The sequence below is a fragment of the Camelus ferus genome, chromosome 8 (genome assembly GCF_009834535.1).
Source record: "Camelus ferus isolate YT-003-E chromosome 8, BCGSAC_Cfer_1.0, whole genome shotgun sequence".
Lineage (NCBI taxonomy): Eukaryota > Metazoa > Chordata > Mammalia > Artiodactyla > Camelidae > Camelus > Camelus ferus.
Window position 1 is genome coordinate 7,356,408 of NC_045703.1, and position 72,089 is coordinate 7,428,496.

Below are 72,089 nucleotides of genomic sequence, written 5' to 3' on the forward strand. Positions count from 1 at the left end.
CAAGTCTAATAAATTTAAGAAGTTAGAAATTATATCAAGCATTTTTTCTGACCACAATGGTATGAAACTAGAAATTAGCTACAGAAAGAAAAATGAAAAAGTACAAACACGTGGAAATCAAACAACATATAACTGAAAAAAACCAATGAGTCAATGAAGAAATCAAAGAGGAAATCAGAAAATACCTCAAAACAAATAAAAATGGAAACACACCACTCCAAAAATCTATGGGATGTGGCAAAATCAGTTCTAAAAGAGAAGTTTATAGCAATACAGGCCTTCCTCATGAAACAAGAAAAATCTCAAATAAACCAACCTAACCTAACACCTAAAAGAATGAGAAAAAGAACAAACAAAACCCAAAGTCAACAGAAGGAAGGAAATAAAGATCAAAAAGGAAATAAATAAAATAGAAATCAAAAACAACAGAAAAGCTCGATAAAACCAAGAGCTGGGTTTTTTTAAAGATAAACAAATTTGATAAACGTTTAGCCAGGCTCACCAAAAGAAAAGAGAAAGGGCCCAAATAAACAAAATAAGAATTAAAGGAGGAGAAATAACAACTGATACCACAGAGATACAAAAAAAATCATAATACTACAAAAAGTTATATGCCAACAATAAAAAATCTACAAGAAATGGGCACATTTTTTGAAATGTGCAACCTGCCAGGCCTGAATTGGGAAGAAATAGACAGTCTGAACATACCAAAAAACTAGTAGTGAAATTAAATTCGGAATAAAAAAACTATCCAAGTTATCCAAGCCACAGCGTCTGTATCATCTGATTCCAACAAAAACGACAGACACAGAGATGCGCGGAAGCAAAGAGGAGAAAGAAAGTACCTGATGTGTGGAGACTTGTCACACTTGTATCTTCCCAGTGCAACCTCCAGAACCATTGCACGATCTTGTAGCCGACGCGTGGCTTTAGGAAAAAGCACGGATGACGTATGACACCGTCTGAGGATCTTCAGGAGTCCTTGGCTTTCCCCTTGGACAGCAGCACCTCGTTCTTGGGGCCGGCCCTCCTCTTTGAACTCTTTCAGGGTCTTGAAATACAGCCTCTGTTCTTCGAACAGTTCCAAGTACTGGTCGTTCAACTGGTCTCCTCTCATTTTGTCTTCTGCTTCATCTTTTCCTTCTACGATCTGTTCCATCTGACGTAAAACTGGTCCCGAGCAGCAGAGGAGGCCATGCCTTGTGAGAAGTTCTCATGAATCTAATTCAGCAGGCTAATTACTTTTTCCAGATAAACCTTTTTGTCATCCAGGGTATTATATAAAGCGAAAAACCGCCTGGTGTCTGTGCACTGCTGAAATCTGGTGGTAGAGTTCAGTAAATCTACTGTATCAGCTCGGCTCGGCTGGGCACTTCATCAGTCTTGCGAGGCAAAATTGCTCTTTCTTGATTTCTTCGAGCCTGTAGTATACGGATCTTGTAAAGCTTCCCTTTCTCCGTATTATGCTGTCTGTCCAGGTCTTCGTCGTGAGTCGTCTCAGGGGCTAAGGCACCACGCAGCTCTCCCCCGGAGAGGGTCTCTTCACCTCCGCCTGGCGCCCGCTTGGCCTTCAGTTTCCTGCTGCAGCCGGGCCATCTCCTCTCGACAACGTCCTTTAAACCCCTGTTCCTGACTTTTCAGATTTTCGTGGCTCCAAGGGCTCTCAGGTTCTGCAGGATACTCAGATGGGCTTCGATTCGGCCCTCTCGGGGACTGCGTGTTCTTCGTCCCGTTTCTCGCTATAGCTGTCCAGCTCTGTCCGCGTTTCCTTCTCTCCCTGCCGTCTGGCTTGCAGGCTGCTATGACTTGCCTGCAGCTCTTTCGTAGTTTGGTCCTCTGCAGAATCCGCTTGTGCAAGGAAATGAATGACTTTCCGATGATGGAGTTGGGAGAGGCCTCATTTTTCTGGACTTTCTTCAGCTAGTAGCTCAGACTGCTTCTCCCCGTAATCAGACACAATCTTCTTATCTCGGCGGAGCAGACACCCACGATCTGGCCTACGGAGCTGGCGGTCAGACGGCTCCCCTCGTTGGCCACGGCAGTCATCTTAGTCTTCACCGACTGAACACGCTGCTCTTCAGCATCTTGAAGCTTGTCTTCCTCATGGGCATGAGCTTCTGCAGCCGAGAGCCCTGCAGGAGCGCCGTTTTATTGTCCCCAGCCTTCTGTTCCGCTCTGGCAGCTAAATCCGTATCTCCTGCCGTATTCCAAAAGCGTAGCACAGATTCGCGAGTCTTCATGCAGCAGCAACTAGCCTCCCTGCTGGCGTCTGTATTTCCAACGGGGCTTGTAAGCGTCCAAGAGGTCAACGACTGTCTCCATGGCCTTTACTTTTCTCTTGGTGAAGCCGTCATCCTCGAGGAGACTGCAAGTCTTCTGGGACTGGGATACCGAGTAGGCGCGGATGTGGCCACCCATCTCTTCCTTTTGTTTCTATAATGCGCTTCACCACCCACTGAACAACAGGAAGTAGGTTGATAAAATCCATCCCCTGGATCTGATGCGGCTCCAGCTGATGTAAACACTTCATTCCTGGCAGGACGGAAAGGATTTTTTCTGATAGAGCTGTTTTCTGACCTATGGTAGAGTTTTCCTGAAAAAGCAAATCAACATCCACGTCAAAGTTGCAGGTGGTGATGCACGAGGTCAGAAGGTGACAAGCCTTTAATTCTTGCCCCAAAACACCCGCCTGCAACCAAGAGCTCCTGAATTTCAGTCAGCTTGACATTTTGTTCATCTTTTCTTGTTTCTACCTCCGGGAGACCCTGGCCCTCGGGACCATTGGGGAACCCCAAGGAGCGCCACGCCGTGGCAGCCAAGCCCGCGGAGCATCCGAAGGAAGCTGTCTCCACCCCAAAGCTGCTACCGGGTGGAGTACCGGGCGGCGCGGCGGGCCGGGAGCGCAGCGGCCAGGGCGATTACCCCCGCGCGAGGGCAGCCCCGGGCGAGGCCCCGACCCCCGCGGGCCCTGGAGCTGCAGTGCCGCACGCTGATCAAAAATTTTAATGCTTCTTCTCAGTTACGACTTTATGGAACAATTTAATTAGACTTAGGTTAAAAGATAAGCCTTGAAATCGAAAAGATTATTGAAGATTTACCTTCCCAGATGTATGTGCTTACACTTCTAGGGACAGATGAGACCCAAAGCCATAGATACATTCCAGGATTTGTAAAACAAGAAACACTTGTTTTATCTTTCCCAGGAGACACATTCCAAAAACTCAGGATTCTTCCCCTTCTCTTTCCCAAGAAAATTTGTTTCTTGTAGGAAGCAAAGCTAACTCTCCTGTCTTTGAAACGTGAGGGGACAATCTATTTAGCTCCTATATAAACTCCAGATCCATATTTGGGGGGCTCCTTTCCTGCAGCACAGCACATACCTCCATAAGGCCTGTCCGTTCGCTCTCTGCATCATCCCAGAAGGAGGAAGAATTGGGGAGAAAAGCAACAAATAAGGTTATTTCTGTAAGTAATAATAATCTGTTCCTGTCCCTGCAACTACTTTCAGGATAATACAAACAAATAGAATTGTTAAAAATTTATCACGCAGCCCTATCTTAAGTGTTTTACATGAACAGAGTCGTTTATTCCACATTACAAAACTATGAGTTAGGTCCTCCTATTTTTCCTATGTTAAAATGGGTCGCTGAGGCACAGAGATAATAAGTAACTTGCCCAAGGCCTCCTGAGTAAGTAACAGAGGCAGAATTTGAACCTAAACAATCTAGCTTCAGAGGCTGTGCTCTAAATTCTATGCCACGCTACCTCTAACCGTTCCTGACTCGCACTGAGCCAGTATTCGCTGTGTCTAGAAGGTTCTTGCTCAATGATACCCAACTTCTTCTTTTCACAGTTGAAAACAATTTTACAGATTGTCCCCAGCTTATGACAGTTCCTATTAAATTTGTACAACTTTATGATGGGGCGGAAGTGACATGCATTCAGTAGAAACCATACTTCAAATTTTGAATTTTGATCTTTTTCCAGGCAAGCCACACGTAGTGTGACCGTCTCTCGTGATGCTGGGCTGTGGCTGGGAGCCCCGTCTCCAATCAGCCACACCACCACGAGTGTAAACAGTTGATACACTTATAACTATCCTGTACCTGTTTGACCACTGTTTTTCACCTTCCATACAGTATTCAATAAATTGCATGAGGTATTCAACATTTTATTATCAAATAGGCTTTGTGTTAGATGATCTTGCCTGACTATCAGGTAATGTAAGTGTTCTGAGCATGTTTAAGTTAGGCTGGGCTAAGCTATGATGTTTGGTAGGTTAGATGTATTAAATGCATTTTTCACTTAGTGATATTTTCACCTTACAATGGATTTATCAGGACATGACCCCATCGTAAGCTGAGTAAGATCTGTATAGGTTGTCTTTCTGCCTAGTGTTTGTGGGTCCCGGAAGGACACATGTAGCTGTTTAATGCTTAATATAAAGCACTCTCTTCTCAAGAGAATTCTGCCAATTTTGTTTTGAATGGGCTATATATATGCCGTAAGTATGTATTGATGGCTATGAGCTAAGCTGATAAGTTAATTTAATAGTCCCCATTTCTACCACGTTTATTAAGATAAAATTGTCTCTAGTGTTTGATTAGCTTTAAGTATTTTTCATACAAAAGTTTTAAACTTTCCCTCTCAGCTCCTCCTAGAGAAACTTCTGTGTATTTAAGTCATGGCACTGGCAGGAAACAGACAGGGTAGCTGAAAAGAGTTTAATAAAACATTTATCTGCAAAGGAGTAGGCAGTGTTAGGAGAAACCTACAAAGGCTGGTGCAGCTCCCTAGTACCAGGACAATGAGGAGCTAATAGCACCCCTAGGTCTGAAGGACCAGGGAGGGTTACTAGAACCCCGAGGGAGAAGCTGTGGTTGTCACAGAGGGCTGCCCCCAGGAGTTGTGACCTACAGCAGAGGGATAAAACCAAATGATACAATCCAGCAAAAAAAAGTTGGAGGAATAAATACCCAAAACCCATTCTTCTTTCATGATCATATCTCCACGGGTGCCTCCTGTTAGCCAGACCTGACCTGAACCCAGAGAAGGAGGGACCCTTTGGTGTACTTCATAAAAGTCAGCCCCCCAGGACAAAAAGGACAGTGAAGAAAGAGGGAAAGTCAATCATGAAAAAGAAACAGGAAAAATATCAAGCACATCCTGGGATCAAAGAGACTTCACATGAACTCTTCTCTGTCTGTTCTTTGCAAAGGCAATTTCTCTTTAAGTAAGCAGTTTCTCACTCATTTCTCGTTCCTCATACATGTGGTAAAGGGCAAAGATGAACACAATTAAGGGCTTCTCTGCAATCAGCAGCCACAGCAAAGTTATCATGTGACTCGAGCCATGTGCCAAGGACAAGAAGCCCTGGCCACTGTGGAGATGTTGGTGGCATCAGAGGACACTGGCTGTGCAGGTGGAAATCCCAAAGATCCAACCAGGATCACAGGAACACAGCCCAAGGCCTCTGAGATGGAGCAACCGAATGAGATTTATAGAGAAACCAGACTCTTCCAGGCAAATCTTGCTCAACGAAGGTGAACATTAAGATTAAGCCTGAAAGATAGAGAAAATTAAAGTTTATTAAGCACAACTTCTGTCAGGTTTTACATGTATTATTTTATTGGAAGACACAAACTATGAAACTTCTATTTAAAGGATGGTTATTATTTACCTATTTTTAGCATCTCTGATAAAGGAAATTTGGTAAAAACTAATGGTGATAAGTAAAAAATGTTTTAGCAAGGACAGGTCTCCCAGCTTCCACACCCCTCCTGACACACCTACCCAAAAGTCAGTTCATTATCCATACAACAGCTGAAGTGGTTCTTTTGCAGTATGAGCCAGATCACATTACTTTTCTGCTTAAAATTCTCCAATGCTTCCCTGTTTTATTTACAATAAAATCCAGACCTTACCCAGTCAACAAAGCCCTACCAGAATTTCCCAAACCATGCATCATGCTCGTTTGTGGGTCAGGAAATAAGGTTCCCCAGAAACACACAAGTGAGGTCACCCCTTATTTTCTTTGAGTCCAGATGACGCGTGCCCAGAGAGAACCTTCCTGACCACCACACAGAAAGGGGCGCCACCAACACTTTCATTCTTTTTCCTTACTTTACTTAGTTTCCCTCCGAAGCTTTTTTATCAAGTGAAATAGCACGAATTTCTTTGTCTGTTTGTTTCATCTGTTACCTTACTGGAAAGTAAGTCTACGAGAACTAAGACGTTACCGTGTCTACTACTGTACCCCATGCTTGGAACAATAGGGGCTCAAAAATTTGTTGATGATGAGGGGATAGATGGAGAGAGGGATGAGGTTTGAGGAAGCAATATGCTAAGAGGATCCTAGAGTTAACAGAGGACCCGGCTTCCTTCTGAAGGAATCACCTTGCCTCTCACCTCCCCCTGCTGTACAGCTCCCTACCCAACCTCAGACACACACCGATATCACATACCTCTGTTGCTGCCACCTTCAGGACGCTGCCTACTGTTAACAGCACCCTGAGAGGGGAGGCTCCAGCCAGGGGGCAGTGTGGAGAGGAGTGTGGAGCGAGTCCTTGTGTGATTGTCTGCTCTGACTTGCCTAGATGGGTGCCGGGACTGGCTACACACTTAGCACCCCACTTTAAAGGCTGTAGCACAGCTTCACTGTGCTCAGCAAGAACCCCCAGCTATCTCAGATCCTTGGCACCAACCCTCATCTCTTAAATTATCTCAGACTCTTATTTCAGCCTGCCTCACTCACAAATCCAACCTTATTCCAAATGTTTTTCCTTCAGAAATCCCAGTCAATTATACCGATTAAGTATGTGGTGACTTTTAATAACTCATCAACCAGAAAACAATTAATTTCATAGTATATACAATTTGTTTTAAGTCTTAAGAAAGAAAAAAATGTTTATTTCTTAAAGCAACCATACAGCATTGGTTATTAACAAGACATTACATCAAAACCAATTGTCTTCAAAATGAATGAGTTGGTCCACTCCATTTACAAGTGTGCTGGCCCTTGTGATCGAGGACCCTCTACCCCCAGGTTTTGCTTCCCCATCACCCCAGACTGCCGTCCTTGGGATCCTGGTCCTTAAATGAAGGAGGCAATGACCACCATTCCTCAGACTGCGCAGCTGAGGAGTAACACCGGAAGGCCGACAGAGGATTAGCCCAGAGCACGCTGACTGGAGGCCCAGCAGTTCCACAGAGTTCTGAAGAATAAGAAGGCATACTTGGAAAAGGCAAGGACTTATTTATTCATTCATTCAACAGATATTTCTCTGCCAGATATTAATGGCGTAACATATGTCAGTCATAGCTGTAAGCCCTGGGGATGCAACACAAGCAAGACACACAAGGGACCTGCCCTAATGAGCTTAAGTGGGAGGATAAGGAAGTGAATAAGGAAACAATAATAAAATTGAATCCTGTTGGAGAATGATAAGCCCGTGCATAAAATAAAATGAAGTAAGGAGGCAGAGAGTGAATGAGCACGTGGGCATGGGGCGGGTGGGGTGGGAAGTGCTTTAGCAGAGGAGGTCACGGAAGGCCCCTGAGTCGTGACAGCTGAGCTGAGTGACGACAAGGAGCCAACCGGGCAAAGATCTGAGGAAGAAATGTCCTGGCAACAGGAACAGCAAGTGTAAAGGCTGTGAAGTAGGAACCAGCTTCAGTGTTTGAGAAAAGGAAAAAGGCTAAGGTGGCCAGAACCTGGTGAGCGAGGGGAAGAGTTGAAGGAAATAAGAGCAGAGACACCGCAGGCTCCAGTTCAAATACACACACTGTCCAAATACGTGTTGTTAATGTGAAACAACACAAATGCCGAGCTAATTCTTAAAAGAGAAGATCTATGATGTAAGAGAATTAATAATCATCAAGGAAAAACTACCAATGGGTTACTAACTTAAAAACTGAGAAAGAATAGAAGATTGGGGATTTGGAGATACTACTATATATAAAATAGATAAATAATGTTATACCATACAGCACAGGGAACTATATTCAATATCTTGTAGTAACTTACAGTGAAAAAGAATATGAAAACTGGTATATGTATGTATATGTTTGACTGAACTATTATGCTGTACCCCAGAAGCTGACACAACATTGTAAACTGACTATACTTCAATTAAAAAAAAAATTGAATAAAAAATCATTAAAAAAATAGGAAGAGGGAAATTGTTCATCCTACATCAGGAAATGTCAGAATATACAATGTTATTCTTGATTTTGAGGAATATAGAAAGTAGCTGATTCCTGAAATTTTATAGATAAGTTAATAAGATAAAATGGAGCATATGTAATTTCCAAATAATTAGAAAAATGCCAAAATAAATCTCTATCTATCTAGAAAAAGAAAAGACAAAGCTCAAAGAAGCTGACAGAAATAAGAGCACATATCCATGGTCACAGTAAGTGACAGGTGGGTCAAAAGTCAACTATTATTAATAACAGGCAGGCATAATTTTTAATTAAAAAATATTAATAATGATATAATAAAATATTGATAATGAATATAAGGCATTAAACAATGAAGCAATATAGTCATTTATTAATTAGTTCAAAGCAAAGTATAACTTTCATTAAAACTTATATTACAAATAGTCTATCAACAAAATAAACAAATAAATATTAGAATTATATGGTAATGCAGAAAGCAAGTATAAAACAAAGATGGAATTTAAGACCAGTACAGAGAAGATGGATTATTTGGTAAACCGTGTTGAAATAATCAGGTAACCATTGGGAAAAAACATAAAAGTTAAATCAATATAATTAAATCATAATAATACCAAAACATAGAAGCCTTTTTTATAAGTTTCAAATGTTGAATGTCATTCCAAATGTGATACTAAGAAGTCACAGAAGAAGAAATGGATACATTTGATTATATTTTGAAATACTGAATAAGAAAACTGTAAACAAAGACAAATAACAGACTGGGGGAAATTTTGCAATTTGTAACATAAACAACTACTTCCCTTAATATATAGCTAATAAGAAAAGTTCAATAAGCCAATAGGAAAATGGACAAAGCCTAGAACAGAGACCCACAAAATAGCTCTTAGAAATAGGAAATGACAGCCCTCTTAAAAAGAGAAAAGAAGTTAAAACTGCACCAAAATACTATTTTTTAATTAATTAATTTTTTATTGAGTTATAGTCAGTTTACAATGTTGTATCAATTTCTGGTGTACAGCACAATTTTTCAGTCGTACTTAAATATACATATATTCATTTTCATATTCTTTTTCACTGTGAGCTACTACAAGATCCTGAATATACTTCCATGTGCTCTACAGTATAAACTTGTTTAGCTATTCTATATATACCTGTCAGGATCTACAAATCTGGAACTCCCAGTCTCTCCCTTCCTACCCCCCTCCCCACTGGCAACCACAAGTTTGTATTCTATGTCTGTTTCTGTTTTATATTTAAGTTCATTTGTCTTTTTTTTTTTTTAGATTCCACATATGAGTTATATCATATGGTATTTTTCTTTCTCTTTCTGACTTGCTTCACTTAGAATAACATTCTCCAGGGACATCCATGTTGCTGCAAATGACATTATGTTGCCATTTGCTGCAACAATTTGCAGCAACATAATGCCAAAATACTATTTTTAAATCAGTCATATTGTCAAATAGCTGAACATTTGATACCTCACACTTCCAGGTGAATGTGATATCAATGTCACTAGTTGGGAACATCTTTGTTCAACCTTTCTCTGTATTCCCCCAGAGTAGATAATGCTCTGTCAATAAATACTTCTTGAATTGACTCTCTAATGAAGAAAAGCAGCTCATCGTGGAGTTTGAAAGTGATTGATGGAATTAACATTATTTGTTGAAACTCCAGAAATCCTAAAGGCATTTTTCTTCCATCAGAATTAGTACAATAAACTACTGGGTGCCTCCCTACCCACCAGATCTAGTCTCTCTCTACTCTTATCTCTGAGCCACACTACCTTGAGAATTACCTTATAGATCTCAGAGATCATTGGGTCTATGCTGTGCTAACAAATATTTGATATTGTGTAAATATTATGAGCATATACATATATAATTCAATAGAAACTATTTGTGTTTTAATTCCATGCCTATAAGATAAAATCCAGTATATGGGACATGAGGTTATTTTACATTCAGGATCCAAATAAAGTTTTCAGTCTCACATCTTGTCCTATCCCCTTGGACCATTCTTGTCCTCCACCAGGTTCTCTCAATTCTAATCACCCCAGACTCTGCTCTCCAGACTGACTATGCATTTTTTTCATTTTTCAGTTTTATTAGGTAAAATTGACACAATTTGACTGCACATATACAATATATTGCATGCAAGCACACATATACAGTATACTGCACATATTTTTAAAATTTACATGTATGTACTGTTCATTGTTTCTAAGAACAGTTTAGGGCTTTAGCTTTTAAAACTTACATAGTTATCAAGGGAATAAAGCCATCCACAAAATAAGAATCAACAGAATGTGGTAATCCAATCATAAAGGACTGACTACGCATTTTTACGTCTCTGATCCTTTGGGATTTCCTCTGCTAGAAATGTTCTCCCTTTGAGCCCCACCCCATTAGGCTGACCACTTGTCAAAACTCTTGTCTTCAAGGTCCAATTCAGATGTTTAATTGTTCATCCTTATACACCCTGTCAGAATTTATTACCTTTCCTTCTGTGTTTCCATAGCCCTTTACTTATACCTCTCTAGCTTCGAAATCTTCTGATTGCCTTTTTCTTTACTGTGATTTTTTTCATTTATTCAACATGTATTGACTCATTCAAAAAATATTGAGTACCTACTATATCCCAGGTGCCGATATGAAACAGTTTTTTTTTTTTTAAGTTCTCTAAATCTTCATGGATCTTAGATTCTAGTCATGAGTAAGTTCTGAGTTCCTTGGGCATCACTGTCACTTTCCCCAGAACCAAACAGAAGGTTCCTCCTGCACAGAGTAGGTACTCAAAAGCTACACCTGTCTGTTCCCCCTTTTTCATCTCCCCCTGTTTCTCTGCAGTAAATAAAAAGTTTTGTTGACTAAAATATGCCAACAGAGTGTAAATATTGTCTAACTATTTTGAAGAAATCCAAGTTATTAAATAGTACATACCACTGCTTTAACATATAGCAGTCAACCCACCCATGGTAGCAGTCACCCAAAGTATATTTTTATCTCCTAGAAATACTGATTTGTTTCATCATCAAATGATGATGCCAATGGAGTCTTTACTATATACCAGGTATATCTGATGACTTTCTGTATTCACCCACTTAATTGTCTCAACAACTCTACCAAGTATTGTTATCTCTTTTTTTATAGATGTGGAATCTGAGAAACACCTGTTAAATCACTTGCCCAAAATCACATAGCTGGTGAAGGATGGAACTGGTATTTGAACTCAGGCAGTCTGGCTCCTCAGCCTGTGTTCTTATCCACTGCATCTTAAGAATGTAGAAAGCAGAACTTTTTTTTCAAGATTTTATAGCCTAAAATAATTTACAGACTATTACAAATGCAGGAAGACTGTTACACAGGTGCTTGTCACTTCTGTCAAGCTCTTTCATTGGTCAGAAATAGACAAGGATTCAATTTACCCGAAAGAGATGAGAAGGGATGGAAGTATAAGTTCACACATACATGGGAACCCTGAAAAAGCAAGAACCCTTCGCATCAGTCTCACAGGGCCAGAAACTAGAAGGCCATTCCAATTTCTAAGTTTTCCTATGGACCTGAAGTTCTCAGTTAAATTCCTTTGAAGGATCTGGTTGCATCAGCTCAAAACTACTTAGAGATATCCTTTTGCCCCAGGCCCAGTCCTGGAGGACCAGCATGCTGTGGGTGGCTGCCATTGAGCCCAATTCCCTCTCCAATCAACCAAGGGCAGGCTGGAGGGAGGGAAAGGACTGGGTCACTTCATTCAAAACACTTGAGGTAAAGCGAGACCTTGACACAGGTAGCTTCCCTAAAAAATTGCTCTGTGCCTGGTAGGCACTCACTGTCATCCTTCATGTAAGAATGAAGAATATGTGGTGATTGCCACTAATAATATAAAGATAGATGTAGAGAATTACATGTTTAATGAAATACTTAATGTATGTGGAAGCTTTGTAAACCTTCACCTGAATCATTGCAATTGCCTACTGACTATGTTCTTTCCACCCTAAACTCCATATTATTGTCTCCTTTTTTCACTAATACATCTTCTTCACTAGGACAGTACCTAGCACTTTTGTTGAGTACACACCCAACAAAATACTTGTTGAATAAATGAATGAAATTGCCATTAATTATATAACGTGTGATCCATCCCATTTCCTGTACCTAAGAATTTTGCTACATTTCTATTTTGACCTTAAGCTTTTCAGTTAATGCTAAATTTTATATTTATGTGGACTGGGGATTTTATTGGACCCAAGAAAAATTGCGTATAGCTGGAGAAAGCAAAGTTCCACAAGAATCACTTTTCTATCTAACACTAGGTAGTAAAACAGATTTGTTTGTTCATGTTTGGAAATCTTTCTAAAATAGTGTAGAATCTGCTGTCAGTGTACCTACCAATAGTAGCCTTTTCTCTTTTGGTGGAGTGGAATATCTGCTACCTATGAGGGCTGGCGTATCTCTAGCATAAATAAAGTGCTAGCTTTTTTAACGTCTATTGTGATCACTCAGAGGCTTTTTTTGTTTGTTTATGTTCAGGCTCTCAGCTGCAGATTTGGGTTGGGTCTGCCAGAAGTCTGATGACTAAATAAGCAGCATCACTATATTTAGAATTTAAATGGAAGTCTACAAAATAGAATATCTGGTTTTGCTACCTTATTTGGTTCTTATTTTTAGGATTCATTTGGGATTAAAAGAATTTGAGAGGTATATGCATATTCTTGGTACAATCTAAGGGTTTCTGTAACCTTGGAAGCTATAAATATTGTAAATATTTTAATATTTTTCATGACAAAAATCATGTGTGTGTATATATGTATATATATATATATATATAGCTTCTAATCTTTGGCAAAAATCTTCATGAAACTCCAATTGTAGAACAGATAAACAAGATTATACTGTATAGCACAGGGAAATATATACAAGATCTTATGGTAGCCCACGGAGAAAAAAAATGTGACAAATATATATGTTCATTATAACTGAAAAATTGTGCTCTACACTGGAATTTGATACAACATTGTAAAATGATTATAAATCAATAAAAAATGTTTTAAAAAAAAGATACTGTGCAAATACAGAACATTACTATCTCATTATGCTATTTCACAATGTCCTAAATACTTTTTTGTTGTACTAGGAAAAATGTAAAACTTAGAAAATACTCACCTAAGCACAAAGAGGAGAGCTGGACATCTTTCATTCCTATACCAGAGAACTAGCAATTCAGATTTGTTTGAAAAACTAAAAATTAGCTTATACCTACATCTCCTATGACTTTATCCTCATTTACTGAATGTTCTGCGGAGGATTAAGTATAAATCTTGCTCAGTTTACAATGGAGTGACATCCCAATCAGTCTATTGTAAATTGAAAAATTGTAAGTTAAAAATGCATTTAACACACCTGAACTACCAAAATCATAGCTTAGCCTATAGCCTACCTCATCAAACTCAGAACACTTACATTAGCCTACAATTGGGCAAAAGCATCTAACACAAAGCCCATCTGATAATAATACAGTGTTGAATATCTCATGTAATTTATGGGCTACTGTACTGAAAGTGAAAAACAGAGTGGTCCTCTGGGTACAGAATTGCTATAAGCGTGTTGATTGTTTCCTCTGATGCTCAAGAAGCTGCCTGGGAGCTGTGGCTCGCTGCCCAGCATCACAGGGCTACTATACTGCATACCACTAGCCTGGGGAAAGAGAAAAATTCAAAATTTGAAGTTTCTACTGAATGCATATTGCTTGCCCACCATTCTAAAGCTGAAAAATCTTAACATCAACCTTTGTAAATTGGAGACCATCTGTACCTTTAAGCATGAGTCAGAGGAGCAACTTTCTAGGGTATTTGAAACCAAATCTATAAAAAATTAAATTTGGTGCAGTCATATGATATATTGAACCTAGATTTTTTTTTTCCTTCACTCCTAGGGAATATCTAGGAAAATAGTAAATAAAAATCCCAAGATGGCAGTGATTCAAAATTCCTAAAAATCAGCCAGTTCAAATTAGATCAAGAAAGCAAAAGATTGTGCAATATTACATGTTAAATTTATTCAATTAGGAAAAAAAAAGAAAACAAAAGAAAGGGTATCACCTGGGGAGAAAAAAGTGAATATCTGATTGTGAACTATTCAGATTTTTTTTTTCAGCCTAGAGGTAAAGTTTAGGGATTGGTGATTGAATATAGAAAAAACAGAAACAAAATGTTAACTCTCAACAATACCAACTCCAGGAAATACAAAAGTGTAAGCATAGTACACTATGTAGGTTAGCTGTAAATAATAGTCATAGGATAATATAAATACAGGATTATTGATTGAACTAAAAAAAACTAATATTAGACTTAGAGGATGTGAGACATGGAGAAGTATGTATCTGAGTGTGTGTGAGGGGTGGTGGGGGAGAAGAAAACAAAATCACCACCTTCCTTAGTAGAAAAGCAATAGATTATGTCTAAAACTAAAAACTAAAAACCTTAAGAAGCATGTTATTTACAAACATGAAGGTAAATAAGAAAGAAACAGCTGAAAAGATTAAATTGATTGCTTAAGGGATGCAAAAATCAAAGTGAAAAAAAATACCAAGAGATGGGGACTGCCTTTTTATATCAATGTGTAATAATATTTGAAATGTATTTATTAATTAAAATAAATTTAAAATTAATTAAGGGTGGGAGGGGGTAGCTCAGTGGTAGAGCATGTGCTTAGCATGCATGAGGTCCTGGGTTCAATCCCCAGTACCTCCATTAAAATAAATAAACAAACAACCTAATTACCTCCCCTGACCAAAAAAAATTGTTTTAATTAAAAAAAATTAAATTAAAAAGCTAGGTGAAAAAAAGCAACATACAGAGAAATACACATGCATATTTTTAATGCACCTATTGAGATGATCATATGATTTTCAGTCTGTTGGTATTGTATATTATATTGATTGATTTTCAAATTTTAAACTAAACTTGAATTCCTGGGATAAACTCATTTGGTCATGATGTGTTATGTTTTAGATATCACTAAATTTAGTTTTCTAATTCTTTGTTAAGGATTTTTGCATTGCACCTATGTTCACCAGGGATATTGGAGTTCAGTTTTTTATATTTGGGGTTTTTTTCCTTTAATGTCTTCATCAGAGTAAATGATTTGAGCCAGTCTCTCCTCCTTTATTTTCTGGAAAAGCTTGTGTAGATTTAATATTATTTCATCCTTAAATCAAATAGTTGGTAGAATTCACCAGTGAAGCCATCTGGGCCTAGAATTTCCTTTGCAGAACAGTTTTCCACTATAACTTCTATGGTTTTTAATAGGTGTAGAACTATTCAGTCTTTGGTAGTTTGTGACTTCAAGAGAATTTGCCTAATTCATTTAACTTTTCAAATATATAGGCACACAATAATTCATAATATTCCTTTATTATCCTCTTTAAAGTATCTGCAGGAACTATAGTGATATATTTCATTCCTAATATTGGTAAGTAATCTTTTCTCTCTTGCTTTTTTTTCTTGTTAGTCGGGCTTCAGATTTATCAATTTTATTGACCTTTGCAAAGAAGGTGCTGCATTCCATCGATTTTTTTCTTTCTTTATTTTTTTTCTTCTTTCTAGTTCACTAATTCTCTCTTACTTTTCCTTCCTTATTCTTACTTTGGGCTTCATTTGCTCCTTTTTTCTAGTTTCTTAACATTGATTTGAGATATTTTTTCTTTTCTAATATGAGTGTTAAATGTTATCATTTTCCCACGAAGTACTGTTTGGGCTATACTCACAAATCTTGATGCGTTGTTTTCATTTCCTTTCATTCAGTCCAAAATATTTTATAATCTCAATTGTAGTATCTTCTTTGACCTATGTTTTATTTAATGTATATTGTTTAATTTTCAAATACTTATAGATTTTCCATATCTTTCTCTTATTGATTTCTATTTTATTTCAATCCAGTTAAATTTATTTATTTTTGGATATATTTATTATTGTATTATTTAATTTTTTATTTTGGCAGGGGAAGGGTGTTAGTTAGGTTCATTTATCTTTAAAGGAGGTAACGGGGATTGAACCCAGGACCTCGTGCATACTAAGCATACACTCTACCACTTGAGCTTACATTCCCCCCAAGTTAAATTTAATGAGATTTGTGTTGTGGCTTAGAACATAGTCTGTCTTGGTGAATATGAACGTTACTTACACACTTGAAAAGAATATGTATTCTGCTGCTTTTGAATGAAGATTTCCATAAGAACTATATAGGCCAAGTTGGTTGACTGTTTTGTTTAAGTCTTCTATATCCTTACTGATTTTCTGTGTATTTGTTCTGTTAATTACTAAGAGAGGAGGGTTGAACTCTCCAACTAGAATTGTGGATTTACATAGTTTCCATTCAGTTCTATCAGTGTCTTGCCTCAGGATTTTTGAAACTCTGTTTTCAGGCACATGTACATTTAGGAGTTTTAGGTCTTCTTAATGAATTGACCCCTTTTCATTGTGTGATGCCCTTCTTTATCCCCGGCAATGTTCCTTATCATAACATCTACTCTATCTCATATTAATATAACCACTCAGCTTTTATTGCTTTGTGTTAGTTTGCATAGTGTATTGTTTCTGGTCTTTTACTTTAAACAACATGTGTCATTATATTTAATCTCCGAAACAAGTCTATGAACTAAGTAGTATTATCATCCCCCAATTTACATGTGAGAAAAACTGAGGTAGAGGATTTAACACTCCCCTGTACTGCCTCTTCACTCAGCCCACTTCCAGAGCTCTTAGTCTTCTTCTCCTGCTACTTCTCAAATATGTCCAGATCATATTTTCAGTGCCAATTTTTTCCATTTACATTCCAATATAAATAAAATATCCAAATAATGTATTTTTCCCATTACCACCATGGGACCCAGGAAGGCTATTAACATTTTGCATGAGGAAAATTAAAACGTGGATTAAAATGTTTTACTTCCCTGAATTGGTTCTGAGTGCAAAAATACCAGTGTGGTAAGATTCCTTACCACTTGTCTATGAATACCTAAATTGAACCCTATTTTTCTTTCTGTTGCCTTTCAACTGATTTCTATTTAAGTTAACTAATAATTTATTGTATTAACAGGTAACAGGCTTAGAGTCAAAATCTATACTAAAAGTTTTTACATTTTATTTAAGGAAGTAAGCCACAGCATCTCCAACTAATAGCACCTTCTGGATCTCAGTCATTAGTTTATGTTTTAGAAGAGAGTGAGGCTGAGCAGTGCTTCCTAGTGATGCCACACAGCCCCCTAAATCCAGTGGAACCCTTTATCCTCATCAGGTCCTTGGAGCTTGGGCTATAGTCCATCACTCACATTGCCTCTGCTCCCAAGAGACTGAAAACACAATAAGCCATCAGCTTTGGCACTAATCAAAGAACAGGGATTTAGAAATTATTCTATAGAATCTCTTTGATCAAAGCAGAGAAGAAATGGTTACTCTGTCACTAGGTCAGGCCCCCAGCACTTAGTTGCTGGCTTCTCTGAATAAATTAGTTGAGAAGGTCTACAGAGCTCACTTTGAGCATAAATTTCCAACAGAAGAGTTTTAGAGTCCCTTAATCTCTAACCAGAGAATCATACTGCTTCTCCAATTAAATGTAGGGGAAACAGCCTTCAATGTGTTTATTTAATAGTCAAAATGCCTAACTCTCCTGGGCCCCATGCTCAGACCCCGGCACTCTCCTGGCCAACACCTGCGCCCACCAGAGATCGCTGACACAGCACACTCCTAGAAGGTGCTGGCTTAGCCCGCACTACACCAGATTCCTGATGTGAGTGATTTTTTTTTTAATACGAAATTAATTTCTTTGTCCTCTTGTAGATATTCTTTTTCTTTTTAAATAAAATATATGCTGGCAATTAAGTAATCTGGATATTTTTCTATGTAAAGTTGATTTTTTTTTTTAATCCCAATCAGAATAACTAACACTTTAACATGCTGATCATATGCCAGGCACTAGGCTGGGAACTTTTATTTATTTCATGCCATAGTAGTGAAATATCAGGCTGATATTCTCAGAATTCTTTCTATAGAAGCTATCATTTAATTTTATAAAGTGATCACATATGATAGCTTTGGAAACAAATGTCTGTGCCTACAGTTTTCTAAACATCTTTACTTGAATTTCTACAACTATGATAATGTTACTGTATTTGCATATACCTTCATTCAGAACAAAAAGTGAATGGTAATTCTCCTTAGTATCTTAAGAAGAGCACTGAGTTGGGAGGCTGAAGATCTTGCTCCTAAGAGCCAGCTAAGTTTGGATGGAGGACTTCGTGAAATTCATTCAAAAATTCTTGATCTCAGTTTCACCACTTACGACATTAAAGAAAAACTGGCGTAGGTGCTCACTAGGGACCTCTTTAATTCTAAGAGTCTAAAAATCCTTCAGAGAAAGAATGTACTTTGGAAACAACTAACCAGGTATATGTTTTTTGAAGTGTTAATGATTGATAGGTTGTGACACTGAAATCAGTAAAACACGAATCAAATATTTACACATACCTCCCGTGCAGTGTATTTTCCATTGTGGGAAGGTATTAGGCAATGGAAAATTTCTCAAATACTTTTACTGGAAGAGACTAATTAAGCTCAGGTTTTTGTTACTACTATGTAAAGTCCCCACGAGAGCAGTAACGGTATGTCAAACCGTCTGTTTATTCATAGGCTAAAATATCACATTAAAAATTATTTAGCAAGTTGTTCTCAGACTAAGAGGCTTGTGATTTGCGAAAGAATAGAGAACTTTTCTAAAAGTACTAACAGACCAAATCTATTGTTGTTGTTAGTATTATTAACAATTATAATTCAAAATATCAGTGAAGTTGTAATTAAATATAGGCACTGTTCCTTGAAGTTGCCCTAAAATGTAAGTCAGAAGTTAAGGTCTGTATTTTTAACTCAGCCACTGACTTATGAGATAGTGAAATGTCAAGCCTTTCAGTTCTCTCAAAAGATGGAAAAAATGTCTCTCAACTAAGCACCCCAGTTCTGACTGGACAGACAGAGACCATGTTAATGGTTCTTGATGCATTAATATGGGAAGCTTTGAAAAACACCTGCAATATTTTCTAAATTAACTTTCTAAACTGTCTTAAATTAATTTTCTAAATTAATTAAATTAATGCCTAAGTGTTTACTAAGTTTATTACAAATTGATCATTATGCTTTTCTAAATTTCCAGTTTTCTATTTAGATTTTCAACCTGGTCATTCTTTCAGTATGAATTCCACATGTATATTACCCATTTTAAAAAATGTTCTTTCCTTTATTTGTCCTGAAATAAACTTTCTGAGGCTTCGGTGATTACCTAATCCTACTGGAATTTAGGGATTTGATAACCAAGTCCACATTCCTCCTGTCCACACCCTTCATTGTGCAAGAGACTTTGATCTTATCTCCTTCTGGGCCTTTTCCACACCAGAATCCTAGTCTTTCAAATCTACTTCCACATGAAAGTTTTCCATTCCCCAATTTTTATTACCCTTCTATTACTGACCTTTATTTATTTTTAGCTCTATTTTCTTCCTTGAGTGTGTTATCCAAAAGCACATTATGGTTTTCTGAGTAAAGAAAACTATAATTTCTTTCATCATTATAATATTTCCTAATAATATCCAGTATTTCATTTATCTTGTACTAAAACAACATATTGAGTAATTAAGTGGACGTCTCTGGCCTTGCATTCAAATTGACATCTCTTCCCTTGAAATCGTGTTTTCTATTGTTCACTACTGGATGCTCACCATGATGCTTGCCCAGGCTGAATATCACTTGACTTTTTCATATTCATTTCTATTATTAGGCAAAGTTATCTTAATTCCTTCCTTTCCATTATTACTTAAGTGGAAAATGTGTTTCCCGGAACACACTAGCCCAAGGGAAAAATATAATCACAATGGCAATCAGGCACCGGGATTTTTCTGGTTACGTCCCAGCATGCTCTGGGGAAAACAGCCTCCAAAAAAAATCAAGAATGTGCTCTTCTGAATATTCTATTGGCTGCTGTCTTCTTTTCAGCTCACTAACGTGATGCCTTCTGTTGCCCTTGATACCCAAAGCAGTAGCCAGGATGACAGCGTCCACTGTGCCACACCAGAGCATGCGCACTGCTGCCGCGCACTGATGTCTACACTGAAGGTCTACACCGGATACCCGGTATTCGGAAGTGGTAGTGGTAGTGGTAGCAGGGGGTGTCAAGTGTGTCCCGGGAGAGCTTCTACCTTCTCTAGCTGCTCGCGCCACTGTCCTTGCCATCGCAAACCCCAAATACCTTTGCGCTTTTGATTTTCACTTGTTCTCCATTTATACTCCCTCATCCTGGGATTTAGTCCTGAATCCAAGGAGCCTAACCTAGGGGATAACTCATCTCCCTAAACATGGGCTGACTATTCTCAAACCAAACCCATGCATGTCAACACTGAACTTTCTCGTCCCCCATGACAAGTGATTTGCCATTAAGTTCTTTGTCACCACAATGTGTTCTACATACACATGATCTAATTTAGTTCTTCTGATAACACCCGGAATAGATGGTGCCACCAGTTTTACAGATGAAAAAACAAAAGCGTCAAAAAATTAAATTAATTACCCTACACCACATAGTTGACAAGAGACAGAACCCAGAATTAAACCTGGTTTCGAGACCCCCACAAACCCTGAAGTATAACATGTAGGTTTCTCCACTTTCTAGAGATTTGTGTTCCGAATATGCTGCATCCTAAGCGTCATTTCGGAGCCTGCATGCCACATCTTCACAAGGTGTGCCCAGACACAGCAGAATCCTAAAGCAAATATGATTCTGGTCCCAACTCCAGTGTAAAAGTATTAGGATGTGGTCAAGGGAGCTTAAGCCCTGCCAACATAAAGAACTAGGCATGGCTACATGCTTTGCACATACTGGTGTAGATCCTGGACCCTAAGTTTCTCTCCTCTTTGCAGTTGACTAAGAACCACGTTCCAAGGTAGAAGAGAGCCTGGCGCCATCAGAATTCTCCCTTTTTTTCTCTTCTGCAAGCTTCAAAGTCCTCTCTCTCCTAGGTCTTTAAAAGTCATAAATAAGCTTTCTCCACTTCTCCCAGGCAGAACATGAATTCTCCTTACCCCATAAACCTATCACCTTCTACAGACTTCGCTCAACCTCCACATCACCTTGCTTCAGAATATCTGTAGGTTTGTCTTGCTCAGTAGGCTATGAGGTACTTGAGAACACCAATCGTATCTCACTCAGGGTGCAGCCCTAGGGTCAAGAGGTAGTAAAAACTCCTGCAAAACTCCATAACTAGTACTTGCTGTTTAAAGATATGTAACCTAGATTTTGTTTTGTGATCTCTAAACCCCATTCCGTAAGCAACTTAATTCACACTTCTCGCCGGCATGTCTCTGACAGCAGAAGGGTGTGTCCAGAACGTCAAGAGGTTTAACTCTACACCATGTCCTTGCCGTAAGTTCAAATTCTGACATCTTAATTATCAACGTGTTTCAAGTGTGCTGCAGTCTGCTCCATAGTCCAGGGTGCCCAAGATGGTGACAGATGAGATCATCTGGAATGGAACGCAGATAGATACATTTCTTTTCTATTCTCTTAAATATTAATTTATTTTCAGGTGTGTCTTAGAAGAAAACATGACCAGCCGACCAAACTGTTATTTTGTAGATATTATTTCACGACTAAGAACTGTGAAGGGAGCACTTGAATGGCTTAGATGTTTGGGAAACACTGCTTCAGGGGTTCCTTTTCCTTTGGTAACAGGAGACTCCACGGAAGTAGGAGCACAGACTCTAAATCAGACCTGAGTCAAAATCATAGCTTCCCCACTACTAATTGTGTGATATTGGCAAAATTTTCCACCTCTTTGTGCCTCTGTTTCCCCATCTTCCAGATGAAGATGATGTTTGTACCTGAGACATACTGATACTGTTACTGTTATTTTGAATGTTTCATATTATGCATGGTAGAGTAAAACTGAGGTTCCACTAAGATGTCAGGTTCTGGTCACTTCGCCCTGTTCTATCTCTTTCCCCTTGTACATCGTCACGTACACCTGGAAATGCTCATAATTCTATTTGAGAAGCAAATTGTGATAGATTCTTGTAAATATTTATGCTGTTGAACAGCTCTTCTTTACTACAATGTAAAAGTAATCCTTTGTTTTCTCATAAAGCTTTACAGTCTTGGAAGGTGTTGGGCTGCTCCCCACAGGCCTGCAAGCCCTGAACTTGCCCAGCGAGCCCCGTGCTCTCCCAGCCTCAAGACTGAAGAAAGAGCCCAGAGGCAGCAACACACACAGCAATGGTTTAATGGATGGGGGCTCTTACACACATGAAACAAGGCTCTGGAGTGACACCCCACCATACGCAGCAGACGGTTGGCAGGACATGACAGTAGTCTTTGCTGGGGGTGGGTTGCGGGATAGTTACAGGGGGAGTTGATTGCCTGATATCAGGTTGGCTCGTGTGCCTCATCAGTTCCCGGGCGAAACCCGAGAGGATCACACCCCTCACTGCCCCTTGGGTAAGCTATCATGGTGGAGACGTTCTGATCTAAAGGTTAGAATAATCACTAGCTGGGGCCGGGAGAAAGTATGTAGGCACTTACTGATTAGGTGCTACGATTAAGAGTGAGGGTCAGTCGTGAGAGAAGGGAGCATGTAGGGAGGCAGGAACTGGTCGAGCACGTACAGAGAGCAAGAGGTGAGAGAACGGTCATCTTGGGTGGCCTGATCCTGCATGAGGGCTTACACGTTCCCCGCGAGTGCTGACTCTGTAAGAACTCCAGCCCATTTACGAGGCATGATGTTCCTAGGGAAGCCGTGTTGCTGAGGGAAAGCAGGTCACGTTTCTATGTACCCAACCAAACTAGGCTTTGATGTAGAGCCTTTAACTATGTCCACAGTACAATTTGGATAATAACACATGAGTTGAAAACCAAACCTTTATATAGTTCTTTGTAGTTTAACAACGTGTTTTGAATATATTGTCTCATTCAATACTCAAAATGATCTGAGAAAAATTAGTATATCCATTTTGCAGATGAGTAAATTTTATTTCAGAAGAAGCAAGTAACAGACCAACAAGCACCAAAATGGATAGTACCAAATATCCAACCAAAATGTGGCTTAATATTTATCTCTAGGGATAAACACTAAAATATGAATAAAATGATTGTTTGGATTTTTTTCAAAATAATCCAGTTGGGGAAAGGAGTATAGGTGAAAAGAAACTGGCCAGGAGTTGACAAATGTTGGAGTTAGATGATGGATATTTGGGTTCCTTATCCTAACTGTCTACTTTTGTTCCTTTTTTTTTTTTTTTTTTTTATTTGCCATAGTTTAAAAAACTTTTGCATAAGTTAAAAAAAGTGTTTCCAATTTCTCAAAATACTGGTGTGACTCCTGGCTATGTTCTTTATCTTCCCACCGTCTGGGTGGTCTCTGCCCTGTGTCCTCATCTGTAAAATGATAGTAATATGCTCCCCTCATAGGGTAGTTGTGAGAGTTGGATGAGCTGCATTTAGTTCTTCATACAATGTTATTCTGATTCTCAGTCCTTTGCTTTTCTTCATTTGGAACAAAATGTTAATAAACTCATTTATTCCTTTAATAAATAAACACCTAAAAGATGTGCAAGTCATCTTCTCAGCACTGGGGACTAAGAGGTGAACAGAATAAGCAGATCGCTTGCCTTCCTTACCTTGAATTCTAGTGGGAGAGAAAAAGAAAAACATATATATGTATATAATATGTTAAATGCTAGCGGAGAAAGTATAGCAGGATGGGAAGGATGAAGAGTGGTTGGAATGGGCCAGCTATGTGATGTAGGTTGATTAGGAAAAAATGGCCAGAGTCAAAGTGAGGGCACACTGGCAAGGAGCACTGGCGGAGATGCAGGCAGGCAGAGTCGGGCCTGGGGAGGAGACCATGGACGCCTCGGCCTCCAGGGTCCGGCCCGCCGGGGTCCCCCCAGCTGGAGACGGGATCTGAGGACATGGGGGATCTGAGCCAACTGCCACCAGAACTGCTCCTGGCGGTGCTGAGCCACGTGCCGCCGCGCCCGCTGCTCGGGCGCTGGCGTCCCCTGGTGGACGCCCCGGCCCAGTGGCTGAAGATGCTGGCCCGGGACCACCGTGCCCTGTGGACTGTCCCGCAGCTGCCTGCCCCGCGCGGACCAGTAAGACGCAACCTGCTGTGCAAACCTGGGAGAGAAGAAAGCCTCCAGAAATCAATGGTGGTGCCGGATTTGGACGAACTGGCTGTGGAGGAAAACTGGGAGGTTATGCCTAGGACTCCTTTGCAGATCTGCTTCCGGTCTCCCTACAGGTGGTATCACAAGCAGCAGCAAGTGTTGGACCTGGAGGAGGAGGGTTTCCGGCCGGAACTTCTGGACAGTGTCAAGATTGAGGTTTGTTTCTCTGACTGGTGAACAGACCAGCAAGACATTAACTCTATACATCAGCTAACTATCCAACTTCAAGTTGCCAACCATGTTGTCCTGGGTCATTTCTCTTCTGTGCCTTTCCGCATCCAGCAGGGGAAAGACTGTCTTCTATCAGGTCAGCCATGTGTTCTCCAACCTCAAGACGGGCGTCTGCTTTGTGTCTCTTGAACGCTGGGTCCGTGAAAAGGAGTTCTGCTCCGAACATTATGGAATCTATCTGCCCGACTCCAGTGTGATTGTGCAGGGCCGTCTGTCCTAGTCAAAGGACTGTCCTTGCAAAACAACCTGACTGTGCCTTCCAGGAGCTGCGACCATTGGCGGGGACATCTCATTAATCAAGGGCTTGTAGCTCCCTGGCATCCTGGGATCTCCTGAGTCCACTCAAGGGTCTTATCAGGCCCTGTCTTCAGGTTCTGGAAGCTACTAGAAGAGTTCCTCCATCAGATTTAACTGCTGTTGTTTCTCTAAAGCAGTCCATGTTCTTCTGAGTGGAGACGCCCGGGGTAAGCATAGGGAAATGCTGAAATGGGAGCGGACTCCTCCCCCCCACCCCCGAGGCCCCTCTGGTTCAGCCCCAGTCCCCTCTGCCCTTGTCTCTGTTTCTGCTCAGGAGGTTTTATCAGTGCCATCCGGGAAGCCCTCTCCTCTGGTCTGAACTAGAACCTCATCCCTATGGCTGAGAAAATTCCCGCTCCCTTGGCTGGTGAACTTGACCTCCTGAGGCTTCAAGACTGGGAACAGGACTCACAGATGAAATTCAACTACCTCAAAAAATGTTTAGAGACATATGTTTCTGCCCACTCTGTAAAAAATGAAGTGGTCCCCTGAGCCCAACTGTACCCTGAATTGCATGGTTATAAAATTCTTTTGTTATTTTTAAATCTTTTTGAAATATTGTCAGCAAAATATCTGCCAACCATACATAATAAATGTATTATTTTGAAAAAGGAAAAATAACCAATGTTACAGCCAGTCCCTCTCTTCCAAGTTCATGGGCACCAACTAAGTTTCAGGAATTTTGCAAGCCAGTGGCGAAATGCAGTCATCACGAAAAATTAAAGTCTACCAATTTGATATTAAATAAGTTTTATAAAAGCAAAAGTGATAAATATTTAAAACTCCTCTCTTCCTAACTGCTTGCCTGCTTTCGCTGTCATTCATGCCATGAGGCTGTCCACGGCTGCTGTGTCTATGTGGCAGGGGTGCTGTGTGACGGTGGCTACGGCTGCACGTCTGCCCCCAACTCCACCTTCACTGACACCATTGTAGCAGCTTGACATTGACCATGGTGGGAATACTTACGCCAGGAAATCTGATGAATGCAGCAAATCAGAGCTTGGTTTATGGTTGCTGATGGTCACCCTAAACTTCAGAAAATGCAGGTGAAACTTAAAATTGGGTTATAATATAAATATGTAAGTCACACATTTTTCTTCAGAGAGCCAGTTGTTAGGCACTTACCAGCACATCACAGGGTAAATCTCTCTAATAAAGTGGCATTTGATCAATAAAATGGTAAAGAGACTTGGAGATGAGAGTGAGCTTTGAAGATACCGCGGAGAAGCAGAAGCAGCAGCAAGTGCAGGCCAGTGTGGCTCTAACCAAGTCAGCCAGAGAGAAATACTTGAGATCAGAGAGGTAAACAAAGCCAGCCTTGGTGGCACCTCATAGATCCTTATTAGGACTGCCTTTTAATCTGGAAGAGGTGGAGAACTCCTGGAGTTTTGGGCAGAGAAGTAACCTGATTTGACCTACACTTTAATAGGATGCTCTCCCTGCTATAGGGCTAGACTGCCAGAGGGAAGCACAGAGGAGCAGAAAGATCATGGGGGAGGCGACAGTCTAAGGGAGAGGTGACACTGGCTTTCACCTTGGTGGTGAGGAAGATGTTAAAAATGGTCAGCTTTGAGATGTATTTTGATGGGAGAGCCAAGCCAACTCTGAAAGATTGGGAATTGGGGATGAGAGGAAGGGAAGTCCAGGATGACTCAAGGTTTGGCCCTATGCAACTGAGGAACGGGTTGGTGTTCACTAAGGTGAAGAGGTCTAGGGCAGCATTTATCAAGACTACAGGAAGGGGAGGGAAGAATCTGGAGTTAGGCTGGCTTTGGACACATGAAACAGATGCCCATTTGACACCCAGATAAAAATGTTGCATAGACAGTTGGATATTTGTGTGAGGAGTTCAGGGGGAAAGCTGAGGCTAAATGTATATACAGCTGGTGCTTAAAGCCATGAGAATGATGGAGATCATGAAGGGGTGAGCCCTGCGCCACCCCAACATTAAAGGGTCCGAGAAATGGAAAGGAACCAGGAGAGAAGGCTGAGAAGGTGCGAAGGCAAGCCTATAAAACAGTTGTTGTTTGTTTCTTTGCACCCTGGTTCTTTCCTACAAAGGCTTTGAGGCAGCAAACAATGAAAGCAAATAATAAATAAGCAGATAACATGGAAATGGAGAAAAGTCTGTGTCACAAAAGAAAGGCTCAAAATATGTGAACTCTGAGAAACAGCAGTTAGTTACTACGAAAACTTCATGTTTGGCTCTGAGTTTCTCAGAACTCACAGCAAGGGGGAAATTCAATCAGTGCATTCGTTTGCTGGGGCTGCCAGGAGGAAATCCCACTCGTTGTGTGGCTTAAACAACAGAAATGTATTTTCTCACAGCTCTAGAGGCTGAAAGTCCAAGATCAAGGCGTCAGCAAGTTTGGTTTCTCCTGAGGCCTTTCCTGTTCGCCTGCAGGTGGCCACCCTCTCACTGTGTCCTCTGTGTGTGTGCACCCCTAGTGTCTCTTCCTCTTCCTAGAAGGACAGCAGTCCTGTTGTATTAGGGCCCCATACTTATGACATCATTTAGCCTTAATAACACTTTGAAGTTTCTGTCTCCAAATACATTCACCCTGGAGGTTAGGGATTCAATTTGGGGAGCAGGGTGGGGTGGGGAAGCAGTTCATAAAAATCAATGACACTATTTTTATTAGCAAAATTCTTTAAAAAACAATCCTGCAGTAAAACTCTATGCTATGATTGTTATGTTAGTCCTCTTTAAGTCCATACTACTGTAGGATGTTTGGTTTGCTCTAATATTACTTTTCACGATTTCATTGATGTACGTGTGAGGCGGTGTCCAGAGGAAACGGCCCGGGCTGAGCAAGGTACTGGGGACTGAGTACGCCCGGCGTGCTCTCTTCAGAAGTGCAAACGTCCTCCCTAAGAAAGAAGTGCTGCTCTTGTTCTGTTTGATTCTGTCTTTAGGCTTTGATGCTGAGAAGAGGAGCAGGTAGTCAGGCGGGGAAAACTTCTACGTAGTCCTTACTAAAAGCCAAGTCAGATGTTGGAAGGCAGTGCCGTCAGCATCACTATTAGGGGAAAAAAAGTAAAGACCAAAAGCTGAAAAAAGCCTACAGACCAGGACCATTAATATTCAAGATACGATAGGGAGTCAAAAACCTTTTTTTTTTCCCACACTCAGAAACTTTATTTTTTTTAACATTTTTTATTGATTTATAATCATTTTACAATGTGTCAAGTTCCAGTGTAGAGCATAATTTTTCAGATATACATGAACATATATATATTCATTGTCACATTTTTTTTCTCTGTGAGCTACCATAAGATCTTGTATATATTTTCCTGTGCTATACAGTACAATCTTGTTTATCTATTCTACAATTTTGAAATCCCAGTCTATCCCTTCCCACCCCCCACCCGCTTGGCAACCGCAAGTTTGTATTCTATGTCTATGAGTCTATTTCTGTTTTGTATTTATGCTTTTTTTTTTTTAGATTCCACATATGAGCGATCTCATATGGTATTTTTCTTTCTCTTTCTGGCTTACTTCACTTAGAATGATATTCTCCAGGAGCACCCATGTTGCTGCAAATGGCATTATATTGTCGGTTTTTATGGCTGAGTAGTATTCCATTGTATAAATATACCACATCTTCTTTATTCAGTCTTCCATTGATGGACATTTAGGCTGTCTCTATGTCTTGGCTATTGTAAATAGTGCTGCTATGAACATTGGGGTGCAGGTGTCATCCTGAAGTAGGGTTCCTTCTGAATATATGCCCAGGAGCGGGATTCCTGGGTCATACGGTAAGTCTATTCCTAGTCTTTTGAGGAATCTCCATACTGTTTTCCACAGTGGCTGCACCAAACTGCACTCCCACCAGCAGTGAAGGAGGGTTCCCCTTTCTACACAGAATTTGTCATTTGTGGATTTGCCATTTGTCATTTGTGGATTTTTGAATGATGCCCATTCCACAAAATTTTTTAAGATAGTTACCTATTGAAAACATGACTCCTTTATATTCTCTAGGAGATGTATAAGTACTTATTTTTATTTTAACCTGAAAAAAATAAATATATAAAGATTCTAGAGACTTGTGACTTCTCATGGTTTACCAGGGCATTTTTATCCCCACCTATTAGCTTGTTCTGATAAGCCATAAACCTTAAAAATGAAATAGGGCTGGTTTATTTTGGGGGAAGAGAGAACAGAAATATCACTGTTGTCCATGCCCACTTTGAGGTCATGCTTAGTAGGGGCACAAGAAGAAAAATGCCGAAGAATATTCCTGAGGGCTGGTGTAGCTGGTAGTCAGCTCAGGCAGAAGTAAGTACTATGAAGAGAGAATTCTGTGAGAAGGGTGGTCACCTGATGTTACCGACTCTGAATACTGAAACTTTGAATGTGGTCCAGATCCAGCCCTCTCCGTTCAGACAGCAACATGAATAATAGGTGGGCATCTTTACCCAGGAGCCTGTTGAAGATAACACCATAGTTAATTGAGGATCACTAAGCCAAAATAATGAAATGAGGATTTACATTCATTTTACTAACTACCTTATGTTCCACATAACACTAGTTTCATGAGATGCTCTGTGCAAAAAAGCTTTCCACATCAAAGAAATTGGGGAAAGACTCCAGACTTCTTATCTTATATAGCTTCACAGTTTCCATATTTATTGCTCTGAAATATACTTTAGTTAAAATTTTAAAAGGCCTCTAACTTTGTTTAAAAGGTCAAATTTATTTGACCAAGGAACATAGTTTTGTAAGATGCCTATTAATATCTTGATGAACTAAAAAAAAATTTAGATAAGGGACAATTTTTTAGCACAATCAACTGTAAATACATTTTACATTATAACAAATACACTCACCTCAGTGTAATAAAATCTTCACAAAATCATACCAAAATGTAACTTTTTCCTACTTTTTTCTTTTGTTTTTTAAACATAAGCAACATCCCCACTAAACTGATTTCATGACCTGTTAAACCATTTTAACTCACAGTTTAAAAAACACCACTTTTTGGTGTTGGGAAAGTTGGACAGCCACGTGTAAATCAATGAAGTTAGAACACTCCTTCACACTATACAGAAAAATAAACTCAAAATGTCTTAAAGATTTAAACATAACGCAGAACACCATAAATCTCCTAAAAGAGAACATAGGTAAAACATTCTCTGACATAAATCTTAGCAGTGTTCTCCTAGGGCAGTCTACCCAGGCAATAGAAATAAAAGGAAAAATAAACAAATGGGATCTAATCAAACTTAAGCTTTCACACAGCAAAGGAAACCATAAACAAAACAAAATAAACAAACAAACTTACAGACTAGGAGAAGATATTTGCAAATGATGCAACTGACAAGGGCTTAATTTCCAGAATATACAAATAGCTCATACAATTCAATAAAAAAAAATAAGCAGAAGAGATAAATAGACATTTCTCCAATGAAGACATACAAATAGCCAATAGGCATATGAAAAGATGCTCAACATCACCAGTTATCAGAGAAATGCAAATCAAAACTACAATGTGGTATCACTTCGCACCCGTCAGAATGGCCATCATTAAGAAATCCTGGAGAGGGTGTGAAGAAAGGGAACCTTCTTACACTGTTGGTGACTATGTAATTTGGTGAAGCCACTAGGGAAAACAGTACTGAGTTTTCTTAAAAAACTAAATAGAGTTACCATATGATCCAGCAATTCCACTCCTGGGCTTATATCCCAAGAAAACTCTAATTTAAAAAGATGCATGCACCTCAATGTTCACAGTAGCACTGTTTACAACAGTCAAGACATGGAAGCAATCTAAACATCCATTGACAGATGAGTGGATAAAGAAGTTGTGGTATACTTACACAATGCAATATATATATATACACACACATATGTATATATATATATACACACACTCAGCTATAAAAAAGAATAAAATAATGCCATTTGCAGCAACATGGATGGACCTGGAGATTGTCATACTAAGGGCAGTAAGCCAGAAAGAAAGAAAAATACCGTATGATATCACATATGTGAAATCTTAAAAAATGACACAAATGAACTTATTTACAAAACGGTAACAGACCCACTGATGTAGAAAACAAACTTGTGGTTACCAGGGGGAAAGGGAAGAGTGGAGAGATAAATTGGGAGTTTGGGATTTGCAGATACCAACTACTATATATAAAATAGATACACAGCAAGGTCCTACTGTACAGCACAGGGAACTACATTCAATACCATGTAACAGCCTATAATGAAAAATAATATGAAAAGAAATACATATGTGTGTGTATAATTGAATCACTATGCTGTACACCAGAAAGTAACACAACACTGTAAGTCAACTGTACTTCAATTTAAAATTTTAAATTAAAAACTCACCAGTTTTGAGGATGATGCTCAGTGTAGGCACAGATGCATGCAATGATGCAATGATTATAAAGGATATACAAGAAACTCCATCTCTGGCCCTTTAAGTCAGCTGACCCACCCATGTGAACTGGAACTTACTGGCCCATTAAAGCAAACCCTTTGCTGTTTCTTCCATTTCTTCTCAGACTTTCCCACCAAAGTATCCTTTATAATAGTACAGGAGACAGAATATGTATGCAACCCTGGATGGCTGTAGCATAGCTCAAAGCACCTATTGGCAAGGGTAACTTGACTTTGAAATCTTAAGTTTTATATTAAAAATTTGTGCAAAATTTGCATTTAACTCTATAATGTAGTAAGTAATGTAAACAGGACTGACATTTAGGGAAAGTGCTCCCGAAGGCTTTTTTCTGCAGATTTTCCTGCTGTGCCCACTAAGTGATTTTGTCACACTGTTCTAAGCAATTGATCTGCCTCACTTTTTTTTTTTGAATTGAGTTATAGTCAGTTTACATGTTATGTCAATTTCTGGTGTACAGCACAGTTTCTCAGTCATACATGAATATACATATATTAGTTGTCATATTCTTTCTCACTGTGAGTTACTACAAGATCTTGTATATATTTCCCTGTGCTATACAGTATAAACTAATTTAGCTATTCTATGTATACCTGTCAGTATCTACAAATCTTGAACTCCCAGTCTCTCCCTTTCTACGTACCTTCCCTCCGGCAACCACAAGTTTGTATTCTATGTGAGTCTGTTTCTGTTTTATACTTAAGTTCATTTGTCTTTTTTTTTTTTTTTTTAGATTCTACATACAAGTGATATCATATGGTATTTTTCTTTCTCTTTCTGGCTTACTTCACTTAGAATGACATTCTCCAGGGACAATCAAGTTGCTGAAAATGGCATTATGTTGTCATTTTTATGGCTGAGTAGTATTTCATTGTATAAATATACCACATCTTCTTTATCTAGTCATCTGTTGATGGACATTTAGGCTGTTTCCATGTCTTACGATCAGCCTGACTCTTATTCTTCCACCTAATTCCACTCCCAATTTGATCCAGGATTATTTCTGTTTCTCCATCTTTCTAATCTTCAAATTCTAATTTCATTTCTTGCCTCAGCAGCTACAGATTTAGCAATCCTTCTGTTCATCTTCCTGTATTTTTGATCTTTGTATTCCTTTACAGGTTCTGAGGGTGCACAATCTTATCAATTTTTGTGTCTAATGACAAGCCTTATTCTAGTTCCCCGTCCAAAGAAACCCTATCCCAAATTCTAGCCCTTCAGTCCACACTTGACTCAATCCACCTTGGCCCCTCTTAGTTGAGAGTTTATTCAAAAATAGAAATGGGGAATAGGGAAGTGGATAGGAAAATGTTATCAAGATTCTAAAATCCCTCAGTACTAAATGGACTGGATTTTAGTGAAGCTTGAAGTATTTGGACATTGAGTACTTAATAGAGTCACTCAAAAGTGCCACCCTCATGTATCAGCAGAATCTCCTACCTCTCTGAGCTCCCCAGGGGGATTCAAGGATCCATCCACGGAATAACTGGGCTTTCTGATCGTAGTGCAAGATTATATGTATATATCTACAACCCACTGTTTTGAGAGAAGTGTCTTATTCCACCAACCAGTAAAGGCAAAAAGGCAGCACCGTTCTTGAAAATTATGCTCAATTCCAGGCTATCCTTTAAAAGTTTTGGCATATCTACTAAGCAGGATGTGGTAAACAATGGAATCTTTCAGTTTATCAAGGGGTAAGTCCACCAATTAGCAGTGCTCCAGGAGAGGAAGCTGGACACACTGCTCTGAACTCAGTTCAGGGAATGCCACAAGGGGATGCCTCCACTAGGTCTCTTACTGGTCGATCCCCACTCCAGCCCACACTTCAGTTCAGCTTGACCAGCATCTCAGCTGCAACAGCCCTGTTCTCCTGACCCTACCATGTACCCCATACACGTGTAATTGTCTGGGAGAAATAGATTTGAACCTATTTTGTATCAATTTTTAGAACCAATTTTGTATCAATTTTTGGTTCCTCATTACTAGGAAACAGGTAAAATAACTCTTGGCCAGTGTGGTTGAGGAAACAGTCTCTGCTGTCTTCCAGACTGGAGTCCAGCTCATCTCTGTTTCATTTATTTCCATTTGCGTAAGCTGCGTGGGGTTTGCGTACGCCGCGTGGGGTTTGCTTCAAGCAAGTCATTCTTGGAATGTCTCTTCCCTTCTCTTCTCTGAGTCTCATTCTGCCTCTAGAAAATTGCCCTTAGTTATACTTGCTCTGTGTTCGTTGTAAATAATAATATGTATCATAATTTTGTAGAAAAGCCAGGATTTAGCATTCTCTCTCGTAAGCCCCCAGATTCAGAAACAGATACGTCCCTTCGAGCCAAGATGCCTGGCGGGCAGCCCCCAGGTCATGTGTTGCCTGCGGGGTGCTTTGTGGGACCTGGACAGCTGTTTGTGATTTGACTTGGTTACCAATATTTGGAAATCAGATTTTTATCCAGATGTTCGACTTTTCCTGGAAAATCAGAGCAACTGGCTGGCAAAGCGTGGCCCATATTCTGACATTCCTATTTGATACATCTGGAGCTAAGTGGCAGCATCTCCTGTAGATACTGCCTCCCGTTCTCCATTTTAAACCAATAATCACCAACTTCTGTTTTCTCTCTAACACACTTCTGTTTTCACTCTAATGACCTGCCATTATTATTATATTTGCACTGCTGACTTTTTTGAATTCAGAAATATTTATTTGTACTCATGCCTATATCAAAAGTGGGAACGTGAAAGAAATACTTTCTCACAGTTTGTGAAAAATTAGGTAGGACTCTATTTTTTGGTGACAATAACAAATTATTACTACAAATTTAATATGCAATGTATGTTTTAAGTTGAAGGCATTCAACTTAAGACATCGTTATAAAACAAACTGCTATTAGAACTATGATCTCTACAAGGAAAAAAAAAGTGTGATGAAATAAATAATAATTACAGAATTGAGGGGTCAGGGTTTGTTTAGGGGTTGCAGTAATGCTGCTATGAAATGCATTTACAAAGCTGGCTGTCTTCACTCGTGTACCTCGTCATACAGCCCCCTGCACCGTAAACTCCACTTTTATCCCTATCCAACCCCAGTGGTTTTTGAGTTTGTAACTTTTGCTCTAAAGGAGTAAATCTACCACACACAAAAAAATGACACCCGATTGCCCCCTATCACCACCCACATGGACCCAAATACCTGTCATCCAACAATACCATCACAACACGGTATTTTTCTAGTTAATAGTGATTACAAATCATGGAGATGTGATATGTGTACACTTTCAGGTGCCAGAGAAAACTCAGTGACTTAATGGTGAATCAAGTAATGAGGCGTTTACACAACTGGGTATTCAAACAAGTCGGTTGCTGAATTTTGTCTCCTGTCCTAGACCAGTGCAGAGCTCTGTAGGAATAAGAACTGAAATACATTTCAGACTTGATACAGAGCATCCCAGACAAGAGACAGGGGCTGACTGACATGGCAGGAACACGCTTCTAACATTTGGGCTAATGGTAGTTAAATAAATTCCCTAAGCACTGATTAAGCAAGAAGTGGGGGGAGCGGGGAGGAAGAGGAGGCAGCGTAGGCGGCATGGGCCAAAGTCAGAAAATATTTGAGCAGATCAACATGTAGTCCCACACAGGCTGTGATGCCAGCAGGTCACTCTCAGGACAGTCTTCCGAGAAATGAACTCTGATTAGGGGCTGCTGAAAACACTGGCAGACCCAGGCAGAGCAGTAATCAAGGCCCAGGAAGAGGGGAAGGTCAGGGGGTCTGGAGCAAAGTGTAAGCAGGTGGAGTGCTGACCCTCCAGTCTGTCATCATCCAGACCCAGAGCAGAGTGGAGGTAAAGGACATCATTAAGTACAGTTTATTTTACTGTTAGATGTAATAAAAAATGTAAGAGATCGGGGCTTAAGGAGATGCTGGACTAAGCAACACAGTCATTAAAAGTTCCCTTCAGTGTTATAGTACTCCCTCATAATCACACGACTTTCTGGTTTGCAAGTTTTCGAAACTGGGTTCTCCTAGCCTTGCAAATCCAACAACCTCATCATAGAAGGCCTGATGTAACCGAAGTTCCTGGAGTAGTCAGACAAAACCGGACTTTTCCAGTTAACTTCTGTGGCATAACAAATTACCCCCAAATTTAACAGCTTGAAAGACCCATTTTATTTGTTTACAATGTGAGGAGTCAGTAATTTGAGAAGGTCTCCACTGGGCAGTTCTTAGAGTCCCTCATAAGTTGCAGTCCAGATATTGGCTAGCTTGTAACCAAAACCCTTCCTGGTGGCCGAGCCCTGCGGTGTGGTAAATGTCGCCTCGGTGTTTTGTTTGTGTTTGTTTCTGACATTCAGTCTTCTGTTTTGCAATGCCAAAGCTTTTAGAAGCAACATTTGTGACAGAAATGTTATTTTTTAGTTAAAATTTAATATATAAAACTTCAGGTTAATCTTCCTTGAAGAAATAATTCAAAACAAAGTTTTTTTTCAGTGAATATACTAAGATCTATTGATTAGCACACTTATTTATAAGGTGAATTTTATGGTATGTGAATTGTCTCTCATTAAAAAAAAAAAAACTTTCCTCAACTACATGTGAAATCCAAAATCTCAGAGGCCAGATTTTATATATGTATACTTCAGCCAAAACAATTTACTGCAATAAATTGGATATAGAAGCAAAAGTGAGAATTCAGTTGTCTTTAAGCCAAACATTCAGAGATTTTTAAAACTATAAAATGATGTAAGCTTTCTCATCAAATACTATTTTGCTTTAGAAAAATAGTTCTTTTTCAAGAAAACATTATTTACGTTAATATGTAATAGGTTTATTGTTATTTTAAGGTGATTTATAAAAATTTTTTAGACTTAAAAAGAAAGTTTCTTAAGCTTGGAAATCAGGAAAGACAGGCAATAGACTTCTCTTTGTTTCATGCTGGTCTAGGACACCTGGTGATGTGTAGCCTGTTCCTAGTTAATCTCAAATTACCCCTATACAGTAAAAACTCACAATATCACTTTTTTATCAAATTCTTTTTCCTCTGTTCTCCTGTAAAAAAGATGTTTCTGATCTCTAAACTTTATAAAAAGTAAAAGGATTTTCTTATTGTCCCCCAAATGATGAAATTGCTGTGTCTTCTTTCCTCATGGCAAATAAAGCATTTAAAGTCCACACCTCAAATCAGATGCCTTATTGAAAGGAATTCGAGCTGAACACCGAAATGGAGGCTTTCTCTGAAATACGTCCTGTGGGCCTCATCCTAGGCTGTGAAACTTACTGGTTTTCAACGTGGAAGATCTGATACTGTTTTTTCATCTCTTTTTGTTTGCAGAACGGGGGCTTGGGGTGTTTGTTTTTTAGAACCGATCAGTGGCTGTTTCTTCTTTAATCTCTTCAACATAAGTTTCTTTCCTCTGACATTGTCACAGTCCTCCTCCTCCTCCTTCGCCTCCTCCTCCTCATCTTCCTCCTTCTGCTCTGCCTCTTGCATTCCTTTTCCTTTTCTTTAGTGTTCTGTATGCTTGAATTGGATTTATATTGAAAGGAAATAAAAATAAAAGAGATTAAACTAACCATGAAGCTTTGTATATCTTTCACGGTAAGAATTTATGGAATCAAATGCGTGGCTCCTCACTCAACCTCCCTAAATTAGAAGAGCTTCAGCTCAGTAGACAGCCATTTGTATTAAACTAAAAAGGCTGTTCAGAGCAAATAGGGAGGATTTTTTTAAGTTAGTAAAGTACTAAGCTCAAAGAGGTTTAAAATGTGTAGTAGGCAAATCCATAGTGACAGAAAGTAGATTGTCAGGGACTGGGAAAGGTCACTGGGGAATGACTTCATGGGTACAGATTTGTTTTGGGGGTGATGAAAGTGTTCTGGTAATAAAGTTCAACTCTTGTTTTCCCTAATATTTCTATGGGCCCAAGACCTGTTCTTTATTCTGCAGACATCCTAAATTTCCATCATCAACTCTAAATAGGTTATGTTACACCATCCTTGTGGGGTTGTGAGAGGTAAGCAGGAAAGAACTGTTCAGAGGAACAAAGAACCAAAAATAATCCTGAGCTGAAAATTCTGCCTCACCCCCATGTATGGCTTATTCGAGACACACAGGGTCACAGATCTTTCTCCTCTAAATATTCAAGAATTTAAACTTATTCTCGCAAAAGGAATTGCAAAAACCCAACACAATCTTGAGTAAACGATTAAGGTATTTTTATTGATTTATGCACTGGACACCCTAGTACAGACAGAAGTAGAAAGAATAGCAATCATGGCTTGAAAACCAGAACACGTGCTGTGGGGTTTTGTTTAGCCATATAACATTCAAGCTGTGTCTAATTTTCATGACCACCTTCTTCCCTGTGTCCTATGTAAATCAAGTGAAGACTTAATTTTGAAATTATTTCCCTTTGTGAAGAAAATTGGGCTCTATAACCGTCTTCTCCTTGAGCTTGTTTCAGGGCACCGTGCTTCATTTTTTACGACGGAGGCGGAGAGTGAGGGGGTATCGCTTGCTTTCCGTGATTAACTTTCATCATCTCTTTATAACTGGCAACACTTTTTGAAGCCCATATAGATCATTAGTGTCCTTGGCTGGACACTGCTGTTTCCTTCCCCTCTGAGAGCCTTGAATGTGAAAATAAAAATATGTAAGAAAATTGCACAGCAGAGAAGGGAGGAGAAGGAGGAGGAGGAGGAAGAGACGACGCTGGGGGCAAGGAGAGGGCTTGTAGGGAGCTGAAGCAGAGCTATGGGATTCGGGCTTGAAAGCCGGTCCGGCACATCCTTGAGTTTGGCGAGCACCCTGACAGTTCATCAGTGGAGGAAAGCACAGGCCTCAGCGTCCTAGAAGTATCAGAGAAGCCTGTTGGGTTTACATCTGAACTCAAAATTAAAACCACCTCCATCTGTGTCTTCTTTTTTCGATTTCTTCCTCTCTGGGCAGTTTCTGATTACAGGCTTCTACCTAATACCTTCCTTAGCCAGCTCTCTCCCACCCTCAGCTGATCCTCTTGGGTTGGCCACTCAAAGCCAGGCCACCTTGCTCCATCCCTTCTTCGTATGGCCACGTCATTGCCACATGAGTGGTGGTTTGGTGGCCTTTGCACTTTCTGTTTCTTCTGCACGTGCTCTTCCTCGATGTCCCCACGGCTCCCTCCCTGTCATAAGTTGGGTTCCCTGGAGGCCCACTCTGAAACAGACTTCTTACCATTAGATGTTTATAGGGGGTGTTCTTGGAATCCCCTGCGGAAAGGAGGTGAAGGAAATGAGGTAGGGGGAGCAGCCTCAGCTAGCCCCGCGGGGGAGACTGAGACAGGAATCTCCTGTCCGGTAGGTCCTGTTTGGGCTTTGACATCCCCGCCTTAATGAGTCGTTGGACATGGCAGCCCTCAGGAAGGATGCAGCCTAGAGAGAAGCTCCTCGCTGCAGAGGCCTTCCCTGGATGTTCTACACTGACAGCTGTCTGGTGACAGCTCTCCAGCACCTGGAGTCCTTCCTTGAAGGGGGATCTGGGTGGCAAACATCTGCAGCTACACATCCCCTACTTCCTGCTGACTCTTCATAAAGGTTACCTTCTCAGAGACACCCTTCTGACCATCCTTTATAAAATACTCCCAATCTTTGCCCTCAAACGCAATCTTTCTTTATCCCTTACTGTGCTTTATTTCCACTTGACACATTATATATTTATTTAAGTGTATATAACAGTCCCTGCCTTACACACACACACACACACACACAAAATGTAAGTTTCATGAGTGTCCAAACTTTGTTTAGTTCAAATTGCCAGATCCCCAGTTACCTAGAATATACAATTCTTGGCACATGGTAGGCAGCCAAAAAATATTTATTGAATAAGTAAATCAAATCTATCTGCCACTAGATCCCTTGGGTGAGGGAAATACCCACTGAGACAGCATAGTAGTTCTGTTTCTCAAGGCTGAGATCCTCAGGTAGTAATTGGAAAAGACTTAGCAACTAGAGTAAAACAAGAATCGTAATAGGAATTGGCATCGCCAAGGTGCCCTCTAACACTGACTGCACTCGAATGTGTGACTGGCCTGCCCTGAGAGCCCCTTAAACAACGTCTTCATCTGCTCGGGCGGCTACAGCAAAGCCCCCCTGACTGGGGCTTACACATCAGACATTCATATTCTTACAGCTCTGAGGGCTGGAGGCCCACAGAGACCAAGGGGCATGCAGGGTTGGTTTCTTCAGAGGCCTCTCTCCTGAGCTTGTCGGTGTTCATCTTCTTCCTGTCTTCACAGGCTCTTCTGAGATGTCTGTGTCCAAATTTCCTCTTCTTCACTTTAACTTAATTACTACTGAAAGACTTGATCTTCAAATACCATCATGTTTTGCGGTACTAAGAGCAGGGCTTCAAAATTCACACTATAAATTTTGCGGAGGACACAAGTGAGCCCATAAGACTGCAACTAACTAGGTTTCAGGGTTAGCCAAGTAGGTGTTAGAATTAATTTATGTACCACAAGTTCACCCTAAAATAAATGAGCAGGAACCCACGTAGAGAATTCCAGAAGGCTGCCCAGAGGTGAAAGTCATGGCAGTCATGTAAATAAAGGGACTGGAGAGCCTTACAGCAGTGCTTTTGGTCTTTTGGCAAGTGGGCAGGCTTAGTCTAGTTTCAGATTGGCACGGCAAACCTGCTTTCTACACCAAGGCACTTAACTAAAAGATGACTTACTGCCTGAGACACTGTACTGAAGAATGACTTGGCCCCAGGGTGAATAACTTCTGGACTAGTTGTGACAGGAACACCTTGCTATTATTGATAGAAATAAAATTTAAAGAAAGATATACAGCGGGGTCCCTATACAGGAAATCCTGAGGTGGTTTCAGGATTTTAATACTGAAGTAGGGCTGAAGAGCTGAGTTAATGTATCGGAATGTGGACCCCCTGCTTTTCCCTATCTGCCTCCCCAATCAAACCTTCAGGATTTCAAGAAAATTGTGGATTTCATCTGCTTTTTTAAGTGAAAAACTTTAAAAGAGCCAGTTGGTCTTTTAAAATCGTGTTTCTTAAAGTGTGACCCTTTCCAGCAAAATCAGAATCACCAAAGTCCTCTTACCAGGCAGCGTTGCTCGGCAGACCCACTGAATGTGGTTCCCCTGGGGCTGCGCCCAGCATCTGCTTTTTCAGTGGGCTCTCCACGTGATTCTTCTATGCATTAAAACTTGAGGAACACGGTTCTTAGAAGTTGGCAAGGATCTCATATACAAAATATTTACTTTGGTGGATATATTTTTCTTAAAAACTGCTCCTCTCTAGCAGAGGGAGTGAGGTAGGAAGCCCCATGAGAAGACTGGCAGGACCCCAAGGCAGGGCCACTGTTTTCCTGCCAGCACCATCTGGTTCCCTGGCCCAGTGGCATTATCTCACTTTTTGCTTCTGTAGCACAGCCTGTTACAGGAAAATGAAACTTATCCCTAAGATTCTATTGGTTCCCTGAGCTAACTCCTGATTGGTCCATTTGTAACACCTCATTTGCATAAATCTCACTCCTGATAGGTCCATTTCTATAAAGCTCATTCTTGATTGGTCCACTTTGTTACACCTTATTCACATATGCTGTTGCAAAGTCTAGACTTGCAGCCTATAAAAGCCTGTGTAAACCTATAGACAGGGTACAGAGCTTGGAGTGTAAACAACTCTGGGCTTGCCGGTGTAATAAACCTGAGTTCTCCAACCCTCTGAGTGCTGCTTGATCTCTCGTCAGGATCCAGTTTGCTGTCACAACTGAGCTGTAACACACTTTGCTGCAACAGGAGAAAAACTAATAATAATTTTGCTTTGAATATAGCTGTACACAGAGCACACCTTCACCCAAATGAGTGAATGAATACTGTTACTAAAGTCTGTCGCATGACTAAGGGCAGTCACTCCTCAGACATCCACGAGCCAGTGTCCCTAGGCAATTGTGTAAAGACTTCAAACCAAATGTTTTACGTTTGATCGAATCTTCTGCACATGTGTTGGAGTGTTTTCTCTTTCTTTGCGACAGACTACATTCAATAAAGTGTCATTTTATGGTTTTTCACTGAAGTAAGGCCCAGTGGCCAGTCTAAAAACAGAAGGGACTGTAAGATAGCATTTTTCATGATTATTTTTTTATTTTCAAAGTGAAATAGAGACAATTAGCCTTTAAACTAAAGAGAAGTCGTATTCCTGGCTGTGTAGACAGGCTTATAGCTGAAACTTAAATTGTGTAAATATGGCAAATAGAGCTCTTCTACCTTTAGGTGCTACCTTTCAAGCTGCCAAGCATGTCCTGATGGGTAAGCTTGCTGGCCCCTTATGGATGCAGCCAGCAAGGGGACAATGAGCCCACATGCATTTGTACAGCTTGTGACACACAGCCCAGCAGGTGGCATGAGTTTCATACTCACTTTGGTTCATCTTGCCCCCCCGTTTCATGCCCACGATACAGAGGTAGGCCCCGGTGGACACTGCTCACGGTTATGACAGCTGTGTCAAAGCAAGGGAAACTCCAGTCTGTTAAAGGAGCAGCTGGTAAACCTGTCCATCCACCCCTACAGAGAGAGAGAGAGACATTATCTTAATCATCTTGATCAGAAAACAAATCTGCCTTCTGACTCAGAGAAAGACATTATTTTTATCACCCTGGACTATTTCCAAGGATGGAGGAAAACTGGCTTCATCCTTCTGGAGAATAAGCAAATCTATGCCCTGCCTGGAGCAGCTATGCAAATCTCCTTGAACAAAGCTGTCAATGCTCTTTGCTCAGAAGGCCTCCAGCTTTGCCAGGATTATCTCTCAACACCACCTTTTTAATATGTTTTGCTTTGCTGACTCAACAGTTAACCTGGGTGTTAGAAGAACTCAAGCTTGTCTTCTAGCACTGACTTCAGAAGGTAAATCTTTCTATCTAATACTTTGCATAATCATGAACTGAGGCTTCAAGCGTTTTTAGCAGTGCATTCTGTATCTCAAGCAGAATCGTGCATGCAGTCTCAATTTATAGAACAGATGAAAGCAAAACTACTCTGTCTGAGGAGATGAGGTGATGCTGTCATGAGCTGGGACTTCTCCGCCCCCCTTCCTTTATCTCCCTGCATTAGATTCCAGTCCAACTTTGCCCCTAAGCAACCTCAAAACTTCGTATTTCTCAAAATACAGTTGAAAACCATCACTGCACTGAAAGAGTGATTGATGCTTTATAACTAGCCCTTCTCAGCAGTTTGGTAGGTTATTGAGCAATGAGAGAAGGGATTGCACAGGTATGAATAAACAACTAACAGCTCTTCCCAGCATCAGTGGAGACAGGGGAAAACTGGTAGCGCTAATCAGCCACTAAGTCATGGAGGAAAATAGTTGAACATACAAGAAACACATCCAGGGGTGTCCTTAAAGGACAGTGGTTATCTCCCCACCCATTTACTTACTTATTCAGTCACTTATTTTTTTCAGCGAGGATAAATATTGGTATTGAGAGCCTACTAAATACCAGACATATTGTTAATATACAAAAGTGAATGAGACATGATCCCAATCAAAGGAGGGATAAGTAGAGGTAAGAGTTCCGTAAGTAAAAGTAGTATAATTTTTATCGTTACAAAACTACATGCATGTGCCATGGGAGGCTATGATGTGTTTCTGTGACAGTTTCTGCCTGTTGAATTTTTCTGCCTGATGCAGTCACCTGTGCTGGAGAATATAGAAAGGCTTGCAGGACACTTTTTTTTAATCTACTTGCTTTGAAGCCACTGAATCTTACAAACGCTACATACTTTTATAATCCTTCCATTTTGTAATCAGCTAACCAAACTGTGCATCCAGAAGACTTTTTCCCATTAATCACATCCAGCTGCTTTTCTAACCAGATATATTCATAATCACAAATAATCTAAGCAGAGCATAATTTCCCCTTAGGGAAGGGTCTAGAAGCTTCACATTGATAATATCCACCGTTGTAATAATATCAAAAATGATGGTAATATCTGCTAAGTGCTCTAGATACAGTAAACCATTTAGTTTAATTCTCATAACTGCTTTTTGATTTAGGCACTATCTTACTTTTGAAGTGAGAAAAGGGAGAGTGAGGGCTGCTGGGCAATTGCCCAACACGCCACTGGAAGCACACAGAGCCCAGGCCTGTCCCACACCTCTTTCCCCAGTCGGCCTGTGAGCTTTCGCCATAGCGGGAGTGCCATCCCCTCCGTCTTCTCTGAGCAGTAAGCTCCCTATGTCTTTCTTTTCTCAATAATGTCTAAAGAAATATCAGAATATATGCGACCTGGGGTATGAATTTCCCTGTTTAGTACTCAAAAAGAGTCTCTGTAATAAATAAAGAAAATAAGTTGGTAGAAGAAATTCAAAGATTATTACGTCTTAATAAAACGCTGAATAGATGAAACCATTTTTACCTTTATGTTGATGACAGACATTTTTCAAGAATCACCTGAAGATGAATTTTCTCTTTCAATTTTGAGCTGAAAGAAGGTAAGTAAATGTAGCATACACCACAGTGGGTAAAATTATATTTAATTATTTGCTAAGAATCATTAAAATACCATTGATGTAATACTAAACAAAAATACATATCTTTGGATCATTTTTTAAATATGGCAAATTCAGGAATGAAAATAGATTATAAAATCAATTCAGAGAGTGGGGTAGGGTGGAACTCAAGGTTAGAGTGTGTGCTTAACATTCACAAGGTCCTGGGTTCAATCCTCAGTACCTCCATTAATTAATTAATTTTAAAAACCTAATTACCTCCCCCCACTCAAACAGATAAAAGAAACAAAACAAATTTTTTAATCAATTCATAGAATAATTTAACCTAAATAAATACTCTTGATCTACAAAATTAATTTTATACAAAATATTCAATAATTACATTCTGCTAAAGATATGTAGCCATTTTTTTATTTGCCATATTTATACAATTTAACATTCTCCTAAAAGTATGTCACAGTTAGGAATAAGATTTCTCTTTAATTCAAAAATTAATTGTCTATATTTCACCTTTAAACATAAAAATAATCAAGAAAAATGCGATCTGTCCTACAGTCCCTTTTGCTTTTAGACTGGCCGCTGGATCTTACTTCAGTGAAAAACCATAAGTGACACTTTACTCTATTGAATGTACCTTGTTACAAAGGAAAAGACTCCAACACACATGTAGAAGATTCGATCAAACATCAAATATTTGGTTTGAAGTCTTTACACAGTTGCCTGGGGACGCTGGTACGTGGATGCCTGAGAAGTTACTGCTTCTTCCTCATTTCCAGTCAGATCTAACCTTCTTCCCGTCTGCTTTCACGTAACCTGTGTAAGGTCGAGAGGGGGTGGACAACTGCAGGAAAGTTAACCAGGAGGAGCTATTTCTAAATAAGAACGCCTTATTCCTGCCTCCGTAAGTGAATGGACCATTTCTTAGGTTGCTGGCAGATGTTGAGATAAGACATACAATGTTATGATTTCCAGTCAAGCTCAAGTTACAGGGAAAGAAGCTCCTTCCTTCCAGTCATTGAGCCTAACACGTAACCACACCCCAACCAGAGTTAGGAACCCTGCCACATGACAGAGGGGATTTTCCCTTCTCTCCCAGAAACACGCTAAAGGAAGGCCCCTGGCTGGAAGCTGGGAGGCCTTCTGGACCCCAGGCCTGCTGCATCCACGTCAGAGCTGGCACCACCACTTCAGCCCCCCAGCCCTGGCCATTCTTAGCTAAGCTGGGAGACACTAGGTCTTCTCAAAACACATCGAAGCTGAATTCTAAAAGACGCCCAAAGGCCATCAGCAGACTCCTTCAAAACCCTCTCAAACCCTCCATGGCAATGATGAAATTGAGGGCTGTTTCCTCTTTTTCAGCCAAATCTAGGCCAATTACTATACATTAAAATCTGAATGGGCAGAAGACAGAGAAAGAGGAGTTAAAAAGTCTTATAAGCCGTTGTAAATAAGCAAGAACCTCTTGGGCGTGGTACAGGGTGCCTTCCTAATTGCAGTAGATGTATTCCTAATACATTGCCTATAATCTGCATTTCTGCAAGTGTCGTGTGCAAGCGTGGACTCATGGTATAGAGTCATAGGTCTTACTGCCATTCTAATTCAACTCCAAATTAGTGTCTAATGATTTAGCATCATTTCGCTGTTTTTCCTCCTTCTGCCTCACCTTCCCTCCCATAACCAAATATATTTAAACTTCCTAAAATATCTGTTTCGTAAATAAGGGGCATGTGCATAACTTCCCTAAAGCAGAAGACTGCTATTTCTGCATTGAGTCGAGAGGCTAAGTTCAAAGTGATCTCAATAAAGGCATTGCCAGACAGCCCTGCCTTCCAAGCAGCTGTTATATGAGCCTCTGCTACGTTGAATTTATTAGCCTAAGAGAAGTTAATTGCATAGTTTCCACAAAATAGAACATGTTGTTCATAGTAGCTACATGCTAATTCCTTCGAACACAACAGTAATTATACAGTGACTTTGCATCTCTCAACAATTGTGTGACTAACTGGCATTCCGTGTTTTAAGCTACGTGCGAGCTCAGCATCGAGGCAGACAATGCGGATGTGGTTCTTGCATTAAAGGGACACGACAGTATCCTCACTCTGTTCCCCACAAACTTTTTGCTTCTTTATTAATGCCAGTGGGTTTGCCCAAGGCCCGCTGAGATAGGAGGGCTTGTACAGAAGCAGCCTTGACATTTAAGGCAACCAACGCAGAGGCAGCAGAACCTTCTGGGGCACAGAACAGCATGTACTCAAGGAAGACAATGTCAGTGGCTGCCCGGTAAATACATATCTATAAAAAGTTCGGTAAACACACAGGTGTGATGGCTTGAGTTTTATGTCTCAATATCACTTTAAATTCACACTTGAGGCTGAGTACTTCTGAGAAAAGATTACGCGTTGAAAGATGTTTGAAGGGATGCAGCCTACAGGATTCTACCTCATAAAGCTAAGAAAGAAGTGTCATTTTTGCCTGAAGTGTTGACTTGGCTTTGATCATCACATTTGACAGAATATTCCACTCTGGGTTATGTTTACAGAAATGAACACACTGGGTGCTCTTAATTCACATTTCTCCATCATCTAATTAGCAGTCTCCTCTTTCCTCCACAAAGCCCTTCCTCAACCCCTCCACTTTCGATGAGAAAATAAACCAAATATACCATTGTTTTTCCACAAATACCTGCTTTGGTTAGTTGCTTCAACAGAAGTCACTCTAAAGAGTGTGAAGTCACAAAGACTCCCTGTGGATTTCAAATAAAAAGTATTTTCCTTATGAAACTAAGGGGAAGTAACGAAAATGCAAAGTGTAGAATGCAATGATTTCACAAAGCACAGATTTCACATCCAAGTTTAATAAAATGCAAGCAGCAGTCTGACTCAGCTCATTTTTTCTCCCTTTCCTCAGCTCTTCAGGTTAGATGGGAGAAATGTTCCTTTGATTTCAACCCTGGTAGCTTGGGGTTGGCAACTCTATAGGACTGTCCAGTTTCCAGTTTAATAATTTAGTATCTGGCATTTAATAGGTGTAGAAGCATCAGGACATCCCCGGGACACTGAGGCACTGTGTGCAGGGAACCTCAGCCCCTGGCTGCTCCGGCCTGGAGAGGGAGACTCTTCCTCCCACCTTTCCTGCACCACGATGAGACCCCTCGGCCATCCCTCCTGCCCGCTGCTTCCGAGCCACCGGCCTGACTTGCCTGAGCCCAGGAAGGCTCACTCTTTCTGATTCGGGTATCAATTCTTCGATAATTCATTTTCCAGAGGATCCTGGGAATGATCTGAGAAGTTCTGTAAACTTGGGCTTCATAAAACCAAAATTGCTTTTTGGAGGCAGATTTAATTTCCAACAATGGAAAAAGGTGAATTATTACAGCTCAGGCTCCCTTGGAGCAGGGGAAGGGAAGGACCATCTCTATGCTTCCTTAGATTCCTAGATTTACCCCAAAGCAGCAGCCTATAGCAATTTATCATTATAAGTCTTATATAGTCACTGAGTCTCAGTATAAAATATTTACAGTAAGCAGAATATATATATATGGAAGCAATAGAGAAGTAAAAGATTCAAAGAAATGACAAAAATGGTGGAACATATCGAGAATGTGTTTCTGTGGTTCAAATTTCTGATTTTAATTATAGGTCCACATTTGAAGTTTTTTGAGAACTGGCATGCCACCAATTATTGAAAAGCCCATCATCCAATTTCTAAAGAGAAATAGCATTTGGAAAATGTTTAATAATTTCTGCTCTACTTCTTAAGAAAATGTGTGTTACAGGCAAAAACTTTTACCTTGCTTTATCCTTTTCGCATTCTATAGAATCTGATCAGGTTGTTTATTTCACGTAGAGCCTGGTAATAAGTAGCTGACATGCCACTAAATTTGATAATATCAGTAAAATTTTCTGAAATAAAATACTTGCTGGCAAAACACTGGCTACTTATTTCAATATCCATATTTATAAGTTTTCATATCTTATGTTAGTAAATATTAAAGTATCGTATTATAAACTCTTGAGGGAGACCGTGGAGTTTTCATTGTCTATAACCTGTTTAATAACAAAATCAGTTCATTATTCATTGTTTACAAAGCACTGTACTAGACACCCTGGGAATTAGATGGATTTTCTCATAGTACGAACTCTATAAAAAGCAATTATGCTTATCGGTTATGTTTATTGAGCACTTACAAGGGCCAGGCTTTGCATTAAAGCATTTACACGGATTATATCATTCAGTCTTCAAATTAACCCACAAAAGTGCCATTTTATCCCCATTTTATAATGAGCAACTTTCCCAACAACTCAGTCAGCAAGCAGCGGAGCAGAGGTGCTTCTGTCCCCAAAGCCAGTGCACTAACACCCCTACCATAGATCTGATGAAAGGATTGGATTAAAGATCAAAGGGAAAATTGAATAAATACTGCATAAGCCTGGAAACATGTGTGTAAATGTTTAAGACAGTAAAGTAAAGAACTGCTTGCATGTTTGCTAAGTAGGAAACATACAGGTAATAATTTGTGACTCCTCTTGTATTAATTTTATGGCCATTTAATCCATACTGTTGTTTAGCATTTTGCACGTATAGGAATCCTTTTTTCAACTGGATTCTGACCTTGCTAATGGCAGACTATGTTTCCTACTTTTGGAATCTGCCGTAGCAGCTGGCACAGTGATGCATACACCGTAAGTGCTTTACAAATGTTTGTGGAGTGAGTGAACGCAGGAATTATAGGCAACTAAGGCCTTTCTGTATATGGCTGTGTGGAGTGCTCTACACAAGGGAGTGGCAACAGCTTAAGTGAGATAGCAAAGGCCTGCGTGAGACAGATGAGAAAGAGGGCACAGAGCCAGGAAATGGGTTATAAGAGAGGCAACATTTACGGAGTACTTAACTATTTGAAGCGCTTCAGAGGCAGTGAACCACTTGCTGTCACAGCAATCCTATGAGGTTATCCCTGCTTTAGAGATGAGACACACAGAGAGAAATCATTGAACATCACCCAGGCAGGAAGTTGTTGTGTCAAGAATTCATGCAGTTTTGTTCTGCCCCTGCCTGTATAGAGGGTCCAAGGGGGCTTTCAGGATGTTAAGAGTAAAAGGAGAGGTGGGGGGGACGGCATAGCTCAGGGGTAGAGGGCATGTCTAGCATGCACAAGGTCGTGGGTTCAATCCCCAGTACTGCTATTAAGAATAAATAAATAAAATAAACCTAATTACCTCCCCCACAAAAACAAACAAACAAATAAAAATAAAAGGAGAACAGTGATTCAAAGCTTATAACAAAAATTTTTGATTGGAATAGTAGAAAGTTATAGCCTGCATGACACTGAGAGAAAGCTGTAATGGAAAAGTACAGGGGAAAAAGGAGAAGCTGGGCTATTCCTGGGAAGTCATCTTAAGAAAGAAGGAGCACTGAAGACTGATCTGGGGCCATGGGGCTGGGGGAGGACGAGGGTGGTGAAGGGAGTTTAACAAAAAGAAAAACAAACAACCACAGACCTTTATTTGGTTTTTAATTTTGTGTTTAGTGAGATAATTAACATACATTCTAAATTCAGTAACTGAATATGGTCATCATTTTCCCATATACAGGTTATCTGACCAATTATTTTATTATTCTTAACAGTTCTATAAAGTTGTTGTGTTTCTTAGTTTGGAGAGAATACTCTTGAGATTTGGAGTTTCAAGGACTTGTCATCGGTCTCTCCCCTAATTAGAGGCACAAGCAGGTCAGAGCCTGACCTGACTCCTTCTTGTCATGCAGAGTTCAGTTTAAAGGAAACCCAGTCAGAACAGCCTTCCGGACCCGGCAGCGCAGACACACTCCATCACTCCATGTGCCCCGCCTCCACACACTCCATCACTCTTTCCCTCATCCTCTATTGTCTTCAGCAACAGAGCACCCTCCCCCTAGTGGCTTATCTCTACATTTTGTTTATTTTCTATTTGCTCTCAATGGAATAAAAGCTCTATGAAAGCAGAGTCTGGGGTCAGTCCTGTTGTCTGATCTTTAACTACATGGTGTCTGGCAACTTGAAAGCACTCCATCAAGTTTTGTTGCAGAAATGAATGAATGCATGAAACCCAAATCCCCAAAGCCTGTAGTCAGTCTTGTCAATAACCGTGGAATGGTGGTTGAAATGCACAGGGCAGCTGAGGGGCCGTGTATTCTCATGCTTCCTACCTGCCCCCACCCCCACTGCTCTGATTATGAGATACCTGCTAATTTACAAGAGTTAATGTGGGCAGCAAATGAAAGAAAACAAGAATTAATCCGGGAACTTTATGGGACGCTCTCCCAACAGTGAAAAGTGGTTGTTTTAGACTGAATAACGCTGGTAAGATCGTAGGGTAGCCGGACATAGAAAGCAAACGGCAGAGCAGCAGTATGCCAAAAGTTCTGCTCGTCCTTACTTGAGTTTACACAGAGTTTACATTAATAAATGTATTTATTATTATCAGCCCCTACAGTTAAAGTGCTTTAACCGAAAAAAAAAAAGTCACATTAAATATAACATCTTTAGAGCTTCTTTCCCACATCCTATATTCTTTTAAGAATTTTCAAAGTGTGAAAGTCAAGTGTACTGCTTTCTGCACACATTGCTTCTGGGATTTTTTTTGTGCCACATCCAAAAGTAACTCAGTTTTAATCTGTGTGGGTAGTTAGTGATCTGTATGTCCATGCCCTGGATGTGACCCGGAATGCACAGGATTCTCCTTAAACATTGGACTTCTAATGTCTTTCACATCGATGTATGGGCATGCGTGGACTCTCACTGGAAGAAAGCTTGGGAATCTGCATAAAAGCTGAACAGAATACAAGAAAAAAAAGAGCGTGCTGAGCGGTTCTGCACCCGCCCGCCTCCCACTTCCCCCCCTGAGCAGCTGTGTTACCTCAGACAAGAAACGCTGCGCTGGAATCTGTCAGACGGAGAGAGCTCCGCAATCACAGGGCTGTGAGAATCCAATAAATATGCCTGGCAAATAGTAATCGCTGAAAATTTAGCTACCTCATAACACGAGATTCCTGAAAAAGCTGTTGTGAGTGGGACTTCAAGGGCCTTTCAGTCCCTCCTGTTCCTTAACAATGAATTGGGAGGGGGGGTTATAGGGAAATGGTCCTCTCTTTGATGACCATATGGCATTTGAGCAAACCATACTTCTCTCCTGCTTCGGGTACATCGAAAATCTTCATAATCGCTGCCGAAATTTCCAGTTCAGCATTCCAGGTGTAGGTTTCCCCTTGTCCATCATCCAGGAGACGTCTGGTCATGGCTTTTATGCTGTTAAAAGGACCCCACTGCTGGGACCCCTCTAGGCTCTGTGCGGCCTGACCAATCCAATCCCCTCTTCATGGCATCCAAGAGATAGACAGGGCAGGATGGAGGTTTGTATTTGGAATTAGTGGCAGGGTGGATTTGGTTATGTCTATACATCCAATTTAGATGAAGTCCAAGAGATGGAAACCAGATGCCAGAGACTCATGCAACCAGGTAGCCAAGGTCTCAGCCTTTTGAGGTCCTTATTTACAATTCCAGGTAATGATCATTTAATCTTCCATATAACTACGACTCCATACTTTTGAGAGGGTACCCTCATGTTCTTGGCCATTTATCTCTGAGGAAGGCATATTTCTCAATCCACACAGCTCTGCTGCTTGTCACGCCTTACCTGCTGCAGATCACTGCAGATCACTGTAATCGGCCAGCATTGCCTCCCCAAATTTCCCTGGTATAAGTGTTAACAGAGACTCCTCCCTAAACACAGCGAGTGTAGCTAAAACCATGCTAAGCATTTAACAGAACGTACTGAAGACTTGAGGATGTGAAGAGGGAAATACAATAAGAAAAGGAGAACATAATTATGTGAAGCAGCCATCTCTAGTCCAAAGGAGGCAGAGACCGAGAGCGTGGGCTTGAGAAATGGGCAGCCTGGGAGGGAGTGAACTGTGACAGGTTATTTTGAATCTCCGTGTTTCAGTGGGAAACCACCCCACAAAAATATCTTGAATAAATAAAATGAGTCACCCTAAGTATACTTAGACCTCTGCTGGATGCCTCGTGAGCATCCAGCATCTCTGTACTATCACTGTTGTTATTGTGTTTGTCATCATTACAGTTCCGGCTTGTGTCTCTCTAGCACTCCGCCCACCATCACACTCTAGGGACTAACCCACCTCCTATCATGTCATTGCCATTACTCTTCCCCCAAGTCTAAATCTCCAGTTTTGTCTGGGATTCAGAAATTGGAGAAAAATCATTCTTGCCCTTCAGTAAATTAATCTGCCCTCCACCCAAAAGAAAGACATTATTATTATGTAGTTTAGTTAAATTCTTTATTAATTGTATCCCCCCCCAAGAATGGAATAGATTTTTTATTTTGCTCTATAAACCACAAATTCCATTAAAGTGCATTTCACACAGAGGGGTATGGTCCTTGAGGATGATAATAAAATAAGTGTATAACATATAAATTATAAATATACATATTTATAATTATACATTTAATATAGTCACATTAAATATTTTAATTACTATATTATATTAACACTTAATTGATAATATATTAATATCTAATTGATATATTAAAATTATAAACAAATCAATACAGCAAAAAATACATAACTAGTAATTGAGAAGAATGCTATAGGCAGTTGTTTGTGATCAAAAATAATCAGGGGGACTGTGTCAGATTACGTGGTCACGAAAGGCCTTTTTGAAGAGAGAGCATTTTAAAGAGAAAGACCTAAAGAATAAGAAGGAACCATCTGGGCCAAAAGCAGAAAGACTATCACCCCATGCAGAGCAGCATGCGCCCTTCCTTTGCTCTAACTGTGCTTTGGTCATCAGCACAGATACCTCTATGTAGGGAATGTCGTTTCCCTTGGAACCTCTATTCCCCTACCCAAGAGATGAATGACAGTTGATGTTAACCAATCATAGTAATGCTGTCACCCCCAGAGACTGGTTTTGGGGTGGGTGTGAGACTATATTCTGGCAAGTGAGAGCATTAGCAGACTTTGAGACAATGAAGCAACAAGCAAGTATGCTATGGATGGCTGAGTAGAAAAACCCAAAAGATGCATCCTTGGTGAACCTACTGAGTCATTGCACAGCCTTGAAATCTGCTGCCAGACTTTACCTGATGTGAGAAAAATAAAATGCTATTTGTTTAAACAATTGTTAGATTTTTCTATTATTTGCAGCTAAAAACCTTCCTAGTACAGCAAAGTAGTGGCATAATCATATTTTTAAGAAGATCATTCTTAAGAAGAGATACTCTGTTTAGGGATCTTTTACGAAGATTCCCAGTGCTGTGTGGAGAATTAGATCACTAGCTAAACATTACTGTAAACTTTCTATGATGAATACAGTTTAGGTCACAAATTTGTAACAATGTAAATTATCAGATGCAAAGGGAGACACCACCTTAAGATGAGAGGAAAGACTTCAGAAACTTCTCTCCTTAGATGGAGATTATCTGTTGGAAAAGTGTTGTCTCTTCTGAGAAGAAGCTGAGAGTTAAGTGTAGGTGTAATTGTTGCATCAGACTTCATCCAGTCTTTTCTTCATGCCATCTGGTTACCTGTTAGGGAGATGATTCTCAAAGTCCTTCTGTACTGAAGGTTATGATATTTGATATTCTGTGACTCACTCTCTTCTGTTTTACACAATTTCTGTGAGAATGAAACTCAGACATTGAATACAAATAAGACTTCATTTCCACCAAAAAAAAAAAAAAAAAAAAAAAAAAACTTGAAAGAAAAAGAAGGTTGTAACCAAGCAGGACCCTGTGGGCTTTCCAGGGTCACACCCCTCTCCCATATCCTCTGCTGCAGGTCCTCTCTGAATACCCAGATGATAGTATCTCATGTACATTTCCTGCATTTTTCAGCTGCTTGAAGCCACCCCCGAAGGGAAGAAATTAACTACTTGATGATAGTGAGCATGTGGCCACCAGGTCTTCTGGCACCTTAGGATTAATAGTGTCGACTGCCCTCTTACCTCAACATCAACCACTCAGAGAATTGTACGTGAGCTGAGACCTACCCTGCTTACTTGACCTTTAAACATGTTTTGCTGAAATCTTTCGGGAAGTTTGGGGTTTCCTTGGGCATGGCCACACTGTTTTCCTTGCTCGTCCCTGCAGTAAATCTTTCTCTGCTCCAGACTCCTACGTTTCAGTTTGGCCTTGTGGTGTGTTGGGCACATGAACTTGCCTTTGGTAACAGGGTGATTATATTATCTATTAATAAAGAGGATGATGATCCTTTAGGATAATGATTCAGATGGAATGTGACAAGCAATCAGGCCTTTACATTTTTTTAACATGGTATATCAAGACATTCGTCCCACACAAAAGTCATCGATGTTGCTGAATGCGCAAAGGGAAAAATAAATAAATCCTGAATTTTGGATCCAATTAAATACCACTTGACTAAATTCACTACACAATTCTCACTTCTCAGAGGATTTGAGTCAAATCAAGTTCCATAGCCCTGAAATGTTATGCCTCTGTAGACTTACTAATGCAGATCTAGCCAGAAAGTTTTCATAGGCTTTAAATAGTGAGGAACAAGTAGTAATGAGGAAGTAATACTAGCTGGAATAAGACCTATACGCTAACCTGTCAATGGCCAGCAATGAATTAATCAATTGATACCAGATTTTAAAAAAATCTATTGTCATTGTTTTCATATTTTTACCATGAGATAATTATCAAAATTACATTATCTGGCTTTTTGTTCAATATTACATATTTTCCCAATCTTTTTTTTCTCTCTAAAATTGTTGTGTTTATTATTTATAAATATTTTCTACACACTTTTAAAAAATTATTTCTTAAGTAATTAAGCATGGCATTACTTTTTTTTAAATTGAAGACTAGTCAGTTACAATGTGTCAGTTTCTGGTGTACAGCATAATGTCCCAGTCATGCATATACATACATCTATTTATTTTCATATTCTTCTTTCATTAGAGGTTATTACAAGATACTGAATATAGTTCCCTGTGCTATACAGAAGAAATTTGTTTTTTTTTTTATCTATTTTGATATACAGTGGTTAACATTTGCAAATTTCAAACTTCCAAATTTATCCCTTTCCACCTCCTTTCCCCCAGCATTACCTCTGATATGGCCCCATACCAATTTGTAGCAATAAAGCCAACTTTTCTTTAACCTGCATAATTGGCAAGGAACACCTTCTGAACGAGTCAGAGCTCTATAGTTGCAAACAACAGACATTGGTTAATGTATACAAAGGAAACTTAGTGAAAAATATCAGACCTCATTATCTGGCATCAAGTCTAGAGAACTAGACTTGGAAATGTGCAAAGCCAAAGTATCCCTCATGGTCCAGGATCTGGGGATGACAGGAGTAGTGTCATGGCAGTAAAAATACAAGACCTCACCCCTAGATTAGATTAATTCTTACCATTCATTTCTGTCTTTAATCTTTGACTCCAGATTTAAATTCTAAGAATAAGTGTCTGACTGACCTAGTTTCAATCATACACTCACACTTCAATTAAGTATAAATCCTGGAGTACAAGTCCACCAGGCTGAATCTAAAATAATTAGTAGTAATAATAATAATACAATCATTATTCCTCTAAAAGAATGTGGTGTTGTCAAGAAGGGGAAATGGATATTTTCTGGTCAAGATGCTGGAGTGGTAGAACCACGAGCTCACCTCTCCTTGCAACTACAATGAAACCACAACTGAATGGTAAACAACCATCAGAAAAAAAAACCCTGGAACCTAGCAAAAAAGATCTTCTGCAACTGGAAACATAAAGAGGGAACTACAGTAGGATGGTAGAGGGGATGTGCTTGCCATATAATTGGGCCCCATTCACCCAGGTTGGGTGACCCACAAGCTGAAGAACAGTTAAGTCACAGAGGCCCCCCTCCACAGGAGTGAGAGTTCTAAGTCTCACGTCAGGCTCCCCAGCCCCAGTTCTAGCATTGGGAGGAGAAGGAGACCCCAGGACATCTGGTTTTGAAGGCTAGTGGGGCTTGGCTTCAGGAGCCCCACAGGACTAGGAGAAACAGAGACTCCATTTGCCTGGGAAGCGTACACAGAATCTTGTGTGTGCCAGTTCCAAGGGCATTGGTAGTGGTTTCATAGGAATCTGGGCCAAGCCTGCCTGCTAGATTTGGAAGGTCTCCTGGGGATGTGGGGGATGGCTATGGCTCACCAAGGGGACATAAAACCTGGTGGTGGACATTCTGGGAGTGTTAACCTACATGAGCTTTCCTGGAGGCTGACATCTTGATTTAGCACCAAGACACAGCCCCACCCAACAGCCTGTAGGGAAGCCTCAGGCCAAACAACACACAGGGTGGGAGCACAGCCCCACCTGTCATCAGACCTCCTAAGCCACAAAGGACTCTAGACACAGGCCTACCCACCAGAGGTCCAGGACCAAGCTTCACCCAGCAGTGGGCAGGCACCAGCTCCTCCTGCCAGGAAGCCCGCATAAGCCTCTGGTCCAGCCTCATCCACCAGGGCAGATACTAGAAATAAGAAAAGAACAATCCCAAAGCCTGTGGAAGGAATCCACAAACACACAGAAAGATAGACGATATGAGGCGGCAAAGGAATATCTCCCAGGCCAAGGCACAAGATAAAATCCCAGAAGAAGAAATAAGTGACAAGGAGATAGCAATTTATCTGAGAAAGAGTTTAAAGTAACGATGGCCTAGGTGTTCAGAGAACTCAAGACGAGTATAGGTGTACAGAGTGAAGTTTTTAGCAAAGAGTTGGAAAATATAAAGAATACCCAAACAGAGTTGAAGAATAAAATCACTGAAATGAACAATAAATTAGAAGGAAACAAGTATTGACTAAATGAGGCAGAAGAACAGATCAGTGAGCTAGAAGACAGATTAGTGGTCACTACTTCAGAACAGAAAAAAAAGAATGAAAAGAAATGAGGATAGTTTAAGAGAACCCTGGGACAACATGAAGTGCACTAACATCTGCATTATGGGGTCCCAGAAAGAGAAGAGAGAGAGAAAGGACCTAAGAAAATTTTTGGAGAGATAATCACTGAAAACTTCCCCAACTTGGGAAAGGAAACAGTCACCCAAGTCCAGGAAGCGCAGAGAGTACCACACAGGATCAGCACAAAGAGGAACACACCAAGGCTCATAGTCATCAAATTGAAAAAATTAAGGGTAAAGAGAAAATATGAAAATTAGCAAGAGGAAAGCAACAAATAACATACAAGGGAACTCCCATGATTATCAGCTGATTTTTCAGCAGAAACTCTACAGGCCAGAAGGGAGGGGCGCGATATATTTAAAGTGATGAAAGGGGAAAAATTACAACCAAGAATATTCTATCCATTAAGGGCTGTCATTCAGACTTGATGGAGAAATCAGAAGCTTCACAGATAAACAAAAGTTATAAGAATTCAGCACTACCAAACCAGCTTTACAACAAATGTTAAAAGACCTTCTCTAGTCATCAAACCATAAGAAAAGAGAATAAAAAGAAGAAAGAGGGGGGGGAAAAAAAAGACCTACAAAAGATTGCTTTGGTTGTACAGGGTCTTTTGTGGTTTCTTGAGATTTTTGGAATTGTTTGTACTAGTTCTGTGAGGAATGTCTTGGGTATTTTGACAGGGGTTGCATTGGATCTGTGGATTGCTTTGGGTGGTGTGGCCATTTAGATAGTGCTGATTCTTCCAATCCAAGAGCACAAGAAATCTTTCCATTTCTTTGTGTCATATCAGTTTTCGGAGTAAGGTAATCTCCTTGGTTAGGTTTATTTCTGGGTATGTTGTTGTTTTTGATGTAATGGAAATGTCTCTACCAGTTATAAAATTCTGGTTTTTGAAGTGAAAAAAAAAGTGAATGAAGGGCCGCAAATGGCGAAATATCCTTCTTTCTTATGGGTGAGCTGTATTCCATTACATATATATATATATATATATATATATATATATATATATATATATATATGTGTATATGCTGCATCTTCATTATCTACTCAAATATTGATGTGCACTTAGGATGCTTCCATATTTTGGCAATTATAAATAATATTGCTGTTAATAGCAGGGTGTATGTATCTTTTTTAATTAATTCTTATTCTGTGGTTGGCTTTATTCCTTTGATAACCATGTAAGTTTAAAAAGCTAAAGCTCTAAATGTTCTTAGAAATGATGTTCAGTACATATATGTAAATTTTAAAATAGATCTGCAGTGAAAAAAAAAAAGAGCTATCAAGCCATGAAAGACATGGGAGAAACTTAAAAGACATATTACTAAATGAAAGAAGCCAGTCTGAAAAGGCTACTAATTGTATGATTCCAACCAAATGACACTCTGGAAAAGGCACAGCTACAGAAACAATAAAAAGATCCTGGTTTCCAGGGGTTTGGGGAGAGGGAGGGAGGGAGGGATGAATAGATGGAGCACAGGGATTTTTAGGGCAATAAAATTATTCTGTATGATACTATAGTGGTGGATACATCTTATTATGCATTTGTCAAAACCCATAGAATGTACGACATCAAGAGTGAAGCCTAATGTAAACTATGGACTTTGGTTGATAATAACGTGTCCATATTGGTTCACTGATTGTACCAAATATGCCACACTGATGAGGGATGTTGAGGGCAGAGGACTATATTCGTGTGGGTGGGGAGGGCTATGTGCGAACTCTCTGTATTTTCTGCTCAATCCTGCTATGAACCTGAAACTGCTCTAAAAAAAATTGTCTACTAATTTAAAAAAAAAAAAGAAGGGAAATGAATTCTAGGCAGTCACAAATTACAGGTGCCCAAAACACCATCCTTAACCACTTTTTGTTAATTTCCTTACTTATTTTCAATTTCTGGTTGAATGAAAATCATTCTTTACAGCCATTCCAAAAACCCAGGAAGCTCCTTATCATTTTCTTGATAACCTCAGTCACTGAACTATAGGCATGGCTAAGTGGACTTTACTCAAGCTGGAGTTCAGAGTGGTGAAAAGCTCTGAGGGGTTCATCATGTAGTCAGTCCATTAACAGAATTTTCTCCCCATTGCTGAGTGGTGACACAACCAGCTGATCTGTTGAGAAAGTGGCTTGTCACACGCTATGCTGAGTCATGGGGAAAGGTACGAATGATGTCACCTAAACTGATAAGATCGGCTGTACTTTTTCCACAGCACCAACTGGACAGTCATCACTGTAGACAGGGCTTCTCTTTCTCACTGTCCTGTGTTATCTAGAATGTCACCTCATTCCACATGCTGACTCTCCCTATTGCTTCCTTGTTCCTACTGGTGACTTGCTTTTTGTACCTTATGAATATCTTACCCCCAGCCCCGCCCCACCCTCCACTGCCACCAAGCATTATAAAGTGAGGCCAAGGAGTCATATTGCCACTGCTTTTCCTCTGTCTTTAAGAAGAAATCCTCCCATTCTGTATTTTTAGATAGGAGATGTTGCAAATGCTAAACTAAGGAGAACAGCTACTGTTCAACAGTTTCTGACCCATCAAGGGGCAAAGAGGGAGAAACCCTTTAAGAAGTGCATAGATTCTTCACTTAGGTTTTTGACAAAGTTGACAGTAGTATTGAGAAATAGATTTAACCTGTTGAGTACTTTTAAGGAAAAATATATATATAATTTTGTTTACATGTTGGTTTTTCTCAGGGTAAGGAAAGTGAGGAACTCTCATGTTTTCTAATGAGACAATTTTTTGAATAATCTCTTCATAAACAGGTTTTTAGCTCAGTCATAGTATAAATCATTAAGTTAGAGATACTTTCAGAGGAGTATACTTGAAAGTTATCAGAGATAATTTTGACAAGCTTCCCTTTGTTTACTTTCTCAAATAATGAAAACAGTCATAAGAGTAATTTGAGCCATGAGTAGACATGTATTATTGCTTGGGTGGAGCACGTATAATTTAATCTTAGGGTCTGAATTGCCCACAAATGTTTCACTGAACTTTTCAGAAAGATTGGGTTCTCCTCCAAGCTGAGGCAAAAGTTCATGTCATCCTATCTTATTAGTATCCCTGCAACCCCAGAGAACAGAAGAATGAAGAGAGGAAGGTGGGAGAGCCAGTCAGGACATCTCACCACGGCAGTCTTCCAGTTTGCTTCTGCCAGGCGCTTCCTGGCTGCCCCCGGAGCCCCTGAATACCCACACTCAGCACCTTCTCCCTTTCCATGCTGAGTCAATAACTGCTTGTACTACGTACAGGGAAATTCTTTCAAGATTGTCCTTCCATCCCTGGGCCAGGCTATAATGTGGTGGCTATCCACTTTCCCTAGGGTTAATATACCGTGAGAATTCATGTGTAAACTGAGCCTGAATTATCTTGTCTTCCATCACTTGGTCATGGGGGGCCACTCACTCTCCTCCTCCCCCATGAGGCCTTGGTGTGAGTTGAGGGAAGGCCATTGGTGGAACGGTAACAGGTGGCAAGAGAGTTTAAGATACACATAAATCTAATTCATTCATGCCTTCTGGATATGTTAAGGCTACATCCTAGTGTTTCATTTCTATCATGTCTGCTGATACATCCACCCAAATTTATCATTCACTGTATCTAATAAGACCATGATGGGCAGTTCTAGTTGTGTAGTCACTTGATGTTCCATGATTGGACCCACAGTTACTTATGGAATCTAAGAAAAGAACCAAAGCCAATTTTGATAGAGACCATTCTTGCCGTCCCCAACTCCTGAACCTCCTAAGCTGTGTTATCTCAGCCCTCTTCAAAGCCCAGTTTTCTAGCCTTTCTGCCAAACTATGGGTACCTGAATCCTTCCAATAAATACCCTTCATTTAAGTTAAGCAAATTCTACTTTTTATTTCTTGCAACCAAAGAACCCTGATGCATAAAAATGGTGTACTGGTCGGGCAGGTTAAACAGCAGTTAGTTTCTCCATTCATACAAACTGAATTATGTAGTTTTGCATAACGTAAGTTATCATCATGATATTACTTGTTGATCTGCCAGAACAAAACGCAGGAAACTATTTGAATTTTCCACTGTGTCCAAAAGACAAAGAAAATGACTTGGGTCTTTCAGCTCTACAGTAAAGCAAAGTAAACCACCACAACACTATTTATATCTAATTTGATCCTAGACTTCCTTGTGTGGTTATTTCCCTACACCCAATTCACACAACTGTTCAATGTTATGCATTTAACTAACCTAAGAGTGAAATAACTTATCTCACTCAAGAAATTATGCCAAATTTATAAACACAAAATTAAAATAAACTACAGAGATTTTGCATGCTTTAAGAAGAATTATTTATTTGTACCTGCTTAGATTAATTTAGAACATTAAAATTGAAAACATATAAAGGCCATTCTTAGGCTTTTTTTTCCTCAAAAACAACCTCCTAGAAATTGGTCTTAGAGATAGTCAGGTGGCTGGAAGGCAGAAGTGAAAGGGAGATTTTTCACTGCTTTTCCTTTCAACCTTTAAAATTTTGCATTATATGAACAGGTCATCTATTCAAGAAATAAAATACTAAGCTGTCAAGAAGGAAAGTAAATAATCCAATAAGTTGTACTTGCACGTATTGATGTATCTTTGTTTGATGGATGAATTCACATCTATTACAAACTGTATGGTTAGCAACACTAAATAATCATGTTTAGGAATGCACACTGGGTGGCAAAAATATAAAGACAAATAAGGAAATGATTACCAGGAAGTCATTAGGGCACTAATACTTAGTGAGGAGGGAGGCGGGTTATGTTAGAAGTGTGTTTCTAGGGTGGCTGAGAGAGGTGGTAGCTGTATTCATTAATATTGTTTTCTGTATTTCTGTTAGGTAGTTAGATAAATGGGGACACCAGGCAGACAGGTGGAGGAGAGGGAGGGTGGCCCAGAAGATGGCATTATGCACACCTTCACTATAAAGGGGCTTTACTTCTTCTAAATGAGTGTCAGCAAGAAATCAGTTAGAAACCGACAGTCATGACTGTGGTAGTGACAAGGACCTAACCGGACATGACCCAATGCTCATTGTAACACAATTAGCATTGCGGTTTAGGCCTCCCCCATGGGTTCTTCTGTATACATCATGGGTAAGGACATGAGCAAAGGGGACAAACATGACTAAGCACTCCAGGGGCAAGAGCCATCAATCACTCCAAAGACCACCTCTAAGCGAGGGTCTAAGACAGGGGACCAAAGACCTGCACTGCTACCTGCCCTTGGATCAGCCCGCCTCCCATTCTTGGAGGGGTACTCTCCTTTTGCTAATAAATCCTTTAAAATCTTTCACCACACAATGCTCATCTCCCATCTGAATTCTTATGTTTTGGGTATGACAAGAACTGGGATCTTTTCCCTTCCCCTTTTGCGGTAGCATCTTTGTTATATTTAACAACATAAAAAATATTTAAGAAAAATATTGTGTTTTAAGGATCTTTTAATGGGATTGGAAAATTCTCACAATATAAAATTCAATGAGAAAAAGAAAGATACAAATTCTATATGCAGTATGATTCCAGTTATGCATACGCATGCTGGATGTTTGTAGAAATATACCAAACATTAACTGTGCTTTTCAATTTTTTGTTATTTTATATAGCCATCATATCTTTTTTAACGTACAACATAATAATTTGTAAGATGAAAGTTATATTACAAACAATGAGGTGATAAACTTAACTTGTAGGGCAAATACAACCCTTAATCCTCTTCAATTCCTATAAACACAGGCATTTAACATGATATGACTGTAAAATTTTACAGCTACTAGAAATCATAAGAGATCATCCTCTCACATGCTTCTGTTTTGCAGATGGAGGAACCAAGCAGCAGATAAGCTAACTAACTTGGCCACGGTCCCAGATTAGTTAGTTGTGACCTAGGAGAGGGCCCGGGCAACCCAGGGCTCTGCCTCCCCCACGCTGTATGGAGGGAGAACACAAAGACTTGCACTTTAAGGAAAGCTTCACCAATTTTTTAAAACATGAATATGTGAAAATTATAATTAAGCAACATCACCATTGAAAGATACATTTGTAATGGAATAACAATCCAGTAAAACAAATGTCAAAAATTAATATAGGAGAAGTTTTATTTTTGATTTTTTTTTTAAGAAAGAAAGGACAAACAAAAATAGCAACAATACACTCTTGAACATCTTTTAAGACCTGTTTGAATTCACCCATCTGATATAGTCAGGGTAGCTTGTGACTGCAGAAAGAACTTCATTGCTGCTTTCAGTGCTGTGAAAATGACACATTGTATGCGGCAACTGCTTTAAATCATGCTTGTTTTGACAGGCTGTTTCTGAGTTCCACCTCACTTGCACTTTAACCTCACTTCTGTGCCTTGCAGACTCAAGCCATTTGGACAAACTTCACATCACCTCAACTGTACGTCCCAGAGAGAAGGAAAAAAATAGACAAGTTACTCCTCCTAAATTCTAGTTGTCACCTAACCTGTTTCTATTTTTTGCTACTTTTTAAAAATTTGTTTTCTAAACCATTCAAATTTTTCCCCCCCTTTTTTTTTTAATTGAGGTATAGTCAGCTTACAATGTTGTGTCAATTTCTGGTGTACTGCACAATGCTTCAGTCATACATGAATATACATATATTCATTTTCATATTCTTTTTCACCATAAGCTACTACAAGATATTGAATATATTTCCCTGTGCTATACAGTATAAACTTATTTATTTTATATATAGCAGTCAGTATCTGCAAATCTCAAACTGTCAATTTATTCCTTCCCACATTCTTCCCCCTGGTAACCATAACTTTGTTTTCTTTGTCTCTGAGTCTGTTTCTGTTTTATATATAAGTTCATTTGTCTTTTTTTTTTTTTTTTTATTCCACACGTGAGTGATATCACATGGTATTTTTCTTTCTCTTTCTGGCTTACTTAGAATGACACTCTCCAGGGACGTCCATGTTGCTGCAGATGGCATTATTTTATCATTTTTTATGGCTGAGTACTATTCCATGATATAAATATACCACATCTTCTTTATCCAGTCATCTGTTGATGGACATTTAGGTTGTGTCCATATCTTGACTATTGTATACAGTGCTGCTATGAACATTGGGTTGCAGGTGTTTTGGTTTTTTTTTAAAGGTTCCTTCTAGATATATGCCCAGGAGTGGGATTGCTGGATCACATGGTAAGTCTGTTTTAAGTCTTTTGAGGAATCTCCATACTGTTTTCCACAATGGCTTCACCAAACTGAAACCCCACCAAGAGTGTAGGAGTAAACTCTTTAAATTTTAACTCTGCAATATGTAATATTGGAACTTTCTTCCCCACGTTGTACTCCCTGAAAGATAATCTCCCACTTCCAACTTTCATTGAGTATCTACTATTTACAAGACACCATCCTCAGGGTTGTGAATACAGAAATAAGTTAAATATAGTCTCTTCTCTCAAAAAAGCTAATTATTTAGTGTAGCAGCTATACAAATAAGCTGCTGATGGCAATAAGATGTGGTTGGTGCTATAAGGAAATTATTGGATGGTCTGTTCATGGCACTTTTTACCCAGGAGCAACTATCAGCTAATACTCAACAAATGTCTGGTTCTACATCCCCAGCCCTCTCCACAACATCTTAGATCCACCAGATGAACCCAGTGAAGCCCTGCAGATCCCAGGCCCCAATTCATGCCAAGCTTATATAAGCAAATAGCTTTTTTTATCTGAATGTGCAAAAAGAAACACTAAGGACCAGTTGCTATACAAATTCCTCAGAAATAATTTCAAACACTAGAGTAAAAAAAAAAAAAAAAAAAAAAAAAACAGAACAAAAACTCCTGATTTATCTCTACCTTTCCATGAAATGGCTAGAGAGTTCCATGATGGGGACTATGGAAGACATTGTAACTGGCTATTGGATAAACAGAATCTCAATTTTATTTGGGGCAGTGATGTGTGCAGCCCATAATACATGGTGAGATCATTACTTTCCCAGACTCCTTTCCTATTGGTATACCAGCATGGCACAAGTCTGCCAATGAGACTTCATAGAAATCCTCTAGGAGGCTTCTGAGTGTTTTTCAATGTTTGTAAAAAGGACAAGACTAAGAAGAGAGCTTCTTTTGACACTTCTTTCTGAATTGAAGGCAGATGAGATGTCTGGAGCTATGGTAGCCATTGAAAAATGAGGTAACAAAAAGAAAGACAAAAGCCAGCATGCTAAGGACACAGAGAAGGGAGGATTTTTATCCTTGATAACATTTTAGAGGGACTGGACTATGGACTGTGTTCTAAATTTCTGCTCAGTAAACACTTAATGTCCCTATGTTTCAAGCCACGTTGAAATGCCTATTATGTTACTTGCTGCTGAATGCATTCCTAATGTAGATATATGTCTGTCCTGTCCATCTCTCTAGCCTTAGTACTGACAAGAGTGGCTGACATGCAGTGAGTGGTCAGAGAATATTTACTGAAAGAAAAAAATGAGTGGATTTTAGGTCAGATCATGCCTTAACTTGTTTGTGGTAAAGATATTTTATCTGTTTTATATTGAATTTTTATTTTGAGCATAATTGCTCCAAAAACAAAATATGCAATGCAAATTTAGTTTGCCTTACGCTGCTTTTTCCTTGCTAACAAAACCCCACATTTGTTTACCTTTTAACACATTTTCTGAGGGAGAATAGACCCTTCTCCAGTCCCAGAAAAATCCATCTTGTTGGTCCAAGCCAATCATGGTAGCCTTATATCTTTTGTACAATGAGTGATCTATGACTGGTCACACAAGTCGATTTTGACCTATGGGGCTAGTTCTTCCAGGGGTGTGAGGGAAGTGTATTCTTCCCTAAGAAAATATGGTGCCTGAGAGGAAATGATCTTCTTCTCGGGTTTTCATGTGATGACAGGATCTGCAGCAGCCATCCTGCAAAAATACAACATGAAGCTTGAGGACTAAATCATCACACCAAGAATGCGATCCTGGAGAGATGGAAAGAACTTGGGTCCTTTTGACATGGTTGAGCCAATCCAGGAGCCAAACTATCTCCAGATTACTTACCATACAATAAAGATACTGCCAGTGAAGAATCACTGGAAAATGAAGATTTTGATCTAATTCAAATGGAGCTTTACAATTTTAATAAGGAATATGCATTAATGTGTCACTTGTTTAAATACAAGTTAATAATAAATAAAAAGATCAGTGGAAAAATCTGTTAAATAGATCTTTTTGTGTTTTTCTGTCCATGTCATCTGGCCCCGGCCTTATTCTTGGTTAAAACTTGCAAAGAACCAGACCAAAGTTAACAGCAAACAAGTTGAAATCTCTGCTAAGCAATGACTCTTGATATCTTCTGTGAACACTGTTCCTTCTGACTTCTTAGCACATGTCTCTTCATTTAAAAAAAAAAAAAAAAAAAAGCCTTTTCTTCAACTTTTCACTGCAGTGAAAATGTCTCTTTACTTCAAGGCAATCATCCAATCCTGAAAGCTTGTCAGTGGCCACTCAGTGTCCCTAGTGTTGCTGAGGCTAGTTAAGTGAAGGACTTTTTTTGAGTCACTTGATATATATTAACTATATTAATTGCATTTTGAAAAATTTGATGAATTTACAGAGGTTCCTTTAGATGTTGAAAGTTTAAAGCCACACGGCAACATTAAGATGTGATATTTATAAAACCTGGCAATTACTTGTTTGTTGATTTATTCATTCACATTTGGATGTTCTCCCTTGGTGCTAAGAAAGCAAAGAGCTAGGCAGGCATAAGAAAGACTTAAAACCCTCATAAGCTAAGCAGAGACAAGAACCTGAATAAAACTGAAGCTTAAAAAAAAAAAAAAGAATAACAAATTAAGCTTTATGGTATGGAAGGAAGGAAGCCCTCATTCATAATGTGTCAGATGACTTAGATTTTTACTCAGATAAGATATTAGAGAGTCACAGGTTAATCATCCAAATGTAATAATTTTCAAATAACTTAAAAGTAGTGTGGTCTGATTTATTCTAAGATGTGCTGTCATTAACTTAAAAATGTATCTTTGAAGAAAAAAATAATCATAATACTGTTAACATTTTCCTATAGTAAATCCTTTTTATTGGCCCTTGTTATTGAACACCTCACTTAAAATCTATCAATAAGATAGCAAAGCATATTTTCATGAAGTTTAAACTTGTTGCAACCCCAAACAAGCAGAATACTAAAAATGACTTTAATCTGTCAGCCAAGCAATTTTCTAAACCTGTCACTAAATTCTGTGAATCTACCTACCTATAAGGTCAGCAGAAGTAAAGGCGTCACCACACAGGTTGATACCAGTGCTCTGTCCTTTGCCAGAACGCTTGGTGGAATAAAGGATTCCATTGTTTCAACAGACTGACCTAGCGACTGAGTCAGAAAGGTTTTCTTTATACTAACTTAGTTGAAGAGACAGAATAAAGTCAAATAACTGTTTTAAGTTAGAAACACTTCAAAGTAGTACTTAAGGGCTCTGAAGTTTGGTAGATCTGGATTTGAACCTTGGCTGTACAACTTGTAAGATCTTAGTAAGTCAATTTAACCTCTATGACTCAACTTCTCCACTTGTAAGATTGATGATAATCGTTCAAGTGCAGCAGAGTCTGCTGGCCATCTCTTAATAACCATTCTCTCCTTCTTCCTTGGCAATAGAATCTTAATTTTTAGATAGTCAAACAAATGACTGAAAAATATTCTTTTACAATTAGGTGTGGTCATCTGTCTAAGTTTGGGGATATATGTGGAAATGGTATGTGTTATTTCTGGAAAGTGTTCTTAAAGAAAGGGAGCGTGACCTCCTCACCCTTCCTTCTTCCTACAGTTAGACTATGGACATAAGGCAAGACTCTAACAACCACCTTTGTCCACGAGGTAACCTTGGGAATGGAATGCCAGAAGTGTAAGACAGGAAGAGATTGAGTCCCTGCCACCATTGTCATATTATCCATGGACTGACTGCTTCTGAACTCCAGGTGTACCTTGGAGACATCTTAGGCCCTGTTCCAGAACACCACAATAAAGCAGATATCACAATAAAGTGAGTCATACAAACTTTTTGTTTGTTTCTCAATGCATATAAAAGTTATATTTACACTATACTGTAGTCTATTAAGTGTGCAATAGCTTTACGTCTAAAGAAACAATATATCTTAATTAAAACGTGCTTTATTGCTAAAACATGCTAACTGTCATCTGAGCCTTCAAAGAGTCACAGTAGTAATAGCAAAGATCTCTGACCACAGATCACCATAACAAACATAATCATGATGAAAAAGTTTGAACTATTGCAAGAATTACCAGAATGTTACACAGAGACACAGAAGTGAGCAAATGCTGTTGGAAAAAAAATGGCATCAACAGACTTGCTTGATGCAGGGTTCCCACGAAACTTCAGTTTGGAAAAAACACAGTATTTGCAAAGCACAGTAAAGTGAAGTGCACTAAAATGAGGTCTGCCTGTACCTGAACAGGAAAGAGAAATAAAACATCTGACTTGAGCCATTACTTGAGAGTATTTATTCTCTCTCTGTCAACCTTAATCCTAACTGATAATACTACCACAAGGAAATGTCTTGAGAATTAAATGAGATAGTGTGCCAGCTGTACAGTGAGTGCACAACAATTGGTACCGATTATTTTTATTATTATTATTATTATTATTATTATTATTATTATTATTATTATTATTATTATTCAGACAATACTCTGGGCTAAATATTCAGCAGAATAAAACATATCTAGAAAAGCTTACCTTTCCACCTAATAGCAAGGAATTATAAACCTACCAAAGGATAAATTCTCTTCTGGGATGCAACTTTTGGTATTATTAGAATAAATTACCTGCAATAGAAAGGAAGTCAAATAGACCTGGGATAGCCCCTAATCCCAACAGTAACCACATATTTTCCTACACAAATTATTGCCTAAACTTCTCAGTCTGAAAGACACTGAATTTTTTTTTTCAGTGAAAAATTTTAAATGGAAAATAAAGTACGCATATGTGGTATCTGGTAAAGCAAAACACTCTGAGTGATGGATGTCTTGATGTTAATCTTAATTAACAAATATAGCATTATGCACAAAAGAAGCAACTTTAGAAAGAGAAACAGACTCTAAATGTGCAAAACAAGGACTATTAGTGTAAATATACATACGTATATAATGAATAAAAATATATATAGGCCTATGATTTCTGCATCAGAAATTATCGAGAATCATTTGAAATTACACAATATGTATGATAGATACTGGTGGAGAATTTAAAAATTCAGGAGCAGCCTCCCTCCTCCCCCAATCACAGACTATGTCCAAAATAATGTCATAAAAAGATTCCTATTGATGCAGCCCAATAGTTTTTTAATGAACCCATTGACATGATTTTCACCTCTTTTCCGTAACACCCCTGCTGCCAGAGCACTATTTAGATTGCTATTTTACCTTCCCTAATAAGAGCAATACCAATTTGGTTGGTTTTATTTACTTTTCCAGTTACTTGTACCTTAACTTACAGCCTAGGTATCTTGAGACCCTGAGAGAAAAGGCAAGAATAAATTTTATAATTGCTAAATATAAAGTTAGTGTTTTAGGCATCCCCATTGCAATGAAAGAGCTAGTAATGGAATCTAACTGTGTTAAAGATAAAGACCATATTAACCTCACCAGGATTCATACGTCTTTGAGACTGAGACAAAAAATAAAGGGATGTAGGTATCAGCATTAAAACTTTACAAGGAGACAAATGTAATGTTCAGAGATGTTAAATAACTTGACCAAACTCACACAGTTTGTGAGCAGCTGAACCAGGATTTGATTCCAGATCTACCTCTGTAGCTAGGGCTCTTTCCAGCAAGCCATCCAGCCTCCAGTGTGTGCTGACAACAGAGAGCATAAAAGCAGGCCCTTGACTTTATTACTTGCAATTGTAACATAATAGTCATGAACGTACCTGGGAAGTTGCATAAAAGATAAAAGAGAGACTCAACATTGAGAAATTCTCAGCTCAAAGAAAACATACTCTTGAGGACTGATATGTTTTGGAATTCAGAATGTTTCAGATTTAGAAAGAAAATAGGGCACATATACGTTGTGACACACTTCCTCTAGGATCTGGATAGCATCCCATTTTCAAACACATTCATATTTCTGTGAAGCCTATGAAAAGTAACACTAAAAGGGATAAAGACTATAAAAGTCATACGTCAGTTCAGTAGCTTTCTTTACTAGATGAGTTCAGGCCAGGTCAGATTTTGAATTTCTTAAGTACTTCCTCTTTCCTCAGTTTTTTGGATTTCATAATTGCAGGTAAGGGACATAGACACGTACTTGTCTTACCAAGTGAGGGAAATATGCATGATAGACAGATTGATTTACCAGAACTGACTTTCCACTAACACAGTGAAGACACTGCCTGTGCCAAGTGTGTCCCATATACTTGGCACAAACTTGTTTCCTGCTTTGTGACTCAATTACTGTTCATTATGTGATTCAGTTAGAAAGTAGGCTATGAAAATGAGATACAGGTCAGTCTACTAAAACTCAAGTAATCTATTAAATAATTCATGTGTGAGAGTTCTAACTCAATGTTACAACTACAGTTAACTTCCAATTTTCACACTTGCAAATAAACAATTAAGAAAATTAGAAGGTACTATATAAATAGATTATTAGTCCCTGAAACTCAATCATCAGTGTACTATTAAGGTTCCTCCTGTTCAGATTAAAGACATTTGCTACTATACTTTACTTTGACAAATGGACTTGAAATAACATTCAACACATTAAAATTCAGCAGGCAGTCATTTCTACCCTGTAACTGTATAAACCTGTAGGGTGATTTAAAATGTCATCATTGTTACCAAGTCCAAGCTCATACTACTCACTGAATGACAGGCCAATAAATCCAGAGATGCGCTGTTGCAGCAAGGATAGTGACTTCATTCAGAAAGCCACCAGACGGAGAAGTTGGTGAACTAGTGTCTCAAAGAACCATCTTACCCAAGGTAGGATTCAGGCTTTTTTTATACTAAAAGGGTGGGGGGTGGTTGGTCTTTGTAAACTTCTTGGTGTCAGACTTCTTTGTTCTTGCAGCTGTCAATGTAGATCAGGCCATGGTGTTCCTGTAAACCTACAATAAGACCAATGTTACTCTCTGCTCTGCAACTTTCTATCTCTACATGAATGGAAAAGTGTTATACCTTTAAAGGTCAGAGCCTTGAGAACGAGCTAGCCTGTATATTTCAGGAGGCAACATTCTTAACTTGTAGCAAAAGCAACAGAATACAAAGGTAAAAGTAAAAACAAACAAAAAAAAGATCCCATATGGAATCAGATTTGTTCTCCCCTATTACATCACCTGTCATCTGCTGAGGAACCGTTATATCTGGATTCAACATATTTTAAAACTACAGACAAATTTGCAAGTAAGCATAAAGCTATCAATTAAAAAATTAACCACTAGAGCTTTTACATCATTATACTCTAATATTGCGTTGATAGTTTTCTCTCCTCGTCTGTGGGCATCTCTTTGTATCTTCAGTCTTCCTTGATTCTACAACTGGGAATATTTTCTCATTAGATGTTTATGTAGTTCTGATTTTTAAATGTTGGAATGAGTTGGTCTTGGTCTTCAGGAGACTTATCAATTAATATTGTTAAGAACTAGGAAAAATTGTAAAACACAAAAAATGAAAGTAGACATCTGAAAAAGGATTTAGCACAAGTCAAACTTGTGATCTGTGTTTATTGGTACCATGGTCAGGGTGACAATGGTTACTATTTTTTGTTTTTCTTTTGTAAACAGGTGATTAAGACACCTCTTAATTAGACCATGTGCCACAGGGCACGTGCTAATGGATAATCAGATTTTAAACTGAGTAAGAAAAGAAAAAATAGCAAATAATTTTCAATTATCATGCAGAAAATAACATCTGGCTTGTCATACCCTAACATAAAATAAATCGTTATTTTTTCAATCAGCTCTCAACTCAGTTTTTTTCCCTCAGTCTAATTCTTTCAGAATCTCACTCAGAATCAGGAAGAGGCAGCCACCCTTCTGTATAGAGATGCAAAAAAGTAGCTAATTACATAAAAAACAGAGAAGATATAAACAACACCTGCAAAATGGGTAAATGACAGATGGCTAAATGCCATATCTAAGATTTACAAGCATTAACATTAATCATCAAAATTCTTTCTTTCCCAAAGTATAGTTCGGAAACAAATCGCATATATTTCAGAAACTGCCCCTTGACCATAT

General features: G+C 39.4%; 1 protein-coding gene and 1 pseudogene across 1 annotated transcript; one reads left to right on the forward strand and one right to left on the reverse strand.

Moving 5' to 3' along the window:
- Positions 1–689: 689 nt before the first annotated feature.
- LOC102504669 lies at positions 690–20,458 on the reverse strand (annotated as a pseudogene).
- Positions 20,459–23,880: 3,422 nt separating this feature from the next.
- Positions 23,881–25,515, forward strand: LOC106729557 (F-box only protein 27). Its single transcript, XM_032485414.1, has one exon. It carries the CDS (start codon positions 24,188–24,190, stop codon positions 24,620–24,622), a length of 435 nt encoding a protein of 144 aa, XP_032341305.1. The 5' UTR covers positions 23,881–24,187; the 3' UTR covers positions 24,623–25,515.
- The last annotated feature ends 46,574 nt before the right edge of the window (positions 25,516–72,089 follow it).

Excerpts from the sequence above, each read along its gene's own strand:
- LOC106729557 (XM_032485414.1), top strand. The coding sequence starts at position 24,188 with ATGGGGGATCTGAGCCAACTGCCACCAGAACTGCTCCTGGCGGTGCTG.